The sequence below is a fragment of the Mauremys mutica genome, chromosome 13, assembly GCF_020497125.1.
Source record: "Mauremys mutica isolate MM-2020 ecotype Southern chromosome 13, ASM2049712v1, whole genome shotgun sequence".
NCBI lineage: Eukaryota > Metazoa > Chordata > Testudines > Geoemydidae > Mauremys > Mauremys mutica.
The window spans coordinates 52,480,527-52,537,968 of NC_059084.1; the positions used below are offsets into that span (position 1 = coordinate 52,480,527).

At 46.5% G+C, this 57,442-nt stretch overlaps 6 protein-coding genes and 1 pseudogene across 6 annotated transcripts; 6 read left to right on the forward strand and 1 right to left on the reverse strand.

Moving 5' to 3' along the window:
• The first annotated feature begins 2,259 nt into the window (after window positions 1–2,259).
• On the forward strand, window positions 2,260–3,189 carry LOC123347710 (olfactory receptor 49-like). Its single transcript, XM_044984944.1, has one exon. It carries the CDS (start codon window positions 2,260–2,262, stop codon window positions 3,187–3,189), a length of 930 nt encoding a protein of 309 aa, XP_044840879.1.
• A 52-nt stretch (window positions 3,190–3,241) lies between these two features.
• LOC123347711 (olfactory receptor 6C74-like) lies at window positions 3,242–4,316 on the forward strand. The gene is made up of 2 exons (XM_044984945.1): window positions 3,242–3,283; window positions 3,393–4,316. The coding sequence occupies exons 1-2, from the start codon at window positions 3,242–3,244 to the stop codon at window positions 4,314–4,316; spliced, it is 966 nt and encodes a 321-aa protein (XP_044840880.1).
• A 12,012-nt stretch (window positions 4,317–16,328) lies between these two features.
• Window positions 16,329–17,273, forward strand: LOC123348803 (olfactory receptor 49-like). The gene has a single exon (XM_044986443.1). The coding sequence runs from the start codon at window positions 16,329–16,331 to the stop codon at window positions 17,271–17,273; it is 945 nt and encodes a 314-aa protein (XP_044842378.1).
• Window positions 17,274–25,914: 8,641 nt separating this feature from the next.
• Window positions 25,915–27,467, forward strand: LOC123347712 (annotated as a pseudogene).
• A 390-nt stretch (window positions 27,468–27,857) lies between these two features.
• On the forward strand, window positions 27,858–28,805 carry LOC123347713 (olfactory receptor 6C75-like). The gene has a single exon (XM_044984947.1). The coding sequence runs from the start codon at window positions 27,858–27,860 to the stop codon at window positions 28,803–28,805; it is 948 nt and encodes a 315-aa protein (XP_044840882.1).
• Window positions 28,806–38,272: 9,467 nt separating this feature from the next.
• LOC123347714 (olfactory receptor 6C4-like) lies at window positions 38,273–39,217 on the forward strand. The gene has a single exon (XM_044984948.1). The coding sequence runs from the start codon at window positions 38,273–38,275 to the stop codon at window positions 39,215–39,217; it is 945 nt and encodes a 314-aa protein (XP_044840883.1).
• Window positions 39,218–47,098: 7,881 nt separating this feature from the next.
• On the reverse strand, window positions 47,099–48,097 carry LOC123347715 (olfactory receptor 6J1-like). Its single transcript, XM_044984949.1, has one exon. The coding sequence runs from the start codon at window positions 48,095–48,097 to the stop codon at window positions 47,099–47,101; it is 999 nt and encodes a 332-aa protein (XP_044840884.1).
• Between the last annotated feature and the right edge of the window lie 9,345 nt (window positions 48,098–57,442).

Below are 57,442 nucleotides of genomic sequence, written 5' to 3' on the forward strand. Positions count from 1 at the left end.
GCTAGCTCACCCTTCCCTTGGGAGTTCTTGGGGACCATCTTTGCTTAGGTGGGCAGGGTCACCTCTGCCTGCCCCCCACACTTGCAGCAACTTCCCTCAATTGAAGTTGGTGAAAAATGGCTGAACAGCATGAGTGAGTCTTTCATCATCGTCCCGTCTCTCATTCAGGTGACTCACCAGACAGCCTCATCAGGGAACACAGGATCCTACCAGGGTGACTTCAGTTTCTCTGCTGACAAGACAGTACCTCTGGGCAGGGGCCTGCCTTCTGCCTAGAACGAATACATGTCAATGGACAACCACCATGGTAGAAGAGTTCATTCTCTTGGGCCTGGCCAATGACCAATCATTTAAATATCTTCCTATTCATGGTTCTCTTAATAGCCGCCTTCTTGATCCAATCGGGAAACACCAAGGCCATCTCCTCCATCTCCCTGTAGCAATTCTCTGTCTTGCCAAGAAAATGAGTGAGTTGGCACATGGAGACACAGAACCCATTGGCTTCTCCCTGGGGAATGAAGAAACATAACATCAACCTATTCTTTTCTAAAACTTTTAGAAGAAGGGAGCAGAAGTGTGTCCCTACAGTGTTGTCAGCAAAGCTCATTAGCTAATTGGCCTCAGGGGTCAAAGCCAAAACTGAGGGACAAGAATACAAGACATGACGACTATTATAAATGAGAACACAAAAGGGAGGGGTTGTTTAATATAGCCCAGGTTTATCCTCATGATCTGTTATATAGAATGGCATAGATAGACAGGGCCAAATCGGAGCATCTTGATTCAGCAGCTGCAGGATTTCTGTGACAATTGCAGGTGTTTCTAAGGTCTCCATAGTCAGAGTCTGAGTGAGGATGAAGAGAACAGGATGGTTGCGGTGGGATTTTAAAGCAATCTCGATTTGAAGAGCCTGGCAGTTATTATTATTTTTTTATTCTGTGGTCTGAGATCGAGGCCCCTGTTTAGGATCCCAGTCCCATTGTGCTAGGCAAAGAAGGGAGCTCTCCCGAAAATATTCACTCTGTGTAGCATGAGTCAGAAATATATGGATGTCATCAACAGCATAGTTGGGAGATAAACGTGTAGAAAATAATGACAGATGTGAAGAGCAGTGGTGACACAACAGCTGTCATTCTTTAGTGTCTCCTGGCGATTGTGGCATCTGGTGAGCTCTGAGGATGGATTTGAAGGTGCGCAATGTGGTGACTTTGGAGATCTTTGCAGGGTATGAATCTTTGAGGTTTGCAAGTAGACACAATGCCGCTACCATTACTTCAGGGATCCCTGTTATGGGATACATTTAATGTGGAAACAATCAGATTTGTTTCATCATGGTGATGAAGGTATGACAAGTGTCATTGCAAAAAATTCTGCTACCCCTAGCTGCAAAGCCAAGCAAATGGATGAGATGGCTTATTGCAAAATGGGAATCTCTGAGAAATAAGAGACCTTCTTGTTTTGTGTATTCAAACTCCCAGAGAAATACTGTTGAAAAAGTAGAGCTTTTGAGAAAAGAAGTGTTTGGAGAGGTGCATGGGACCCAATCTGCAAAGACACAGGGCTTTTCTTCAGGTTCTGTTTGTGATGAGGAGAGCAGCCGTCTCTGCAGACGAATGTTTGTGACCTCACTCTCCATTTTCCAACTCTGTAAGTACCTCTCCATAGCCACCAGCATCTTAACATTGTCTGAGAGCCCTCTGGAGCCAGTGTTAGGCTCTCAATTGACTTTGAAGACCGTTGGATCAGGTCCAAGTTGGGTAATGTGACTGATTTAAAATTTAGTCATTCAAGCTATGCTTCTAGTCAATACAAGGAATGGTGGGTGTCTGTGGGAATGAAACCAGAGTTTAGGAAGCAAAATCCTTTCTAATTTGTAATCAATATGTTGTGTTAGAGCAATTTCCAGCTGAATCTGCAGACAGCCAGAAGAAGAACTTCTCGATTAACAGACAAATAGAGGCGGATAACAGAATTAGTTCCAGTCAGCGTGGATTCATGGACGTAACCTGAGAGCTTTGTTTCACGTCATTACACATTTGGTCCATTCTATATAAGAAGTTAGAATAGATGATCATACTGGTGCCTTCTGTCCTTAAAAATCTATGATAAATACTGGTAAAACGTATGACTTTTTCAAAGAAATTATTAAAGAGATTAGTTCTATTTATGTGTAGAGTTTCCCTGCAGGCGTTCTCTCCTTATTGGCCTATCGGCGCTGATTTTAACATGGTTTATTTTTTCTTTAAAGATGAGTGAAAAATGAAGAACCAGACCATGGTGGTGGAATTCATCATTGTGGGACTGTCCAACGACCACCATGTCAACATCATCCTGTTTGTGGTTCTATCGGTTGTCTTCTTCTTGACTGTGATGGGTAACATTGCTGTTGTCACCCTCTCCTTGGTGGACCATCGCCTCCAATCGCCCATGTATTTCTTCCTCAGGAACTTCTCCCTCTTGGAAATCTGCTTCAGCTTAGTCATCATGCCCAGGTTACTCTACAGCCTCCTGACAGAGAGAAAATCTATTTCCCTCCCTGGTTGTTTCCTTCAGTTGTTGTTGTTCTTTGTCCTGGGATCCTGTATATTTTCCCATGTGGGTATGATGTCCTTTGACCGCTACATGGCTATCTGCCGTCCCTTGCATTACGGCACAATCATGAATGGCAAGGTCTGCTTCCAGTTAGTTCTGGGCTGCTGGGTGATGAGTTTACTTATAATGTTTCCCCCAGCCTTTATGGCCGTCCTGGTGCCATTCTGTGGCCCCAATGTCATAAACCACTTCTATTGCGACACAGCCGCATTGCTCCAGCTCTCCTGCATAGACACGGGACACATTGAGGTAATGCTCTTGCTTTCAACTTCACTTTTCGTACTTGGAAATTTCACTGTCACTATCATTTCCTATGGCTGTATCATCTGTACTATCTTGCGCATCCCATCCACCACAGGAAGGAAAAAGGCCTTTTCCACCTGCTCCGCTCACCTCCTGGTTGTTGTGATATTGTACAGTAGCTCCATCTTCAGGTATGTCCGAAGAAGTCAGCGGGGAGTGCAAGAATTTGACAAATTTGTGGCCTTTTTCTTCTCTGTGGTGGCCCAACTCTTTAACCCCTACATCTATGCTCTCCGCAACAAACAAGTCAAACAGGCCCTGAAGGACATCTGCAGCAGAGCATTTTCTAAGTGAGTCTCTCATGAAAATCCCTAACCACAAAGAGGCAGGTACACACAGAACCTGGATGGTCTTTGGTTTCATGCCAGGCTACCCAGTGGACTTGGGGGTCCTGAGCAGTAAATAGGAGTGAATTTATTTCCCCATGGCTAGATGCATAGGATATAAGGCCAAAATGGACTATTTGATCATCAAGTCTGACCTTCGCTATAAAACAGGCCTTAGAATTCATCATTGTGGGACTATCCAACGACCACCATGTCAACATCATCCTGTTTGTGGTTCTATCGGTTGTCTTCTTCTTGACTGTGATGGGTAACATTGCTGTTCTCACCCTCTCCTTGGTGGACCATTGCCTCCAGTACACCATGTATTTCTTCCTCAGGAACTTCTCCCTCTTGGAAATCTGCTTCAGCTTAGTCATCATGCCCAGGTTCCTCTACAGCCTCCTGACAGAGAGAAAATCTATTTCCCTCCCTGGTTGTTTCCTTCAATTGCTGGTTTTCTTCCTCCTGGGCACCTGTGTATTTTTCCATGTGGCTATGATGTCCTTTGACCGCTACATAGCTATCTGCCATCCCTTGCGTTATGGCACCGTCATGAATGGCAGGGTCTGCTTCCAGTTAGTGCTGGGCTGCTGGGTGATGAGTTTTCTCTTAATCTTTCCGCCAACATTGGTTGTGCTGTTACCGTTCTGTGGCCTCAATGTCATAAACCACTTCTACTGCGATATAGCTGCATTGCTCCAACTCTCCTGCATCGACACGGGACACATTGAGTTAATGCTCTTGGTTGCAGCTGTAGTGGTCTTACCTGGCACTTTAACAGTCACCATAATTTCCTATGGCTGTGTCATCTGTACTATCATGCGGATCCCATCCACCACAGGGGGGGAAAAGGCCTCTTCCACCTGCTCTGCTCACCTCAAAGTTGTTGTGATACTGTACAGTAGCACCATCTTCAGGTACATCCGACCAGGTCAGCGGGGCACTCAGGACTTTGACAAAGTTGTGTCCCTGGTGTACTGTGTGGTGACTCAGCTCTTTAACCCCTACATCTACGCTCTCCGCAACGAACAAGTCAAAAAGGCTCTGAAGGACATATTTGGCCGAACAATTTCTAAGTGCCTGAGGATATCATGAAAATCTGGAACCCCAAAGATACAGGAGTGAAGAGAACATGGATGGTCCTTGACTTTGTGCCTGGCTTCACAATGGGCTTGGTGGGTCCTGAGCTGTTAACAGGGGTGAATTTATCTCCTCATGTCGAGGTTGATAATCTGTATGTCCAAAAGGGATCCTCAGATCAACAAGTGTGAGCTCCTGATAACTCATGCCACAGAATTCCACCAATTAGTTATGCAATGAGACTAGTAACTCATGTCTAATGAAAGTGTGTCTTCCTGAAAGGCATCCAGTCTTGATTGGAAGACTTCAAGAGATGGAGACTCTTTCTTGGTACTTTGTTCCCAAAATAGAAATTATTAGGTTTTGCTTGGTGAAATGAAACACTAAACAAAATTCAGTTTGGGAAGAATGTTTCTTTAACATCTTGCTAAATTGTTGAAAAGTGAAAACTTTTGATTTTTGAAGATGTTGAAATAAATGTTTTCAATTATTATTTTCCATTTTTTTGTGGTCAGGTCTATTCTTTGAATTCACACTGAATTCACAAATACCTTTAGCTGACCTGAAACTGTATTTTTTACATAGGAAATTATTCATCTGAAAAAATTCTCTGGGCTCTGTCATTTCAACATGTGTGGTTTTAGCATCCAGTCAATAGCTCTTGTTCTACCTTTCTCTGTTAGGGGCACTTCTCCTGGGAAAGGGGTACAAGAAACACTGCACAACCCACAGGAGGGATAAATGGCTCCTCACAGAGGCTAAAACAGGGGCTTAGTTGCTAAGATATGTGCACATCTTACTGTTTTGGTTGCCTCATCTCTAGTACCCTGCCTTGGTCTGCTTGTTTGTACCATTCACCTGTTATGCCATATTGTTAGTAGTACTGTTTTTCCTGTTAACTCTGAGATATTTGGACTGAGATCAGCACCCCTTGCCACTGGGCATTAAATAGATAACTACAAGAGAGAACTCTGGCAAATGTAACTCTACTAATCTAATGAATAGAGTTGGATAATGAGAAATATTTGGTTTCCTCTTTGCTCTTGGAAGGGGATATTCTCAAGGGTGCAAGTGGAGGTCAGGGGCAAATCCTGGCTTCACTGAAATCTTTCTTGCTTCAAAGGTCATTGTCAAAGTGAAGGCCAGTGGGTTCCTCCAGTGGGTTCCTCTTGACACTTCCTCAGATATAAGCAATTTGTCTCCATTCTATAGACCCGCCATGTCCTATCCCCATCCTACGACACATCTCTCATGCACTGTTAAGACATCGTCTCCATCCTGCAATTGGCCATTGATGCCAGCTTGTTTTATCCACTTTACATTTTCAAACAGGCAGCTTCATGCTCTCCTCCATGCTGCCCCTCAGGACTAAGGCGAAGATTTTGTTACAGGTATTTTTAGTAAAAGTCAGGGACAGGTCACGGGCAATAAAGAAAAATTCACAGAAGCCATGACCTGTCCCTGACTTTTACTAAAAATATCCATGATAAAATGGGAAGCTGCTGGACAGCTGCAGGGGCTGGCTGGGAGCTCTGGGGTGCATGGAGCTCCAGCGTCCCCCTCCATGCACTGCTTGGAACTGCAGGGGTCCCCCTGCTGCCCGCTGCAGAAAGGGAGCAACAGGGGTCCCCCTGCCACATGCGTGGACAGGGAACTTCAGGGGTCTGCCAACCATCCGTGGCAGGGAGGGAGCTGCAGGAGCACCCCCTGCCACCCACTGCAGGCAGGGACGCGGTGGAGCCCTGCAGCTCCCAACCACCACAGGCTGAAGTCACAAAGCTCTTTGGAAGTCACGGATTCGGTGATTTCCGTGACAAAATCGTAGCTTTACTCACGCTAAGGAAGAGCACCCAATAAACGTCTGCAAAAGCTACTAAGCTCCTTCAAACTCTCCTCTGCTGTGATTCCTTCCACACAAACTTGACAGCTGTTTTGCTGAGCCCACTGTGCATCATGCTGACGGATGCTATCGCACCGATTATCCGGCCGATTCTTGTCTTATATTTTGTGACCTCTCCTGGGCAGGGGCTCTGGCTTTGTACAGTACTTAGCACGATGGGACGCTGGTCTGAGACATGGAGCCTATAGGGCTAGCCTGCTTGCTTGCATAGATACATCTTTTCTTATAGTTTAAGTGTTTGGTTTATTGTAATAGGTTTATAGATTTATATTAAAGTAAGTTTGGCTGTAATGCAAGAGACCTACAGGCCATATCCTGTATGTTACGCTACGGCAAAGTTACTATATCGATACTGAGACCTTTCACTCAGAAATCAAAGTTGACCTTTATCTTGTTACCTAAATAGCTGAGTACTCACCCCTATGTCTATGACCTTTTATCTAGACCAATAGACAATGGAGAATGGCATGTGGAGGGGGTTAATGTTGTACCCACAGACTTACCAGGTATACCACAAATGAACTTATGTAGTAGGTACATGTCATCAATACGCACAAACAGACTAGCCTATGGGGTATTTGTACCCTAACATTTTGTGGGTGAGGAATGAAATGTGGGCATAGGAGGAAGGATTTCCAGCACTTGTGCCCTATAAAAGAGGTGACCCACCTCGCTAGAGTACTCTGCTCTATCATTCTCACTTACTTCCTCCACTTGCTCTCTCCGTTCTATCTGTCTACAATGACTGCTACTATCAGTCGGCTGGACTTGTTCTTCTTAAACTTTACGTTTCGAGGGAACTAGGCTAAGCTCGGTTTCCCTAAGTTTTATTCTTAGTTTGTTTATTAGGTTTTGATTTTAAGTTAGTCAAGTAAACCCTAAGTTAGTTTTGATAGCTCCTAGCAGTAGCTTTTTCTAAGCTCTGCATCCCTCACCCAAGAAATGAGAAACCTGAACTGCAAGGCTGGTCCCGTGTCTCTTACCACCAGGTTATCAAGGAAGGGTGTGAGTATGTTAACCAAAGCTTTGTTGCATATAATCCTATATTCTCATATGTATCTTTTGAATAGCAGTAATGCAGCTGTAACTTTGTAACTCTGGGTATTTTACCATTTACTTACTATTATTGATTTTAATAAAAAGTCTTTATGACTATATCTGTCTCAGTGTGAGCTTCCTGTCACACCCCCGAGGGTCTTTTGTAAATTCCGTGGAGCCTGATGCGGGACAAGAACTTTTATCTTCTGATCAAACAGATTGACAAGCCTAAAACCCATACTAATTAATATTAACAATTAATCGGTAATATGCCTAATTAATTAAATTAAAAAAGTAAAGTTAAATACATTGAAATTGATAAATTAAATTAATATTATTAACAAATCCTATATCAGGCTAGTGACAGGCGTTTCTATGCTTGTCAACAGCGGAGTTTCCTCCCAAGCAAATGGCTCGCCATCCGCAAAGGCAAGGCAGTTTCGTAGCCAAAGACACAAGAACGTGACATGACCAGCATCACGTCTGACCACCGGTAAGAGTCCGGTAAGGGGCTCGTCCTTCTCAGGCGCGGCGGGGAGCCAGGGCACCTTCCTACAGGCAGCAATCCGTCTCGGGCTCAGACCCCTCCGCAGGGGCTGAGCAAACCAACAGTCTCTAAACAAGGCAGAGTCCCGGCCCTTTAGCAGCACCTGAGTAAACACAGTAAACATGCATCCGACGAAGTGGGGATTCACCCACGAAAGCTCATGCTCCCAAACGTCTGTTAGTCTATAAGGTGCCACAAGACTCTTTGCTGCTTGAGTAAACACAGTGTCTCTAAGCCCGGCCCTGGAGCAGGGTGGGCAACAAACAGTCCCAGCTCAGGCCTTTCAGCAGGGCTGAGCAAACACAGTATCTTAGCCCTGGTCAGGCCAAGGGGAGGTGGAGTCTGCCACCCTTCGAAGGGTGGGGGGGGACGCAGGCCCTCCCACTACACTGCATCCCAGCCCGGGGCCCTAGCAGTGGCAAAGATTCGCTGCACTCAGTGGGGATCCAGGCCGCAACACACTGACATTGGCTCGGGTCCCCTGGAGCCAAACTGGGGTCGGCTACCCCCGGGCCGCTTCCAATCTCCCCCTCCCTAGGTACCTGTCTCTCACCGGCGTCATCCGGTGGGTCCCAGACCATGGGCTCCTCTGGATACCGGGCGTATGGGAGCTCAGGCAATTCCTCCGGATACCGGACGGAGGGGAGCTCAGGCGACTCCTCCGGATACCGGGAGGAGGGGAGCTCAGGCGACTCCTCTGGATACCGGGCGTATGGGAGCTCAGGCAATTCCTCCGGATACCGGACGGAGGGGAGCTCAGGCAACTCCTCCGGATACCGGACGGAGGGGAGCTCAGGCGACTCCTCTGGATACCGGGAGGAGGGGAGCTCAGGCGACTCCTCAAGATACTGGGCGTAGGGGAGTTCAGGCGACTCCTCCAGATGCCGGGTGTAGGGGAGCTCAGGCGACTCCTCCGGACACCGGGCGTAGGGGAGCTCAGGCTACTCCTCAGGATACCGGGCATAGGGGACCTCAGGCGACTCCTCTGGATACCGGGAGGAGGGGAGCTCAGGCGACTCCTCTGGATACCGGGCGTATGGGAGCTCAGGCAACTCCTCCGGATACCGGACGGAGGGGAGCTCAGGCAACTCCTCAGGATACCGGACGGAGGGGAGCTCAGGCGACTCCTCTGGATACCGGGCGTAGGGGAGCTCAGGCGACTCCTCCGGATACCAGGCGTAGGGGAGCTCAGGCGACTCCTCAGGATACCGGGCGGAGGGGAGCTCAGGTGACTCCTCAGGATACCGGGCGTAGGGGACCTCAGGCGACTCCTCTGGATACCGGGCGTAGGGGACCTCAGGCGACTCCTCTGGATACCGGGCCCGGGGAAGACTGGGCCCGGCGGAAGCTCGAGCACCAGTGTCTGTCCTCTCCGGCAGCCTCCGCCTAACTGAGCTCTGGGGCCGGGTTTTTATACTTCCTGTCCTGCCCTTTGACCTCCGGGGGGCGGGGACAGACGGCGGTGGCTCCGCCCACCTCGGCGCTTGGTCCAGCTCGTCCTTCTCAGGTGCGGCAGAGAGCCAGGGCGCCTCACTACACACACCCCCCCTCAAGGCCGGCTCCCGTACAACAGGGCCAGGCCCATCCAGACCCCCGAGGCGGGAAAGGAAGTCCACGTTCAAATGGTCCTTCCCAGCCCTATGGCGAACAGTGAGGGCATAGGGCTGCAGGGCCAAGTACCACCGCTGGAGCCGCATATTGTGGTCCTTCATGCGGGCCAACCACTGAAGGGCCTCGTGGTCAGTGACCAAGGTGAACAGGGCCCCAAGGAGGTAGTATCGCAGGGCGTCACATGCCCATTTTGCTGCGAGGGCTTCCTTCTCAACCACAGCATAGTTCTTCTCACGGGGGAATAGCTTCTGGCTGATGTAGAGGACTGGGTGCTCTTCCCCATCCACCTCCTGGGAGAGGACAGCCCCGAGCCCTACCTCCAAAGCATCCGTCTGTAGGATGAACGGCCGGGTGAAGTCAGGGCTAAATAAGACTGGCTCACTACAGAGGCTGGCCTTGAGCGACTGGAAAGCCTCATCACATTCGGGGGTCCAGTGCACCTGTTGTGGGCTGTCCTTGCTGAGGAGCCCCATCAAAGGGGCGGCTATCGCCACGAATTGGGGGATGAATCGTCGATAATATCCCGCCAGCCCCAAAACTGGCAGACTTGGTGTTTCGTGGTCAGCGGAGGACAGGTTGCAATGGCCCGAACCTTGTTCACGAGGGGTTTCACTTGCCCATTTCCAATGGTGTACCCCAAATAGGTGGTCTCTTGCCAGCCAATGCGGCACTTCTTAGGGTTGGCCATTAATCTGGCTGCTTGCAAGGACCTCAGGACAGCGGCGACTCTCTCTAGGTGGGTTTCCCACTGGTGACTGTAGATAACTACGTCATCCAGGTAGGCCACCGCATAATCCTGATGGGGTTGGAGGAGGCGGTCCATCAGATGCTGAAACATAGAGGGTGCCCCATGAAGGCCGAAAGGCATCTGCGTGAATTGGTATAGGCCCGTAGGAGTGGCAAATGCAGTCTTTTCCCTGGAGGCTGGTTCTAGGAGGATCTGCCAATATTCCTTGCTTAGGTCCAGAGTTGTGATATAGCGGGCCTCTCCTAATCGGGCCAACAGCTCATCTATTCGGGGCATGGGATAGGCGTCGAACTTGGAGACGGCGTTAATGCGTCTAAAGTCAATGCAAAAACGTTGGGAGCCATCGGGCTTTGGCACTAGGATGACTGGGCTATGCCACTCGCTTTGCGAGGGTTCGATCACGCCCAGGTCTAGCATAGCCCGTATTTCCTCATCAACAATCCGCCTCTGGTGATACGGCAATGGCCTGGTCGCGCCCCAGATCACCACCCCCGGCTCAGTCTGAATTCGATGATATACCAGAGAGGTATACCCCGGTTGGGCCGTAAAAGTCCGGGAGAACGCTTGAAGGAGGCACCGGGTTTGTTTGAGCTGTTCCTCCGTCAGTGTCTCCCCAAGCTGGGGCCCCTCGGGGTCTTCGGCAGGGTTCACCTGGGGTCCAAGCTTGGGTTCCGGTGGGTAGGGATTGATCAACAGACCTTCTCGTTCTCGGCAAGATTTGAGAAGGTTGACGTGGTACTGCTGGACCTTTTTCCGCCGGTCAGGCTGATGGATCTCATAAGTAACAGGGCCCACCTTTCGAACGACCTCATATGGCCCTTGCCACCGAGCCAGCATCTTGGACTCACTGGAGGGAAGGAGGAGTAAGACCCAATCTCCGGGTTGAAAGTCGCGGGTTCGGGCGTCCCGGTTGTAAACCTGGGCCTACGTTTCTTGGGCGGCTTTCAGGTTTGCTCGCGCCAGGGTCCCAGCCTGTTTAAGCCGCTCCTGGAGCTGGAGCACATATTTGAGGAGACCCTGGGCTGGTGACGGGGTTTGCTCCCAGGTTTCCTGCATCAGGTCCAAGAGGACCCGGGGTCGGTGGCCGTACAGTAGTACAAAAGGTGAGAACTTGGTCGATTACTGGGGGACCTCTCGCACTGCCAGGAGCAGGGGCGGGAGTAGCTGGTCCCATCGGCGGAGGTCTTCTGGGGGGAACTTCCACAATATGTCCTTCAGGGTTTGATTGAACCTTTCAACCAATCCATCCGTCTGGGGATGATACACTGATGTCCGCAGCTGCTTGATCCCCAGGAGTCCACACACCTGCTGTAACAGCCGGGTGATAAAATTGGTCCCCTGGTCCGTGAGGATCTCCCTGGGCAAGCCGACGTGGGCAAAGATCTTTACCAGTTCGCCTGCAATGGTGCGGGCAGTGATGTTGCGGAGAGGAATCGCTTCGGGGAATCAGGTGGCATAGTCCACCATCACTAGGATATACTGGAACCCCGCAACGCTCTTGGGGAGGGGCCCCACCAGATCCATGGCCATGTGCTCGAAGGGGGTCTCGATTAACGGCATCGGGACCAGCGGTGCCTTGGGGGTTCTTGTGGGGGCAGCCAACTAGCAATCGGGGCAGGAGCTGCAATAGTCTTTTACCTCCTGGTGGATACCTGGCCAAAAGAAGCGTCCCAGTATCCTGGCTAGGGTCTTCTCGGGACCCAGGGGCCCGGCAGCCGGGACATCGTGGGCCAGCTTCATGACCGCCTATCGATGACATCGGGGCACTAGGAGATGAGTCCGGGGCTCCCAGGTGTGCGGGTCCCTCTCAACCCGATATAGGCGCTCTTGCCGTAATTCAAAGTGCGGCCACTGGGCTACCCGATCTGAATCGAGGATGGTCCCGTCCACCATGGCCAGCTGCTCATATGCCCGGCTGAGGGTGGGGTCGGACCTTTGATCCTGGCAGAAGTCTGTGGGGGTTGAGGGATCTTCCACCCCTCCCGGGGAAACATCCTCCCATTCCCTTATCTCGATGGTGGGGTCGGGTCCCTCCCACTCGTCCCCCTCAGTTTCTGGGGCCTCCTGCTTGTCTTCCTCAGTATCCGGGGTCTCCCCCTCCAAGGCTGGTACGGGGCCCGGGCCACCTCCGGCATGTTGGCGTAGGATGGCCAGAAACTCAGGCCAGTCCCGGCACAGGATCACCGAATATGCCACTAAGCTTCTACTCTCAATATGTTTCATTCTTTTGGGTCACCTTCAACTCCATTCCCCGGCCAACTGGTCCTTTAGCTATTTGGGCTCTGTGGTGCCTAGATGCTTTTAAAAATCCCATTAGATGCCTAAATATCTTTACCAGTCCTGCCCTAAGTGACTTGCCTGAGCTTGTGGAGGGGTGGGTGGGAAAAGCAGGAATTAAACACTGCTTTCCCAAGTCCTGCTCTAATATGTTAAGCACCAGAACATCAGTTATAAGGGAATCTAACTCTGTCCAAGTTTGCTGAATCTTTTCCCTGTCTTGTCACAAAAACAAGTGAGGTGGGAGATGGTGACAGAACCCATTGTCTTCTCCGTGTGGAAGAGAGACATCACATTTGTGACAGACCCAGCCCGGTGGGGTACAGGAGTCTGGTAGAGGGCAAAGATACTGGTCACTGGATGAGCAGTTTTCTGTTCCCTGAGTGACCAGAGCAGGGGCTGCACTAGAGTAACCAGGAACCTGCTAGAACCAATTAAGGCAGACAAGCTGATTAGATCACCTGCAGCCAATCAAGGCAGCTAATCAGGGCACCTGGGTTTAACAAGGAGCTCACTCCAGTCAGGCGGGGGGGGGGGGGAGCCAGAGGAGAGGAAGTGCGTGTGAGGAGCTGGGAGCAAGAGGCGCCAGGAGCTGAGAGTGAGAGGCTGTGCTGCTGGAGGACTGAGGAGTACAAGCGTTATCAGACACCAGGAGGAAGGTCCTGTGGTGAGGATAAAGACGGTGTTGGGAGGAGGCCATGGGGAAGTAGCCCAGGGAGTTGTAGCTGTCATGCAGCTGTTACAGGAGGCACTCTAGACAGCTGCAATCCACAGGGCCCTGGGCTGGAACCCGGAGTAGAGGGCAGGCCCGGGTTCCCCCCAAACCTCCCAGCTCCTGATCAGACACAGGAGGTGTTGACCCAGACTGTGGGTTCCACCAGAAGGGAAGATCACTGAGGTGAGCAAACCCCCCAATAAGCACAGGACCCACCAAGGCAGAGGAGGAACTTTGTCACACTTTGCAATGTTCTTCCCTAAAACTTTCAGTAGAATGGATCAGACTTGAGTTCTCTCAGTGTTGTCAGCAAACTCATCAGCTAATTGGTCTCAGAGGTCCCAGCCAGCAATGAGGGACAAGAAAACCGGAGTCTACAACTGTTATAAATGAGGGATTATTTGACAGAGGCAGTGATCACCCAAGTTTATCCCATCGTTCTGTTACATAGAGAGGCATAAATCGGCAGGCCTCTTTTAGTGCATCTAAATTCAGCACCTGCAGCCTTTGTGTGATAATTTTGGTTCATGTTCCATGTACTCCATCATTGCATGGTCTGAGTGAGAATGCACAAGGTGTGATTGCAGATTGGGATGTGAAAGAAATCATGGTCTGAAGAACTTTGTGAGTAATCTTCTTTTTCCTTTCTTTTGTTTTGGGTACAAGATTGAGACCACTTCTCTGGGATCACAGTCCCACTGTGTTAGGAAAATAGGGTCGCTCTCCTAAAATTATTCAGTCTTATTGTGAAACAAGACACAAATGTATGGCTATGACAAAAAGAATACTCAGGGGCCAGGGAAGTCGAATATAGATGTGAGAATATTATGAGAAATCGGCTAGATGACCCTTGTGGTCCCTTCTAACGCTATGATTCTATAAGTAGAGGTAACACTTATAGTAACAGAGGTAACAGCTGCCAGTTTTTAATGTCTAATAACGATCACGGCACTGGTGAGATCAGAGAATGAATTTCAAGGTGCACATTGTGGAGGTTTTGCAGATGTGTAAAGGGGATGCAACTCGGAGGTTTCCTTTCACCTTAGGATACAGATGCCGCTATCTCCAATGCCTGGGATTCCCCATCCTCCCACGGCCAAGTGTTCCAGCACTGAACTATCCTTATAGTTAGACAGTGTTACCTACTATCTAAGGCAACTCTCCCTTGCTGCAGATTAACTGCATTGCTTGTCCCACATTCAGTGGGGGTGGAGAACAATTGATCTCTGTCCTCTTTATACCGCCCTTCACTTATTCAAAGATTAAACATGCCTCGTTTTTTAAACCTTTCCTCATGGTCAAGTTTTCTAACCCTTTTAGCATTTTTGTTGCACCCTTCCAGACCCTTTCCAACTAGTCTGCGTCTTTCCTAAAGTGTGAAATCCAGAACTGGCCACAGCACCCTAGCAGAGATCTTACCAGGGACAACTGCCTCCCTGTTAATGCACCCCAGAATGATATTAGCCTCTGTTTGGTAACTGCATCTCATTGGATTAATCTTCAATTTGTGATCAGCTCTAACTCCCAGCTCCTATGCAGCCGTATGGCCTCCTAGCTAGTTATTCCTCATTTTGCACTTGTGCATTTAATTTCTTTCTTCCTCAGTGTAGTACTTTGCAGTTGTCTTTACTGAGTTTGATCTTGCTGAATTCAGACTAATTCTCCAATTTGTCAATGTAATTTTGATTTCTAATCCTGTCCTCCACAGTGCTAGCAACCTCTCCCAGCCTGAAAAACCATGCTCTGAAGTATCCCTAGTCTCTGTTTGTCAGAAGCTGGGAATGGACAACAGGGGATGGATCACTTGATTAATCACTGTTCTGTTCATTCCCTCTGGGGCACCTGACATTGTCCACTGTTGGAAGACAGGATACTGGGCCAAATGGACCATTGGTCTGACCCAGTGTAGCTGTTCTTAGGTGGTGTCATCTGATAATTTTATAAGCATAATCTTCCCTCCATTATCCACATCATTAGTGAAAATATTGAATTGTACTGGCTGCAGGACAGATCCCTGCAGGACTCCACTAGATAAATTCCCACACTTTGACAGTGAGCTGCTGATAGCTCTCTGTGAGTAAAGTCTTTCACCTAGTTGTGCACCCTCCTTAGAGTAATTTAATCTTCGCCATCATTCTCCAGTTTGCTTATGAGAATGTGATGTGGGACTGTGTCAAACACCCTACTAAAAACCAAGATACATCACAGCTACAGCTTTTGATCTATCCGCCAGACCGGTAATGCTGTCAAAGAAAGAAATTGCTTTGATTTGGCATGATTTATTCTTGATAAATCCATGTTGGTTTTTACTTATAACTCTATTATCCTTTAGGTGCTTACAACTTGTGGCTTAATAATTTGTCCCAGTGTCTTTCCACGTATTGAAGTTAGGCGGACTGGTCTATAATTCCTCAGTCTTCTTCATTCCTGTTTTTTTTTTCAGATAGGTACTATTTTTCATTTAATCTTTGACCGTTTGACTAAGAAACGAGAATGATACACTCTTGACGTTAGACACTTTACCTGAATTATAAAGTGGGTACCTGCCAGCTCTCCACCAGGAATTGTATATGGTGCATCATTGAGCGGGTGTATCTCAAGTGGAGTCCTACAGGGATCAGTTCTTGGCCCGGTGCTTTTTGAGAAATATTTATCAATGACCTGAATGAAAAGCAAAACAAACACAAAAAATGAGCAGTGCTGATATTTAATCACTTGAACAACTTACTAAGATTTGTGTGTTGGATTCTTCACCCTTGGAAATTTTTAAAATCAAGATTGTCTGTCCCTCTCAAGACTATGCTCTAGGTCTAACAGGAGTTAACTGAGGGAAATTCTTGGTCTATGCAGGAGGTCAGAGAAGATGATCACAGTGGTGCCTTTGGGTCTTATAATCTAGGAATACATGAAAAATTAAGGTAACATATTTTCATTCTTTCATCCCTTCCAGTTCTCTCTCTCTCTCTCTCCCCTCCCCTGCCCCCTTAAGGTATCAAATATTCTCCTCTAAGATCCTGTCTTTGGTTCTGGTTTTCCCATCAGGCTTTTCCCATAGAGCCCAAGTCTATTGGGTACCCAGCTCCCATTGATGATGTGTAGTCTATTGATTTACAGAATTTTTCCTGCAAACATTCCATTTCCTCTGTTTTTGACGTGTTTCTTCATTTTTTTCTTTTAAGAATGATCTGAGAATGAAGAACCAGAGCACCGTGGTGGAATTCATCATCTTGGGCCTGTCCAACAGCCGCCATTTAAACACCGCCCTGTTTGTGGTTCTATTAGTTATCTTCCTGTTGACCATAATGGGTAACATCACAGTTGTCAGCCTCTCCCTGGTGGACCATCGCCTCCAGTCGCCCATGTATTATTTCCTGAGGAACTTCTCTTTTTTGGAAATGTGTTTCACATCCGTCATCATGCCCAGGTTCCTCTACAGCCTCCTGACAGAGAGAAAATCTATTTCCCTTCCTGGTTGTTTCCTTCAGTTGTTGTTGTTCTTCCTCCTGGGCACCTGTGTATTTCTCCATGTAGCTATGATGTCCTTTGACCGCTACATGGCTATCTGCCGTCCCTTGCGTTACGGCACCATCATGAATGGCAGAGTCTGCTTCCAGTTAGTGCTGGGCTGCTGGGTGATGAGTTTTCTCTTAATATTTCCTCCAACGTTTATGGTTGTGCTGTTACCGTTCTGTGGCCCCAATGTCATAAACCACTTCTACTGTGACACGGCCCCATTGCTCCAACTCTCCTGCAGGGACACAAGACACATTGAGGTAATGATCTTGGTTTCAGGAACAGTTATCTTACTTGGTACTTTAACAGTCACTATCATTTCCTATGGCTGTATCATCTCCACTATCATACGCATCCCATCCACCACAGGAAGGAAAAAAGCCTTTTCCACCTGCTCTGCTCACCTGATGGTGGTTGTGATATTGTACAGTAGCTCCATCTTCAGATACCTCCGACCAGGACAGCGGGGAGCAAAGGACTTTGACAAAGTTGTGTCCTTTCTGTACTCTGTGGTGGCTCAACTCTTTAACCCCTACATCTACGCTCTTCGCAACGAACAAGTCAAACAGGCTCTGAAGGGCATCTGTGGCAGAGCATTTTCGAAATGTGTGAGGCTCTCATGAAAATCCCAAACCACAAAGATGCAGGAGTGAAGAGAGCATAGATGGTAATTTACTTCTTGCCAGGCTTCACAATGGGGTTGGTGGGTCCTCAGCAGTACACAGGGTGAATTTGTCTCTCCATAGCCAGATTAATAGATCATACAGCCAGAAGGAGTGATTACGTCATCTCATCTGACCTTCTGCATAAAACAGACATGAGAATTCCACCTAGTTAGCCTTGCATTCAGCCTAGTAACTTCTGCCTGATGAAAGCATATCTTCTTGAATTGCATCCAGTCTTGATCTGAAGGCTTTAAGAGATGGAGAATCTTTCTTGGAGTTTGTTCCAAAAATGGAAATTAGTAGGTTTTTCTTGCTGAAATGAAATACTGAACAACATTCAGTTTGCGTTGAACTAAACACCTTTCCTTTCAGATCTAGCCACATTTTTGGACAAAATATTATTTGAAAAGAAAAAAGGAGCGATCTTTTCATTTCAAAGATGTTAAACTGAAAGGTTCTGAATTTTTTTCACACAAACTTGACAGCTGTTTTGCTGAGCCCACTGTGCATCATGCTGACCGACACTATCGCACCGATTTCCCAGCTGATTCTTGTCTTATATTTTGTGACCCCTTCTGGGCAGGGGCTCTGGCTTTGTACTGTAAGTAGCACAATGGGACACTGGTCTGTGACAGGCATTTCTAAGCTTGTCAACTGCAGTTGTCTCCCCCAAGCAAATGGCTCACCATCTGCAAAGTCAAGGCAGTTTCATAGCCAAAGGCACACAAGAAAGTGATGTGACCAGCATCACGTCTGACCACCTTTGGCTGCCCTAATCCAATGGATCAGGTTCACATTTTGCAGCGGGGCCTGGCTTTTCCCCGTGAGAGCGAGGGAGACTCAAATGGATGAGTTGGGGGATTGTAATCCTGCCTCTCAATCACTCAGTGAGAAACCGCACTCCTAGGCATGGCCACAATATAAATGATAGATAATAATAATAGTAGTATATGAAACCCAGTGGGAGTTTCTCCAGTTACTTCGATAAGGTCAGGATTTGACTCCTGGTGTCTAGTTCAAATTCACTTTCAATGTCAGCAAGATTCATAACTGCCCTTCGTGCCATTCAGAACATTTCCCCAATGGAAGTGACTGAAACGAGGACCAAGAACCTAAAATCTCCCACATGAAACTCAATGACAAGTTATTCTGAGACAGCCTCATAGTTGGGGTCAGACACCTCGTTACTCCTGGTATTGTTCCTGGACACAAATGACATTGCGTGATGTGGTGCGATAAGCTTCTACTCTCAATATGTTTCATTCTTTTGGGTCACCTTCAACTCCATTCCCCGGCCAGCTGGTCCTTTGGTTATTGGTGCTTTGTGGTGACTTGGATATTACATCCCCGGTAAGTGTCAGTTTCTGTGCTTCGCTCCTGTGCTGATTTATCCGACTGTTACTCACTTTGAATAATTCCTCTCTGCGTGAGAATCCCCAGTGGAGAAACAAAGGAAGGATGTTCTTATTCACATGTAAGTGGGGTCTGCATGAGCTCTCCCCTAGTGATGAGCTGGGGAAGAGGACTTCAGGAGCCGACCTTGTTTGCATGGACAAACCCACCCTACATAGGTGCTCGCTGAGCATGATGGGGCTGCTTTGCCCAAATTATCATATTTGGCTGGTGTTGGATCACACGTCTCTTTTGTATTGGGGGCAGGGTTAATCAGGGGAATTATCCTTCTTGTGTGAATCAGGGGCAGCAGAACTGTGCTTGGTGGGCCCTGAGGGACGGACTCACCCTCAGCTAAACGGCACTCGCAAGGCAGGGGACAGGGGTGCCAAAGCCCAGTGAGTTGAGAGTGGTTGGATGTATGGACCTGCATCTGGTGGTGTGGGCCCAGCCTAGGGTGTCTAGGCACCATTTGTCCCTTCCTCTCTCTGCTGTGTAATTACAGGCCTGGTAAAGACTCAGTGGAGAGTCCTATCGCACATCAACAGAGCTGAAATCACTGATAACCAGGCCTCAGCATTAGGGCTAATTTGGGACAATGAGGCTCCCCCACTGAGAGCTGAAATCACTGAGAGCTGTGTTCAGTGGGGGGTGTAAAGACATCCAAGAGAGGGCAGAGCAGAGTGGCAAGTGGCCGGCGGAGCGAAGCAACAAGCGGCCGGCAGGGAGGCCGGCGGAGCGGAGCGGAGCGGCAAGCGGGAGGCAAGCGGCCGGCAGGGCGGCTGATGCCAGAGTGAGCGCCTGGACAGCAAAGCGAGCAAGGTGCCCCCCACCAGGGCGGGAGGTGGGCTCACACGGATGCACCTTAGAACTCTGAGTCTTCACTGACCAAGGACAGCAGCTGTGAGTGGGGTGCAGTGGAGTGAGAAGGGAGGGGGCATGTTAAGGGAACTTTTGGTTGCTGGAGGTAAGAACCTGAGGCAAAAGGACCCAGCCCAATGTGCTCTGGGGTGGGTGTTTTGCTTAGGGTTTTATGTTTATGAATCCTGCTTACGGCATTTTCCCAAATTAATGACGGGTTATTTCCCTCCTCTTCTTAACAGTTTCTTTTCTACACTCCGACTCTGTGCTTGCGAGAGGGGAAGTATTGCCTATTAGAGCCACCCAGGTGTGGTGCGTAATTTTCCCAGGTTACTGCAGGGGAACGGGGGAGGGAGGGGACTCGAGCTGGTTCTGTGTTGCACTGTTGGAAGGGAACTCCTGGATATTGAAGCAGCTGGCAGAAAGGCTGTGTACAAACTCATGGACGACAGGAGAGGTCCTGGAAGACTGGAGAAGGGCTAACGTTGTGCCTATCTTTAAAAAAGGGAAAAGGAGAATCCAGAAAACTATAAAGCAGTCGGCCCCACTTCGATACCTGGGAAGCTACTAGAGCAACGTACAAAACATTCCATTGGCGAATACCTGGAGGATGGAGAGCTGGTCACTAGCAGCCTGCATGGATTTACCAAGAACAAATCCTGCCAAACCAGCTGGATTTCCGTCTTTGGCAGGGTAACTGGTTTGTGGGATAGGGGGAATGAGGTGTGTATAATATACCTGGACTTCGGCAAGGCTTTTGACACTCCCCCACATGGCATGCTGATAAGTAAGATGGAGAACAGCGGGATCAACAGAACTACCATTAAGTGGGTACATAATTGGTTAAATAACTGTGAACAAAGAGTAACTATTAATGGACTGATGTCGGATTGGAGGGAGGCCCCAGGTGAGGTTCCACGGGGATATGCGATGAGTCCGGTGTTGTTTAACATCTTTACTATTGTCCTGGCTGTAGGACTAGAGCGCAGACTGATCCAGTTTGCAGATGACACAAAGCTGGGGCGAGTTGCTAACCCTTTGGAGGATAAAGCCAAAATACAGAGGGATTTTGATAAATTAGAGAATTGGGCAACAGACAATAAAATGAAATTCAGCAAAGACAGATGTAAGGTGCTACATTAGGGAAGAAAAACCAAATGCTCAAATACAGAATGGGGGGTAACTGTCTTGGCAGCAGCACAGCTGAGAAGGATCTAGGAGTTGTGGTGAATCACAACCTCAACGCGATGTGACGCTGTTGCAAAAAAAGCAAATGCAATGTTAGGTTGCATTAACAGAGGCACAGCATGCAAGTCACAGGAGGTGATAGTACCGCTCTACTCAGCACTGCTTAGGCCTCAGCTGAGTACTGTGTCCATTTTGGTCACCAATGTATAGAAAGGATGTAGAGAAACTGGAAAGGATGGAGAGGCGAGTGACAAAGATGACCAAAGGGATGGAATGCAGCCTTATGAGCAAAGGCTGAAGGAAGTGGCTACGTTTCATATGGAAAAGAGGAGATTAAGGGGGGGATGTGAGAGGGGTCTTCAGATACTTTAAATGCTGCCACAAAAAAGATGGAGAAAAGTTGTTCTCGCTTGCCACAGAGAGCAGGACAAGAGGCGATGGGGTCAAACTACAACATCAAAGATTTAGATTAAATCTCAGGAAAAACTTCCTCACTGTCAGAACAGTAGGGCAATGGAACAGACGCCTCTGGAAGTTGTTGAAGCTCCTTCAGTGGCAGAATCTGGAGCTATCTGTCTGGTGTGGGTTAGACCCAACGAGTCCCGCATCTTGGCAGGGGGCTGGACTAGCAGGGACCGAAGGGTCATCTCAACCTATGATTCTGTGATTGTGGCTGAGAATCGAGCATGTCTCTCAGGCGAGCTGGTTTGTACCCCACAGGGCACTGAAATTCAGGGTGTGATGGGTGCCAGAATCCTTTCAAAGTCCCAGCGTTCTCACTCTGACCCACTTCTCCATTGTCAAAATGGGATCGTAGCCACTCTTGCGTCTCTGTAGTGTGAGGTTATCAAAGGCACTTACGCTGGAATTAAGGGATTTAGGTGCCTAATGGGGTTTTCACCAGGTCACCTAAAATGCATTGATTTCAAAGGGGGGTAGGTGCCTACCTGCTATAAAAAATCCCACTAGGTGCCTAAATCTCTTTAACAACCCAGCCCTAAGTGACTTGCCTGAGGTCTGGGGCTAAAGCAGGAATTGGACACTGCTTTCTAAGAGTCCTGTTCTAATACGTTAAACACAACACCATCAGTCATGTGGGCATCGAACTCTGTCCAAGTTTTCTGTAACTTTTCTGTATTTTGCCACAAAAACAAGTGAGATGGGAGATGGTGACAGGACCCACTGACTTCTCCATGTCGAAGAGAGAGAGACATAACATTGTCCTGCTCTTTCCTAAAACGTTCAGTAGATTGGATCAGAAGTGAGTTCTCTGAATGTTGTCAGCAAACTCATTAGTAAAGTCCGAGGTCCCACCCAGCAATGAGGGATGAGAACACCGGAGATTACAACTCATTAATGGGAACTGAAAAAGGAGGGATTATTTGACAGAGGTAGCAATCACCCACGTTTATCCCAGTGTCCTGTTCTATAGGTACCCATAAATCGACAGACCTATTTTGGAGCATCTCAACTCAGCACCTGCAGGATTTGTGAGGTAGTTTGATTCATGTTCCATGTAATTCTAAGGTCTCCATCACTGCTGAGAGTGACTGAGAATGCACAGGGTGTGATTGCAGGGAGGGCTTTGAACAAAATCATGATCGGAAGAGCTTTGTTGTTTTGTGTTATGAGATTGAGACCCCCTGGCTGGGATCCCAGTCCCACTGTGCTAGGCAAAGAGGGTCACTTTCCCAGTATAGGGGTGAAATGTGACACATATTTATGGATATGATAATCAAATAGTTGGGGGGACAGGAGAATAGATATAGAAGTAAGACTATTATGGTAAATTTGATAAGCAACAGTAGCACACAGCAGATGATAATCTTTATTGTTTCCTACTAATCACGCCATTGGTGAGATGTATTTGAAGGTGAACAATGTCGTGTTTTGCAGATTTCTGCAAGGCATCAGTCTTTGAGGCTTGCTTTCACCTTAGGATACGGAATGGTGCTACCATTATCTTTGGAATCCCTTAATGGGCTATATTGAATTAGGAAACTTTAAGATTGATTTCATTTTGTTGGTCAAGTTATGGCTGGTGTCCTGGAGCCCAAGACCCTGCTGAAAATTCCACAACCCCCAGCTGTAAACCCAACCGAATAGATGATCTGACTTACTGCAAAACGGGCACCTCAGAGGAATAAGGGGCCGTCGTGGGCTGTGTATTTAAACTCCTAGAGAAATATTGTTGAAAGACGAAGGGTTTGGAGATGCGCACAGGACCTTGTCTGGAAAAAAAAAAAAAAAAAAAGACAGGTTCTGTTTGTGATGCAGGGAGCAGCCATCCCTGCGGGTGAACATGTGCGTCCTCATGCTCCATTCTCCAACTCTGTAATGACCTCTGCATGGACACCAGAATCTTAGCAGCACTGCCCGAGTGCCCACTAGAGCCAACGGGAAGCTCTCTATTGACTTTGAAGAGCTCTGGATGCGATCCTGATGGTCTCAGCTGGGTGAGCTGACTGAGTTTAAAATCCAGCCATTCTAATTATGCTATTCAATACAAGTGGAGGCGGGTGTCTATGCGGGAAAGGAATGAATTATGAAACCAGGGATTTAGAATAAAATCCTTCCAAAACCAGCCTAAAGCAATAACTCACAGAGAAACATGAGCATCTCCCATTCACTGTTATAGGATTTGAAAACCAATGACGTTATCTTCAGTGGCAGCAGAGCTGTCTATCTTGTCACCTCTCCCTTGATCAGAAAGATACAGATAACTTACTGTTGGGCGTAGAGTCTGATTTCAGGGTGGGGTGTAATAGGACAGATCATTGCTATGAAAGTTCTTTGCGGTGGACAAGAATGTGAGTCTGACGTCAATCCTGGGCACACTGACAAAGCGGCTAATACGAGATTTGATTAGCATAGAATTAAAGGAGGGCAATAGAACTAATTCTGATCAGCATGGGCTTATGGAAAAGAAATTCTGTAAAAGTAATTGGAAATTTTTTTGGATGTGATTAGAAGTTTGATAGAGGTGATAATCTCCCACTTCTGTAAGGCATTTGACGTGGTGCAGAATGACACAAAGTCACAGAAAGGAAGGGCTGGGCTGGAAGGGACCTCAAGAGGTCATCTAGTCCAGATCCCTGAGCTGAGGCAGAGTTAAATATGCCTAGATCATCCCTGACAGATCTTTGACTAACCTGCTCTTAAATACCTTTAATGAGAGGGATTCACAAGCTCCTGGGGTGACCTATTCCAGTACTTAACTATCCTTCACGTTAGAAAGTTTTCCCTAATATTAAATCTAAATCTCCCTCGATGCAGATTAAGCTCTTTTCTTCTAGTCCTACGTTCAATGGACATGAAGAACCACTGGTCATTGTCCTCTTAGAGCAGCCTTTCATGTATTTAAAGACTGTTCTCAAGTCTCCCCTCCGTCTTCTTTTCTCAAAACTGAATAGGCCTCGTTTATTTTAACCTTTCCCACAGGTCAGGTTTTCTAAATCTTGTATCTTTTTGGTTTCTCTCCTCTGGACTCTCTCCAATTTGTCCACATCTTTCTTTTAAGTGAGGCACCCAGATCCGGACACTGTAGTCCAGCTGAGGCCTCACGAGTGACAAGAAGAGTGGGACAATTACCTCCCAATTCTTAGCGACACCACTATTATTACACCCCAGAATTATATTGGCCTTTTTTGCAGCAGCATCACATTATTGACTCACGCTCAATTTGTGATCTACTCTAACCCTACCTGCTTTGCAGCAGTGTCACCTCTAAGACAGTTAGTCCCCATTCTGTAGTTGTGCACTGGATTTTTTTCTTCCTAAGTGTTGTACTTTCCACTTGTCTTTATTGAATTTCAGCTTGTACTTTTCAGACCAATTCTCCAATTTGTCAAGGGCATTTTGAATACTCATCCTGCCCTCAAAAATGCTAGCAACCCCTCCCAGCTTGGTGTCATCCACCAATGTAATAAGCCTACTCTCCACTCCATTATCGAAGTCATTAATGAAAATATTGAAAAGTACCAGAGCAAGGGCACACTGCTGTGGGAGTCCACTGGCCAGGTCCTTCCACTTTGACACTGAATCATTGATAACTGTGCTTTCACTATGGTCTTTCAAAGAATTTCACACCCACCTTATATTTCATCTGAGCCACATTTTCCTAATTCACCTAAGAGAATGTCATGTGGGACTGTGTCAAAAGCATAACTAAAACCAGGATATATCACATCTAGAGGTTCCCAACTAGCCACCAGGCCAGTAACTGTGCCAAAGGACATTAGATTTGTATGTCATGGTTTGTTCTTCTCAAATCCATGCTGGCTGTTACTTAAAACCCTGGTATCCTCTAAGTGCTTAAAATTTCATCGTTTAAAACATTGTTCCAGTATCTTTCCAGGTATCAAAGTTAGAGTGACTGCTCTGTAATTCCCCAGTTCCCCTTTCTGCCCCTTTTCTAAAGACAGATACTATTTTTGATTAGATTTTTGACATTGTGATTAACAAACTAGAATGATACACAATTAACACAGCACACATTAAATGGATTAAACAGTGTTTAAGTGAAACGACTCCACATGGAAATATATCAGGGCAATCATCACTGAGCGGGTGTGTTTGTACTGGGGTCGATTCTTGGTCATGCACTTTTAAATATTTTCATCAATGATATGGAAAGAACACAAACAAATACAAATGAGCAGTGAGGGCATTTCATCACTGAAACAACTTTCTCAGCCTTGTGGTGGATTTTCCAGTGCTGAATTTTTAAAAATTATAATGGGATGTTTTTCTAAAGGAGGTGCAGAACAGGAGTTAATTCAGGGAAAGGTCTCTGTCCTGCGTTGTACAGGAGATCAGACTACATTATCAGAATGGTGCCCTCTAGATTTATAATCTCTGTTTCTATGGAAAAAAAGTTAAAATTTATGGTTTCTTAAAAGAAAATATTTTCATTTTTTCTTCCCCTCCAGCTCTCTCTCTCTCTCTCTCTCTCTCTTTGCAATTATCAGTCATTGTCCTCTGAGATCCTTTGCTTGATTCTAATTTCTCTGTCAGGATCTTTTCATAGATGGGTGTTGGGCACCCACCTCCCATTGAAGAGATTTTTTTCTATTTAGACATGGAGGTTCCCCTGGGATTATTCTGTCCACTCTAGGTTTGATGTTTGTATTTTTTTTCTTTATAGATGAGCCAAAAAATGAAGAACCAGACCACTGCGGAGGAGTTCATCCTCTTAGGCCTGTCCAGCAACCACCGTTTAATCATCATCCTGTTTGTGGTTCTATTAGTTGTCTTCCTGCTGTCCATAATGGGAAACATCATTGTTGTCATCCTCACCCTCAGGGACCATCGCTTCCAATCCCCCATGTATTTCTTCCTCAGGAACTTCTGCCTCTTGGAAATCTGTTTCACCTACATCATCTTGCCCAGGTTCCTCTACAGCCTCCTGACAGAGAGAAAATCTATTTCCCTCCCTGGTTGTTTCCTTCAACTGTTGTTGTTCTTCCTCCTGGGTTCCTCTGCATTTAGCGATGGGTGTTGTCATGTCCTTTGGCTGCTACATGGCTATCTGCCGTCCCTTGCTTACGGCACCATCGTGAATGGCAGGGTCTGCTTCCAGTTCATGCTGGGCTGTTGGGTGATGAGTTTTCTCTTAATCTTTCCTCCAACATTTATGGTTGTGCTGTTACCGTTCTGTGGCCCCAATGTCATAAACCACTTCTACTGCGATATGGCCCCATTGCTCCAACTCTCCTGCATAGACACGGGACACATTGAGGTAATGCTCTTGGTTGCAGCTGTAGTGGTCTTACCTGGCACTTTAACAGTCACCATAATTTCCTATGACTGTATCATCTGTACTGTCCTGTAGATCCTGTCCACCACAGAAAGGAAAAAGGCCTTTTTCAACTGCTCACTCACCTCCTGGTTGTTGTGATATTGTACAGTAGCGCCATCTTCAGGTACATCTGACCAGGTCAGCGGGGCCCTCGGGACTTTGACAAAGATGTGTCTTTTCTGTACTGTGTGTTGGTCTTGCTGTTTATCCCCTACATTTACGCTCACCACAAAGAACAAGTCGAACAGGGTCTAAGGGACATCTGTGGCCAAGCATTTTCTAAGTGCCTAAAGTTAGGTCCATTCATTGCAATTAGGCAGGATGGGCAGGGATGGTGTCCCTGGCCTCTGTTTGCCAGAATCTGGGAATGAGCAACGGGATGGATCACTTGATGACTACCTGTTCTGTTCATTCCCTCTGGGGCACCTGGCATTGGCCACTGTCGGTAAACAGGATACTGAGCTAGATGGACCTTTGGTCTGACTCAGTATGATCATTCTTATGTTATGTAAGGTAGAGGGTGATAAATTGTTCTTCTTACCCACAGAGGACAGGACAAGAAGTAATGGGCAAAAATTGCAGCAAGGGAGGATTAGACTGGCCATTAGGAAAAATCTCCTAACCATCAGGCTAGTTAAGGACTGAAACAAATTGCCTAAGGAGGTTGTGGTGTCTCCGTCATTGGAGGTTTTTAAGAAGAGGTTAGACAAGGACCTGTCAGGGATGGTGTAGAAAATACTTAGTTCTTCCTCAGGGCAGAGGACTGGACTAGATGACCACTCGAGGTCTCTCCCACTCCCACATTTCTAGGATTCTAGGATTTTGGGGGCAAGAAAAAGCAAAAAAGCAAAAGCAAGAGATGGAATTGTTTTCCTTATGTTCTAGCCGTTTGTTTTCTTTTCAGCCAGTAAAGCTGTGACAAAAAAGAAATCCCCAAACTTTCGGAGTGTGTCCTGGTGTCCTCAGGGATGCTGCACCACTCATTAGCTAATTGGTCTCTGAAGGAATTGCAGTACCAGCAGGAGTGGGAAAAGAACCATGGGAAGTGGAAATAATAAAAGGGGACTGGAAATAGTGTTGGGCATTTGCTGCAGGCAACAACCATAACAAGCAATCTCCATGCTCGGTTTCATTGCAAGACCTTGATTTCCTGTACCCAAACGAGGGCATTGCAACGTCAGAGCTACATTAGTAAAACTTATTACTTCTGGTACAAGTTCTCTAGATGATCCATTGCTAAATATCATAGATCCCTTGAAATTTATATTTTTATTCAAACACCGTGTAAGTGAGCAGCCATCATGGAGAACCAAACTGCAGTGACAGAGTTTATCCTTCTGGGCTTCACAGATGTTCGCTGGCTGCAGATCCTGCTCTTCGTTTTGTTACTTATCACCTACGTCTTGACCTTAGCTGGAAACATTCTCATTATCTCCATCACTCTGGCGGACCGGCGCCTCCAGACACCCATGTATTTTTTCCTCAGGAATTTCTCACTTTTGGAGATTGGCTTCACCTCAGCGTCCATCCCAAAAGTTTTATTCAATGTGGCGTCGGGCTGCCAGTCCATATCTGTGGCTGGGTGCTTTGCACAATGTTTATTTTATCTCACTGTGGGCACTGCTGAGTTTTGCCTGCTGGCGGCCATGTCCTTCGATAGGTATGTGGCCATCTGCAAACCCCTGCACTACACGTCCATCATGACCGGTCACTTCTGTAACTGGCTGGTGCTGGCCTCTTGGCTTATTGGTTTTGGGTATGTGCTCGTCCCGCTTGTTCTATTGTTCCGGTTGCCATTCTGTGGCCCCAACATCATTAACCATTTCTTCTGTGACAACTTTGAATTGCTTAAACTTGCCTGCACAGACACCCGGCTCCTAGGGCTCCTGGATTTCCTCTTGGCCACAGGCAGCATATTGGGCACTTTAGCCATCACTGTGTTCTCCTATTTCAATATCATCTCCAAGGTGATGCACATCCCCTCCACGGCCGAGAGGCAGAAAGCTTTCTCCACCTGCGCCTCTCACATCACCGTGATCTCCATCACCTACGGCAGCTGCATTTTCATGTATGTCACACCCACATGGAGCAGCAGGCTGGACTTGAGCAGGGCTGTGGCTGTTCTTAACAATGTTGTGTCCCCTCTGCTCAACCCCTTAATCTACAGCCTGAGGAACAAACAGGTGAAAGAGGCCTTGAGGAACACACTCAGCCAGAGCATGATATTTTCTAAGAATCCAAGGATGTGACACGAGGTGACAAATGCAAACAATGATCAATCGATCGATCTAATCTATCATCTGATTTTATCTATCTATCTAATAAAGGTACATACTCATTTCAAATTATGTTGAGTGGGGACGTCCAGAATAGGAGGAAAGGTTTCAGACCCTGGCCCTCTATTACTGAGGCCTTGGACTTTGCCTTTGCACAGTGCTTTTCAAATAATGCAAAGTCTTTACCCTTCAGAGAGCAAACCTGGTTTTGTTTCTAACATAAGAACATAAGAACACTCCTATTGGGTCAGACCAAAGGTCCATCTAGCCCAGTAACCTAACAATAGTGGACAGTGCCAGGTGTCCCAGAGGGAATGAACAGAACAGGGAATCATCAAGTGATCCATTCCCTGTCACCCATTCCCAGCTTCTGGCAAGCAGAGGCCAGGGACATCATTCCTGCCCATCCTGGCTAATAGCCATCGATGGACATATCCTTCATGAATTTATCTAGATCTTTTTTTAACCCTGTTACAGTCTTGGCCTTCACAACATCCTCTGGCAAGGAGTTCCACAGGTTGACTGTGTGTTGAGTGAAAAAAATCTTCCTTTTGTTTGTTTTAATCCTGCTACCTATTAATTTCATTTGGCGACCCCTAGTTCTTGTGTTTTGAGAAGTAGTAAACAACACTTCCTTATCTACGTTCTCCACACCAGTCATGATTTTATAGACATCTGTCATATCCCCCCTTAGCCATCTCTTTTCCAAGCTGAAAAGCCCAAGTCTTATTAATCTTTCCTCATACGGAAGCCATTCCATACCCCTACTCATTTTTGTTACCCTTTTCTGAACCTTTTCCAATTCCAATAGATTTTTTTGAGCTGGGGCGACCACATCTGCATGCTATATTCAAGATGTGGGCATACCATGGATTTATAGAGAGGCAACATGATATTTTCTGTCCTATTATCTATCTTAATTATTCCCAGCATTCTGTTCGCTTTTTTGACTGCCACTGCACATTGAATGGATGTTTTCAGAGAACAATTCACAATGACTCCAAGATCTTTCTTGAGTGGAAACAGCTAATTTAGATCCCATCATTTTATATGTATAGTTGAGATTATGCTCTCCAGTGTGCATTACTTTGCATTTATCAACATTAAACTTCATCTGCCATTTTGTTGCCCAGTCATTCAGTTTTGAGAGATCCTTTTTTAGCTCTTCGCAGTCTGCCTGGGTCTTAGCTATCTTTAGTAATTTTGTATCATCTGTAAATTTTGCCACCTCACTATTTACCCCTTTTTCCAGATCATTTATGAATATGTTGAATAGGACTGGTCCCAGAACAGACCCTTGGGGGACCCCACTATTTACCTCTCTCCATTCTTAAAACTGACCATTTATTCCTACCCTTTGTTTCCTATCTTTTGACCAGTTACCAATCCATGAGAGGACTTTCTCTCTTACCCCATGACAGCTTACTTTGCTTAAGAGCCTTTGGTGAGGGACCTTGCCGAAGACTTTCTGAAAATGTAAGTACACTATACCCACTGGATCCCCCTTGGTCCACATGCTTGTTGACCCCCTCAAAGAATTCTAGTAGATTGGTGAGGCATGATTTCCCTTTACTAAAACCATGTTGACTCTTCCTCAACAAATTATGTTCATCTATATGTCTGGCAATATTGTTATTTATTATAGTTTCAAACAGTTTGCCCGGTACTGAAGTCAGGCTTACAGGCCTGTAATTGCCGGGATTACCTCTGGAGCTCTTTTTAAAGATTGGCGTCACATTAGCTCTCCTCCAGTCATCTGGTACAGAAGCTTATTTAAATGATAAGTTACAGATTGCAGTTAGTAGTTCTGCAATTTCACATTTAGTTCATTCAGAACTCTTGGGTGATACCATTTATTACCTTTGTCTGGATCTGTGGACTGTTCATGTGATTGAGAGAAAAATCATTGTAGAATTCATTGTACAGTGACTCTCTGTATTACATGTAAGCCCCTTCCTTTTCAGTTTAAACTGATTTTTACCAAAAAACTCCCGTGTTTTACAAAAAATATTATTCAGCTTTTTTATGATTTTCACACTACTTTTGTATCATTCAAATATAAAAAATAACTTGTTTTATTGGGGGACATACGATACATGGCATGAGATAGATGTATTACACTAATACATTAGTCTGTGTGTATGTGCAAAGCTGCCTGTTGAAGTCAGGCTATGGATTAGTCTTGAAGATACACAAACTAAACAAACAGGCACGCACGGAAGCACTGAAGTGCATGAGCATCTGAACGTATTGATGAAGCTCATGCCCACCACGTAAGCAATTCAAGCTGCTGGCAGATAACGGTTTAAAGATTCGACACACTGAAGTGGGAAGTAAACAACAATCTGCATCAGAATACGCTTCAGAACACAAGGAAGTATTCGAAAGTATAAAAAAAAACAGGAGAAAAGGATGAAGTTGAGTGTATGCGCTGCAAATGGTGTGGCCCAATTATTAAATATACATATTTATAGGCTAATAGTTCTAAAGTCTACAACAGTAACTGTTTATTCTAATTAACAGTTTTATTTGGGGGTTAGAGAAATATTGTTTTCTTAAACTCAGATTTAGAAGCCAAAATCTCATTTTCAAATGGGATTTAGGCATTTATGAGTCTAAATTCCTACTTCAGTACTGTCAGGGTTCCCTCCCCATTCTGAACTCTGGGGTACAGATGTGGGGACCTGCATGAAAGGGTACGTCTACACTACGGGATTATTCCGAATTTACATAAACCGGTTTAACAAAACAGATTGTATAAAATCGAGTGTGCGCGGCCACACTAAACACATTAAATCGGTGGTGTGCGTCCACGGTCCGAGGCTAGCGTCGATTTCTGGAGCATTGCTCTGTGGGTAGCTATTCCGTAGCTATCCCATAATTCCCGCAGCCTCCCCCGCCCCTTTGAATTTCCGGGTTGAGATCCCAGTGCCTGATGCGGCAAAAATCATTGTCGCGGGTGGTTCTGGGTAAATGTCGTCAGTCACTCCTTCCACTGGGAAAGCAATGGCAGACAAGCATTTCATGCCTTTTTTCCCTGGACTGCCCTGGAAGATGCCATAGCATGGCAATCATGGAGCCTGTTTCGCCTTTTGTGACTGTCACCGTATGTGTACTAGATGCCGCTCACAGAGGCGATTCAGCAGCGCTACACAGCAGCATGCTTTTGCTTTTGCATGATAGCAGAGATGGTTATCAGCCATATTGTACCATCTACCATACCATAAATTGGTAATAAGATGATCGTGGCTACCAGTCCTTTTGCACTGTTCCATTTGCTGCTGTCATAAATGCCCCTGGCTGCTCTTAGCCAGGGACGCAAAAGCCAAAATTGGGAATGACTCTCTGAGTCAATCCCTCCTTTTTGGTATCTAAAAATAGAATCAGTCCTGCCTAGAATATGGGCAAGTGTACTAGAGAACCACTGTATCAGAGAACCAGAGAGCACAGCTGCTCTGTGTCAGATCCTGCAGAAATTATGAGCTGTATGCTATTCACAGGGGGTGCTCCTGCAACAACACCACCTGTTCATTCTGTTCTTCCCCCAGCCTTCCTGGGCTACCGTAGCATTGTCCCCCCACTTGTGTGATGAAGTAATAAAGAATGCAGGAATAAGACACAGTGACTTGTTAGTGAGATATGAGTGGAAGGCAGCCTCCAGCTGCTATGATAGTCCAGACAGGACAGTAAGGAGTGTGTAGGAGAGGAGCCCAGCATCCCTCTGCTAGTTCAGGGGCAATTGAATCTTTTCTTTACACATGAAGGGTGGGGGCTGATGAAGCTCAGCCCTCTGTTGCTATGATGACGATGGTTATCAGCCATACTGTACCATCTACCAGGAAAAATTAGGACCAGGCGCCCTTGATCGACCTAACAGATGCTAGTCAGCATGGTTAGCAATCCTTTTGCACTGCCCCATGTGCCAATAGGCTGATGATGAGGACGGGTACCAGTCATTTTGTACCATCAGCCATCCATAGCGTGGGGGGAGCAAGGATGTTGGTGTTGAGTGCTGCACCATCGCATCTATCTGCAGCATTCAGTAAAGATAGGGTGACATGTAAAAGAGTCAAGAGAGGATTGTTTTCCCTTTCACTTCTGGGGGTGGGGGGGGGGGTGCGTAAATTGCCTAGCTATGCCCTGACCCACCGCGGACACTGTTTTTGACCCTAGAAGCATTTGGAGATCAGCCAAGAATGCAAATACTTTTCAGAGACTGCAGGAACTCTGGGATAGCTTGAGTCCTCCAGTCCATGAGCGTCCATTTGATTCTTTGGCTTTCCGTTACGCTTGTCACGCAGCAGTGCGCTGAGTCCCTGCTATGGCATCTGTCTGGAGATATTTAAAAAATGATTTTGAATTTCGTCTTCTGTAACGGAGTGCTGATAGAACAGATTTGCCTGCCCTTACAGCGATCACGTTCGCATCGTCCATGCAGGAGCTCTTTCTTTATTTTGATTTTTAACTGCATCACCACCCGTGCTGATCGGAGCTCCACGCTGGGCAAACAGGAAATATTCAAAAGTTCGCGGGGCTTTTCCTGTCTACCTGGCCACTGCATCCGAGTTCAGATTGCTGTCCAGAGCGGTCAGTGGTGCACTGTGGGATACCGCCCGGAGGCCAATACCGTCGATCTGCGGCCACACTAACCCCAATCCGATATGGTAATACTGATATTAGCGCTACTCCTCTCGTTAGGGAGGAGTACAGAAACCGGTTTAAAGAGCCCTTTATACCGATATAAAGGGCCTCTTAGTGTGGATGGGTGTGGCATTAAATCGGTTTTACGCTCCTAAAACCGGTTTAAACGCATAGTGTAGACCAGGCTAAAGACCTCCTAAACTTATTTTTACCAGCTTAGGTTAAAAACTTCACCAAGGCACAAATCCTTCCTTGTCCTTGGAACAGTATCGCTGCCGCCACCCAGTGAGTTAGACAAAGATTCAGGAAAAGGACCACTTGGAGTTCCTGTTTTCCCAAAATATACCCCTAAGCTCCTTCACCCCCTTTCCTGGGAAGGCTTGAGAGTAACCAAGGTGAGCACAGACCTGACCCTTGGGTTTTTAGGACACTAAAACCAATCCGATTTGTAAAAAACAGAACTTTATTATAAAGAAAAAGTAAAAGAAGCACCTCTGTAAAATCAGGGTGGAAGGTAATTCACAGGGTAATCAAATTCAAAACACAGAGGATTTGCCCTCTAAGCAAAGTTACAAAAACAGGGATAAACCTCCCTCTTAGCACAGGGAAAATTTACAAGCTAAAACAAAAGATAACCGAACGCATTTCCTTGCTTTTACTTGCTATTTCTGTAATATCAGATGCTTAGTTCAGATATGGTTTTAGAAGATGTATTTTCCCTGTCCTGGTTCCTCGCTGACCAGGAGAGAACACACTAAGGGCTGGTCCACGCTAAGAAGCGGGGTCGAACTAGGGTACGCAAATTCAGCTACATGAATATCGTAGCTGAATTCGAAGTACCCTAGTTCGAACTACTCACCCGTCCAGACGCTGCGGAATCGAAGTCCGCGGCTCAAAGGTCGACTCCGCCACCGCCGTTTGCAGTGGTGGAGTACTGGTGTCGACCGCGGCGCTTCCGGAGTTCGAACTATCGCGTCCAGATTAGACGCGATAGTTCGAACTCTGAGAAGTCGAACTCACCGCGTCGACCCGGCAGGTAAGTGTAGACTAGCCCTAAGAGACAAAACAAACAACCTTCCCCCACAGATTTGAAAGTATCTTCTCCCCTTATTGGTCCTTTTGGTCAGGTGCCAACTAGGTTATCTGAGATTCTTAACCCTTTACAGGTAAAGGCAGGATTTACCCTTTACAGGGAAAGGAGGGATTTTATGCTACCCTTAGCCGTATGTTTATGACAAATACAGAAAATAAACTAACTGCACAGCCCTAATTGTCACCTACCACACCCACACTCAACCCATAGGGCTATCTTTAAACAATTAAACAGTTACAACCCAAGCAGGATGGGGGCCACATCCTGAAAGAAATCTAACCCAACCCCTGCCTCTTCTGGCCTTCCTACAACCCCTCAATCTGACCAAGCTCATCGTCAGAAGTAAGCTCCCATGGATCAGGACACAACACCACAATGCGTCACCAGACCTTGCCATAACAACAGGAGCAAAACCTGCAGCCATCTCTCTACTTCTGCAATGATCAGCACCCCCTGAAACACACCTTTCAAGATCCATGGACCTTACATGCCTATCATAACATGTGGCGTTATGGGAGGATGGATCACTTCACGATTACCTGTTCTGTTCACTAATCCCCCTTTTTTGTCCTATGACTGCAGGGGTGTTAACTGGCCACTTCACCTTGTGCCTTCACCAACAGAAGCTGCTCCAATAAAATATATCACATCACCCACCTTGTCTCTCTCATATCCTGGGACCAACATGGATGCAACACTTCAAACATTTAAATTGCATGGACAGACAATGAGGTTTAAACTTCTGAAAAGTCTGGGACAGAGAGGATAAAGCTGGAATTTTCCAAGGTGCCTAAGAGATCTAAACACCCAACTTCTATTAATTCAAAATGGATTTTGTGTGTCTAAATCTCTTAGGTGGCTTTGAACATCTGAATCTAAGGGCTAGGGTGTTTAGGCATTCCTGCACTCAATGTTGCAATGCCAAATTGATTTAGGAGCTAAAGACACAGATACAAAAAAAAAATGTGGCCCTTAAATTACAACCTGAGGAGCTACTTAAATTTCAGGGCCCTGGGGCTGTTCTAGCTGGAAGTAGAAATTGATGGAGTCTGGTATTGTCTTTTATTCAATCTTGTTTAATTTACAAGGAATGTACAAAGTTCTGTTTCTCTGAACACAAGCAGAGGAAAGAACGAAAGCTCATAACAGTTTTTCAGATATTGCTGTGCTCAGAATCACAACGCCTAAATGCTTTAGGAGTCTACATTTCATTTTCAAACAGTGATGTAGGCATTTGGACCCAGGTATTTAAGTATTGCTGCTCAGCCTTGCAATGCCTAACTGATTCAGGGGCCTAAATCTCATTTTCAAAAAGGATTTTGAATCCCATTGCGTGTCAACATCTAAATACCTTAAAAAATCTGGAAACCTAAACCCAATTGACTGTCAATGGGATTTTGCATCCTAAGGGCCAGATTTTTAAAGGTATTTGGGGATTTTCAAAAACACCTAGGTCACTAAAACCCATTCAAATCAGTGAGTTTCAGGGTTTCTCAAATAGGGTCGCTGCTTTCCCCACACAAGGGGCGACCCCTGTTTGAGAAACCCTGATCTATGTGATTATGAAAATCCCAATAGACACCTAAATACCTTTATAAACCTTGGCCAATCTCTCAGAAGGGCATTATACTATAGTCACATTTTCTATCTCCATTCCCTGTTGTGCCATGAAAATGAGTGAATCTGCAAATGGTGACAGAGTTCATTGGCTTGCCCATAGCGAGCAAACAAGTGTGTCCCCAAATGTTCAGAAGAAAGGATCAGGAGTGTTTTCTCAGCAAAGCACATTAGCTAATTGGTCTCAGGGGTCACAGCCAGTGGTGAAGGAGAAGAATTCCATGCACCACAACTCTTAAAAAACGAGCGGCTATTTCTCACAGGAGCAAACACCCGAGTCTGTCCCCATGTTTTGTTGGACCACAGACCTAATTTGGAGCATATCAGTTCAGTAGCTGCAAGATTGCGAGCTTCTTCAGTTCCTACTCCATGTATTCCAGAGGTCTCCAACATCACAGCATCTGAGCGAGGATGCATGAGGCACGACTGCCGGGGTGGGAGTTTAGAGTGACAATGAATTGAAGAACTTGGTGGGTATTGTTATCATTGTTATAGTTTATGTTTTGTTTTGTTTGTGGGACCATATTGGAGCCACCAATGGGCTAGATGGAGATGGAGTCTGTGCCTAAACAGCTTTTAATGTTAGTGCATAATGTGACACAGCTCTGTGGGTAGGATAAACAGATTGGTTGAGATAAGGGATGAATCAGATGTTGATGGTGAGAAACGTATTGGTAAACTGAGGTCAAAGCACAAGATTAGTTCTTCGTTGGAGAATGCAGTTAATATTCTTCTAGGAATCCTCTTAAAGGGAAATATATAAAGGAAAATTAAACTTTTTTTTTAGTTTGGGGCACAAGTGACGGCAAATGTCCTGAAGTCAAAACTCAACCCCAAAAACATCCCACAAACCACAGCTGCATAAACCTTGTTCCAAAATGGGTAGTCCTCAGGGGTAGGGGACCAGCTTGTGCTGTGGATTAAAAGTCATGGAGAACTATGGTTAAAAAGATTAGAACACTGGGAGTGGAGAAGGTTGGGGAACCAAACCTGAAAAGAGACAGGGATCTCTTTGAGATGCGGTGAGCAGCTCTTCCTCTTGACAAATATTTGTGTCCTCATCTCTGTACATCTCCTACTCCATAAGGACCTCTGCACAGGCATCAGCGTTTTCGCAGCATTAATCCCAACCATACTCAATTCAAGAAGAGCTTCTCCACAGATTTTTGGAGCTGCTGGAACATGGTATAAACCAGATGACCTGAATGATCAAAAATGTAGACATTCAAATTATGCCTGTATTCAAAATCAGAAGGCGGTGGGTTCTAGGGAGAAAGGGCGTGAAGATGGGGGCATGCACTGTATTTGTAACCAATATATAGCGATGCAGCTACATCTGCCTGAGGCTGCAGAGAGAAGTGTGAATCATTGCCATTCACCTGGAGGGGATGTTAACCACTGAACCTAATGAACAGGGGCGGCTCTACGTTTTTGGCCGCCCCAAGCAGTCATGCCCGGGAGGCGCCCCGGAGCCGCGGGAGCAGCGGACCTCCCGCGGGCATGACTGCGGAGGGTCCACTGGTCGCGCGGCTCGGCTGGATATCCCGCAGCTGCGGACGGTTCGCAGGTCCAGCGGCTCCGCTTGAGCTGCCGCAGTCACGCCTGCGGGAGGTCCAGCCGAGCCGCGGGACCAGCGAACCGTCCGCAGTCATGCCTGCGGCAGGTCCGGTCGTCCCGGGGCTCCGGTGGACCTCCCGCAGGCATGACTGCGGCAGGTCCGCCGGCCCAGCCTGCCGCCCCCCCCGGGAAAGGGCCGCCCCACGCGCGTGCTTGCCGCGCTGGGGTCTGGAGCCGGCCCTGCTAATGAAGGTGCCCTAAGTGTCATCTCTGCTTTCTATTTCGCTGCCCATCATTTTAGCAGAAAGCTCCAGGCAACATACTTGTTCTGCTCTGTGGAATGCAGTGAGAAACACTGAGCTATCTATCCCCATACATCTCGCTCACTTTCTGAACTCCCATTGAAAGTATTTGTCTGATTCATTCTCCTACCTGTTCTGCAAAACAAAAACAAAACAGAAAAACCTATCGTTTTGTGCTTTTTTTTTAAAAAGTAATATGTCTTGTTTATTTGCTTCAAGATGAACCATAAATGCCAAACCGCACTGCAGTGGTGGAATTCATCCTGTTGGGACTAACCAATGACAATCATTTGAACATCGTCATATTCCTAGTTCTATTAGCGACCTTCCTCTTGATCCTGATGGGAAACATCATCATTGTCACCATCACCCTGGTGGACCATTGCCTCCAAACGCCCATGTATTTCTTCCTCAGGAACTTCTCCTTCTTGGAAACATGCTTCACCCTCGTCATCATCCCCCGGTTCCTCTACAGCCTCCTGACAGGGAGAAAAGCCATTTCTCGCCCCACTTGTTTTCTTCAGTCATTTTTCTTCTTCTTCCTGGGCTCCTCTACATTTTTCCACCTGGCTGTAATGTCCTTTGACCGGTACATGGCTATCTGCAACCCGCTACATTACATCACTGTCATGAGCAACAGGGTCTGCCTCTACTTAGTGCTTGGCTGCTGGCTGGTGAGTTTCCTCCTAGTGCTTCCTACCACCGTTCTCTTTGTCCGCTTGCCGTTCTGTGGCCCCAGCATCATAAACCACTTCTACTGTGATACAGCCCCGTTGCTCCAACTCTCCTGCACAGACACAGGGATCATTGAAGTAGTGACCCTAGTGACAGCTGTACTTACGCTGCTCAGCACGCTGACGGTCACCATCATCTCCTATGGCTGTATCATCTCCACGGTCATGCGCATCCCATCCTCCGCGGGCAGGAAAAAGGCCTTTTCCACCTGCTCTGCCCACCTCATGGTTGTGGTGATATTGTACAGTAGCTCCATTTTCAGGTACATCCGACCAAGTCAGCGCGGCGGGTGGGACTTTGACAATGTTGTGTCCTTTCTTTACACGGTGGTCACCCAGCTCTTTAATCCCTACATCTATGCTCTCAGGAACGAACAAGTCAAACGGGCCCTGAAGGATGCTTGTGACAGGGTGTGTTTTAAGCATCCAAATCGGGCCTGAAGAAATTAAAATCAAAAGATGCAAGAGTAAAGTGAATATCTTTGATTTCGTTCCAACCTTACAATGGGCTTAGGTGTGTCATGAGTGCACTGTAAGATGCTGCACTTTGGAACCAACGTATCCAGGGTAACTTCCTCAGGAAAAGGAAGTCAGTGAACACCTACTGTTCTGGTCACTGTATAGACACCCGGTCAATAGCAGAATTAAATGGATATTCACAGAGTCTAGTTTTGCTTGCTTTTGGTGCAAGCCTGTCCTGTCTACTGAGTTGCTAAGAAACGGGCACATTCTGTTCTATTGGTTACCTGGCCTCCACTACCCTCCCCTGGTCTGCTTCTTACCACACCTTGCACTGCTGTAGCAATGCTTAATGACCCCAATGGAGATCAGCACCCCATTTCGTAGGCCATTGTACATTGCACAAAGGATAATCCAGGCCTTGTAGGGCAGATCTTAGAAATGGGTAGATGCCTTATAATGTGACATAAGAGACTCAATCTATTGGATTTATTACAAGGAAGATTAGGAGTTGACTTGTTCACGATATACAAGTATCTATATATACCAGAGGGCAGAGTGTTTCTGAATCTAGTGGAGAAAGGCAGAAGAAGATCAAAGGGCTGGAAGTTGAAGCCAGACAAATTCAAACGAGAAATAAGACCTCTATCTTTAACATTGGAAAAAACTACCACGAGAAGTGGTGGATTCTCTCTCTCACTCACTGTTTTCAAGTCTTGGCCACATGCCTTTCTGGGATATTTTGATTTAGGGCAGGTCTGCACTAGAAGCACTACATCGGCACAGCTGCAGGTCTGGCGAAGGTGCTCTGTATCGATGGGTGAGTTCTCTCCCACCAGCATAATTACTCCACCTCTGCAAGAGACGGAAGCAATGTCATCAGGAGAGCATCTCCCACTGACATAACGCTGGGGCAGACAGTGCTTAAGTTGCTGTAACTTGCGTCACTCAGGGGGAGTCTTTTTCACACCCTCGAGTGACATAAGTTAGATCAACTTAAGCAGTACTGTAGACCTGCCTTCAGTCAAACAAGTTCCTGTGATCAATACAGGCGTGACTGGGTGCGCTTCCATGGTGTGTGCTGTACAGGAGAACAGATTACATGATCGAATGCGCCTTTCTGCCCTTAAATGCTATGAATGTATCAATTTCTATGACAGAAATGCTGGAAGTGGAATGGGAAGAAATTATTTGTTTCCTCCTTGATTTGGCAGGAGATATTTTCAAAGGTACAGAGGGAGGTGCGGGTGAAAGCCCAGCTCCACTGAATTCAGAGTTTTACCATTGACATGTGTAAGCAGAATCTTACTCCAGGTGCTCAACTCCCAGGGACTAGCAATAGGAGTTGGGTGCAAATTGTCCTTTGTCCCTTTGAAAATCGCCCTTGTCTCTCTTCATAAAGTGACTGAGAAGAGGAAGAACAGAAAATCTCTCCTTTGGGAAGCAGCAGATGATGTTGTGCAACAGCATCAATATTGCTCTTCTGGACAAAGGCTAAACACGTTCTTTTGTCTGGCCATGGGTAAAGCTATAACATTTGGTGTGGTTAAACAATAAACTTACTGCATATGTTGGTATTTGCAATACACTTCCTTCTTTTGGGTCTCCCATCAGCTTCATCCCAAGATCCACTGCCTCTTTGGTTATTGGGTTTTTGGGCTGCCATAGAATAAGAATCCCCCTTGGTAGGTAACCCACCATTCCAGAGAGGAAGGGTGGTGCTGGGGGGAAGGACTCAGTCTGGGGGAAAATCAACATTTGTTCAACTCTGACGTCTTCCATATTAACCTTGGCAAGTCACTTAGGCCCAGTTTTTAAAAAGTATTTAGGTGTCTAATTCCTATTGATATAAAAGGAAGTTAGGCCTAGAAAGACCCCTAACAATCTGGCCCTGAAGCTGGGATTTTCCAAAAGAAACCAAAGAAATCTTAGGTGCCCACATCTCAGTGGAATCCAATAAGTGCCGGATTCCCTTGGGCTCCTCTGAAATTCCTGAGCGTCATGTCTCGGGGCCACATTTGGAAAGATATTTAGGCACTTAAAAAGATCCAGAGGCAATATTCACAGGCACACCACATCCCACTCTAGGTGTCCGGACACCTAAACCCCAGCTCACCTAGGGGCCCAGTATGCTAAAGTGTGCTCAGATCTCACCTTCTGGATCAGGGCCCAAATTTTACATACCCAGAAGTGACAAATTTCTGTGCTGAAAGTCCGTGGTTAGTATCCTGCCATTACTCATGCTGATTAGTGTATTTCTATCGGTGGAAACAGAATCCTTGCGTAGCTTGGCTTAAGTTTCTTTGGTTTGAATTATCAAAGGAAGCAGTGCCCAAAGCCCCTGAAATCCAGTGGGTGATGCGTCACCGCCTCCTCTCCAAATGCTAAATCTACCATTCTTTCTCAGTTCTCCATCTCAGAATGGCATTAGTGATTCATCCATTTACCCTGCAAGTGGGGAGGGATAGCTCAGTAGTTTGAGCATTGGCCTGCTAAACTCAAGCTTGTGAGTTCAATTCTTGAGGGGGCCACTTAGGGATCTGGGGCAAAAATCAGTACTTGGTCCTGCTAGTGAAGGCAGGGGGCTGGACTCAATGACTCTTCAAGCTCTCAGAGATTGGTATATCTCCAATTATTAATTTTTATTCTCTAAGCCATGGAGGTAATAGCATTAGAGCACCTGAGAAAAATTAATAGATTTATATTCATAGTGCCCTTTTTAAGGAAAGGCAACATCATTATCCCCATTTTATAGATGGGGAACTGAGTCACAGACTGATAAAGGCACCGACTGGTAAAGGTCTTTAGGTGGGCTCTGCTCAGTGCTGCAATGTCTAAGGACCAGAGTTTTTAAGAGATATTTAGGCACCTACATCTCATTGAAATCAACAGTAGTTAGGCTCCTTGAGTACCTTTAAAACTCTGGCCCTTGTGATTTAGATGTGGCTAAGTCCATTTTCAGTCGTAACTTAGGTAGTTCAGAGCTTACGTCCCATTGACTATCTATCTCCATACAGTCCCTCTATCTATCTATCTATTATACTAATTTGGGATCCTCTGCTTGGTTCAGTTGCCTGAACAGAATTTCTCCAAGTGCCCATAGTTGGTAGGTATCCATCTCACAGGGAAGAAGTTTAACAGTCTGCAACTCACTACCTTACATCACCATCATAAGCAACGGAGTCTGCCTCCAGTCAGTGCTTGGCTGCTTGCTGGTGAGTTTCCTACTGGTGTTTCCTACCATCCTTCTCTTGTTCGCTTGCCGTTCTGTGGCCCCAACATCATAAACCACTTCTACTGTGATGCAGCCCTGTTGCTCCAATTCTCCTGCAGGGACACAGGGATCACTGCAGTAGTGGCCTTGGTGACAGCTGTACTTATGGCACATTGATGGTCACCATCATCTCCACTGTCATGTGCAGCCCAACCTCCACAGGCAGGAAAAAGGCCTTTTCCACCTGCTCCGCCCATCCCATGGCTCTGGGTATTGCACAGCAGATCATCTTCAGGGAAATCCCACCAGATCCGTGGGGCAGGCAGGATTTTGACAAAGTTGTGTCCTTCCTGTACACTGTGGTGACCCAGCTGTTTAACCCCTCCATCTATGCTCTGAGGAACAACCAAGTCAAAGATCCCAGTGGCAGGAGATTTTCCAAGTGCCTTAGGTTTCTATCGAGACTGAAAACCCAAAGGCACAAGAATGAAGAGAACCCAGCTGCTCATTGACTTCACACAAGGCTTCACAATGGGCTCGGGGGCCAAAAGGGAAGTAGGCCTCATCAGGCGTGAATTTGACTCAGGGTTACATTCTCTCCAGACAGGACAGAATCTATACCTAATGGCTTGTCCACCACATGGATATTACGCCCACATGGATGAATCATTCACAGAGTCCGTCACTGGCTGGAGTCAGTGAAGGTGTAACCTTTTTTAATGATTGATGCTATTGACTTGTTAAGAACTGTGCCTCTCTCTCACTTCCTTTCCCTTGCTCTATCCTGGGTGGTTTATTCATCTCATTCTGCTACACCGTGTCAAATCAGTCGTCATGTCTGAGCAATCTCTTTTCCTCCTCCGGCATTATTTCATGCAGCTGGTCAAAGAACAGTCTTTCATCAAAGAGAAAGTTTTGTTTTTCCATGAACTATGCACTGCCTTCTTTAACATATTGCTTATTGAAATTGTTTACCAAAACCCATGTTTAAAAAAATAAATTCAACAAATTAATCACTATTTTTTTTTAAAAAGGCCCATTTCAATCTCTGCCCAGCTAAAAGAACTTCAAAATCCTCAATATTTTTGTCAAAAAAACAGATTTTTATTTTCAGCCAGCTTTAGTATTTAGTAGAGCTACTTGAAATGCATGGAATGAACACATTGTTTGTTTAAAATGGCCTGTTTTTAATGAAAATGTTCATGGTTTTATATAGATATGGCCTTAAACAATAGAGAATGCCTTATGGAAATTATTAGTTTACTGAAAACATTTTTGATAATTTTCAGAAGGAAAATAATGATTTTTTTAAGTATATAAAAAACCCCAAACAAACAAACAAACAAAAATGAGGTCACTTTCAAAACATTTCCCAATAACAACTTCAACATTCCCAAAATGCTTATTCAAAGCACATTTTTAATCCCCCCAACCCCCACCTTTACTATCACACGTTAATGCTGAGCTTGTACCTGGTGCTTTTCATCAGTAGCTCTCGAAGTGCTGTGTACAAAGGAGCTCAGTATCAGGGTTAGGGTTAGGATAAGGGAGGTCAGGATCAGCACCCCCACTTTACAGATGGGGAACCTTTGATGCAGAGCAGGAAGTGACTTTCCCAAGGTCACCTAGCAGGTCAGTTGAACTGCTCAATTTAAAAAAAAAGTGAAAGGTTGTTTTATTAACATCGCCTTTCTAAAATAATTCTGGGAGGGGTTTATGAAAATATTTCATGTATATTAGGTTGTGGTTTTGTTCTTTTTTTTGGTCAAACATTTACTATAATGCTATGGGTTTGTTGGTTTGTTTGTAGGAAGAAATGTCCCATGTGGGCGGAATATCCCGTAACTACCTTGCTTGCCTCCCCGCCTGAAGCAGCTGGTTCCAGCCGCTGCTGGAGACGGAAGACGCTGCTGGATAGGCCCCTGGTCTGCTCCAGCTCCCTAGTCTTATGTTCGCTGCTTGCGAACTAGCAGTGAGAGTAAGGCCGATTTGCCTCTCGTTTACACTGCTTACAGAGTTACAGCTCCACTGGTTCCTTCGGTGTTACCACTGGTTTACATCAGGATGAATGAAAGAGGAATCAGCTGCACTGAATGCAGTGGAGTTACTCCTGATTTACACCAGCATGAGAGAATAAGCCCCATTGACTACCGTGGAGTTACTCCTGATTTACATCAGGTGAGCAAGAGGAGAATAGGTCCCATTGACTTCAGTGGAGTCACTCCTGAATAACATTGGAGTGAGTAAGAACATGAGCCCATCTAACTCGAACAGAATCACTCCTGGTTTACGCTGAGGTGTAGTAAGAATAATAGAATAGTCTCTCTAATGCTAGTTATTCTGTGCAGGTCTCCTGGACTCTGCTTGCTAACACCACACAATGAGCATCCAGCCTTCTACAGTGACCCGAAGGTCACGAATGGCCTGTACTTAAGAAATCTGTCCTCTTCATATACAAAATGCCACTTGTGTTTCCTGCTGAGGATGACATGCCTTCATCTGAAGCGGGTTCCTCTAGCTTACCCAGCACAAAACAGGATCTAATCACGTCTGTCTTCTCAGGGGAACAATTTAAATGAACATCACTGAGTTGTAATCATTAGCCAGGAGCCCAGGGAATAGACCTGGGAATCCTACCAAACCTCAGGGCTGGGTGCCAGCAACCCCTGAGAACCAGATGAGAGGCTATTTCTGAGATATCTGACCCCATTGCCAAAGGATTGTGTGACCCTCTGCTGGTGTAGATTAGCGTAACTCCACCACCTTCAGTGCTGCTGCACTGATTTATGCCAGCTGGGGATCTAGCCCCAGTGACAGACAGATTGAATGACTTTCCCAAAAAGGGACAAAGGAAGCTGATGGGATATTTGGGAAAAATGTTCTGAGTCTGAAGTTCGGTCCACACACACAAAACTTCATTTGAGAAGCACCAATATGGCTTGGTTCAAGTACCATCAGAGGGAACAAATACCAGATACTACAAGGGCTCTGTCACCTACTGGAGAAAGGCGTGAGAAGAACCATAGCCTGCATGTTACAGCCAGACAAATTCAAATCAGAACTAGGGCATAATTCTTTTCACACTGAAGGTGATTAACCACTGGGACAAACTATCAAAGGTGGTGGTAGATTCTCCATCTCCTGACGTCTTGAAACCAAGGCTGGATGACTTTTGGAAGATGCTTTAGTCAAATGCAAGTTATAGGGCTCAATACAGGGGTAACTGGAAACAATTCTATGGCTTTGGTCACACAGGGAGCCAGACTGCATGATCTAATGGTCCCTTCCGGGCTTAGAATCTGCTATGAATCTATTGCTAGAGCCATGGTGGCGTGGAGAGTACAGGCACTACACAAGTAGCTATAAATCGCAGTGAAGATAGGCAGTGAGACACTACACAATGGAAAATAGCAGTGTAGGGTGGGAGGCATGACTTGGGCACCTAGAGAGCTGTGTTGGGTACATACCCTGGGGTTCATGCATGTAGGAAACTCTTTTCTACTCACACAAGCCGTGCCTCACCATCTACACAGCTATTTATACCCAGGCCAGCTGGACACATGGTGTCTGCACTCTCCAGGCTGCCGTGCATGTAGACAGACCCAATAATTGCATTTTGCACACTCTACTCTGAAAGCACAATCTCTACACCGAATTAGTGATGCTACCGTGCGGATTGGCCCGTCCAGAGCTGCCCATCTGGATTGTGAAGTACTGTTCACAGTGCTTGTCCACCCATCCCAAAGCTCTCATATGATGACAGATTGGAAAGACTGGGATTGTTAACCATAGATAGGAGACAGAGAAGAGGGGATATAGATAAGTTAATGGAGGACAGGTCCATCAAGGGCTATTAGCCAGGCTGGGCAGGGATGGTGTCCCTAGCCTCTCTTTGCCAGAAGCTGGAAATGAGCAACAGGGGATGGATCACTTGATGATTCCCTGTTCTGTTCACTCCCTCTGGGGCACCTGGCATTGGCCACTGTCAGAAGGCAGGATACTGGGCTAGATGGACCTTTGGTCTGACCCAGTATGGCCACTCTCATGTTCTCTTGTGTTCTTATGACAAGATGAAAGGCAATAAAATGCTGAAGGTAAATCAGGGATTTCTGTTCACTGTCTCTTAACAAAAGCAGAAGAGGGAAGTCAATAAGATTGAAAAGTGGCAAATGCAGAAACTGACAAAAGGGAATGCTTGTCCATACAACACAGTTAGACTATGGAACATGTTACCACAGGATATTAGAGGCCAAGAAGGTACAGAAGTAACAGTGTGAAATTTAATGCCCTAGGATGTACAGGAGAGGTCAGACTAGATGACCTAATATGGCCTTAAATTATACAAAAAAATGAATTTAAGAAGATTCAAAGAGGGACAAGATATTTATATTGATGACAAAAACATCCAAAGTTAGAAAAGTTAATGGTAAAAAGGGCAGTTTTTGTTTTGGCAGGGATATAAAAATTCCTGCTTTCACCCTCTAAGTAACAGGGATTAGGATGAGTCCTTCATGGGGAGCAAGTTATCCCACATCTGGCTGCTATGAGGTTTCTCACACCGCCCTCTGAAACATCTGGTGATGGCCACATTCAAAGACAGGATACTGGGCTAGATGGACGATGGGTCTGACCCATGGATCTGCTCATTCCTATGCTACACTTCTCTTTCTGCAAGGAGCAGCACAAATCAGGAATAATCTGCCCACACTATAAAATACAAGTGCTTTGCTGTGGCTAAAAGTCTCCCTCAAAACCTTCTTGACTATGTCGTTCCGTAAGGTGTATATAAAGGGATTTAGCAGTGGGTTAACTATGCTGCTGAGTACGGCAGGGATCTTGTGCATCTCCAAAGTGGACTTCTGTGATGGTGTCACATACATGAAGATGGAGATACTGCAGGACATGAGAAGCAGGGTCAGGTGGGTGGCACAGGTGCTGAAGGCTTTATTCCGGCCAGTGTTGGTTGGGATGCGCAGGATGGTGGAGATGATGAAGACATAGGAGATCATCGTTAGGGTTAATGAGCTGAGGATGACAAGAGAAGATAACATGAAGTCTATCAGCTCAACCAGATGTGTGTCAGTGCAGGAGAGCTCCAGCAAGGGGCCAGAATCGCAAAAAAAATGGTCAATGACATTGGAACGGCAGTAGGACAACCTGGAAATCATGATGGTTGGGAAGAGGATGAAGAGAAGCCCACCCAGCCAACAGGCCATCATCATCTGGGCGCAGACACGGCTACTCATGAGGATGGGGTAGTGCAGCGGGCTGCATATGGCAGCATATCGGTCGTAGGACATGGAGGTCAAGAGGAAGAACTCCACCGTGCCCAGGAAGAAGTAAAAGTAGGACTGGGCCATGCAGCCAGCGAAGGAGATGGATTTATCTCCCGAGATGAGGTTCTGCAGCATCTTGGGCACGGTCACCGAGGTAAAAAATAGGTCCAATGCCGAGAGATTACAGAGGAAGAAGTACATGGGCGTGTGTAGGCGGCCGTCAGCGTAGACAATGCAGAGAATGACCATGTTGCTGAATAATGTCAAAAGGTACAAGCATAGCAGCACCACAGAGAGCAGGATCTCTGTCTCCTGTCGGATGGGAAACCCCAAGAGGATGAATTCTTCCACAGCTGAAGTGTGGTTCTCCATTCCCAATTGACCTATTGGGATAAGGAAACAATTATACAGTAGGGTTTGTAAAATCTTGGGGCCAGACCATAACTCTCAAATGTCCTTCATGGCAGGGGGCATCTCTACATCTGGGTGAAATTCTACTGTCACAAATTTTCAAAAAACAAAATGAAAAAGCCCCAGAAAACTGGGTTTTTGACTAAAAGAAAAGGGTGGTGGTAAGTGTCCAGGGGCCACACTTGCAAAGGAATTCAGGCACCAAAAGATGCAGCAAAGCAGCAATGTGGGATTTTCAAAAGCATCTACATAGGTTAGGGATAGATTTGTAAAGGTATTTTTAAAGGATTTTCAAAGGCACAGAGGTACCTAAATCCCATTGAAATCAATAGACATTATATGCCTAATATACTTAGGCACTTAGAAAAAATCCCACCAACCGCCTATCTTCATCTTTAGATGCTTAAAAACCTTTGAAAAGCTGGCCCTACATTTCTCGTTTGCTCATATATATATCACCAGAAAAGCAACATATGAAAACTGAGTATTTTCCACATTTGAACTAAACAATTTTCAGTTTCTGGCAGTTTTCAGGGGGAAAAAAACTGGTCTCTGACAAGTTTAGGGTGAACATTTTAAGTTTCCGAGTTTTTGAAGAAAATATTGAACATTTTCCTTAGCCAGAAAAAACACTCAAATTTTATGACCAGCTCTAAATCTAATGAGTTTTACTCACAGTAACTTACATTCAACACAGATTGGATATTTCTCCTCTCACTTAAATTGTGCAAAATGATTAATGTCAGAAATGCAGAGAATCATGAATCTGAGGTTCATCGATTCCTAGATTCTATAGGACCATAATGATCATCTAGTCTGACCTCTGGTGCACAGCAGTCCAAAGGACCTTGCTCATGAATCTCTTCACCAAATGTATGGCTTCTTGTTGAACCACAGCACTGATGTTTGGAAACAGACATCCAACCTTGGGGAGAGAAAGAGGCCATTACACAGGAATCCCACATCATCAAGTTGCCTGCTTGAATAATTTGTGTGTCACTCATCTGCGGTGTTTGCCACACATTGTTTTTCTTGTTTGGGCCTCAGCGGGTTGAGAGGTGAGGATGTGATGTGATCCTCAGCCAATAAAAACTTGCATGAAATCAGTGTACATTATCCTGTTCAAAACCAGCTGTTGATCTGGCCTATTGAATTCAACTCAGCCATACAGATTTATCCCTACAGGGGAACCAGGCCAATGACTAGTGTGATGTTGGTTGCACTGGTTTCTGGGGTGAGATATTGATTATAATTAATTGTCCTGAAACACAGGGCTGCTGCCGGGGACCCAATGTGCTAGAGGCTGTACAACAACAATAAATAAGAGCAATACCTGGTGCTAATGTAGCACCCTCCTCTTTTAATCTCAAAGTGGTTCACAAAGGAGGGCTGTATTGTTACCCTGGTGAAACAGGTGGGGAAACTGAGGCAGACAGAAAAGAAGTGCAACACAAAACAAAACATGGTCCCAATATCAAATCATTTACACTCTCAGTAGCCAAATGTATTTAGGTACCTAAAGAAGTACTAGGTACCTGGTAGCATTCTCAAGAGTGACGAGGTGCCTAACTCTCATTGAAATCTATGGGAGTTGGGCACTTTGGAAAAGCCCACTAGATGCCTATATGCATCTTTACACACCTTAACATCTTTACAAATCTGGCCTTAAGTATCCAAGTAAGCCTGGTTTTCAGAAAACCCTGAGGTTGCTCTGCTGATCAGGCTCCTTGAAGATGTCATAAGGTGGCCAAAAGATGAGGCACCCAAAATGAACAGACGCTTTTGAAAATGTAGACGGTGGAGATGAAGATTTTCAAAGGTGACTAAGGGAGGCAGGTGTCCAATTCCCAAAGACTTTCAATGGATTTGAGTGTCTAACTCCTTGAGGCTCATCTGAAAATGCCAATCTAGACACATGAACAACATTACACTGAGTGCAATAGTGTAACTATACTCACTTCCCGAGAGACGAGCAGTACAGCACCCCAGTCACCTTCTCCTCCACACCCCGCTGCATAGATCAGAATAAGTCATTCATTATTTTTAGCCATCTTTGAGTGATGGAAACAAAATAAATTAAGCATCTAATATGTTATTGAAAAGAAACTCATTAAATCCATTGACTAAATTGTTACACAATATGTCTGTGCCTTTTCCTCCAAGCTGGAAGAATAATGGGAAAAATGCATTAATTGAACAACAGATCATAAATTTCACTGAGCAAATTCTCATATTGAAATTTGGTGAACAAGTCTCGCCCAAGCTGAGTAAATGAAATCTTGGAACCTCTACAAATACCCATGTTTGGCTCTTCGGAGGCTGCTGAGGTACTACAAGGATTAACGAGAGAGATACCAGACTCTACCCTGCAACAGGCTTTGTGCTGCCATGGTGATCTTAAAGAGAGTCTGCTACATTTAAGAAATCTCTTCTCGCTCTTCATGGCAAATCTCAGGTGCTTTGCTGAGGGACCACTGTGCTAAGGTGGGTCATTTTAACCCAGCAAATACACCTCCAGGGACTAATTTCTTCTCTCTTCTCTGGGGAAGCAATTTAGCAGAGTGTACCACTGGGCAGATGCTCACGCGCCAGCCTAGGGAATGATTTATGGGATCAGCAGTAATCATTAACCACCATGAACTTCAGGGCTGATTTCCACTTTTTAATAAGCAGTCAGATACTACAATGATGGGCAAGACAGATTGATAGGGAGGGCGGATTTACAGTTAACTCACTGGACTGGGACTCAGAAGTCTGCATTCAAATGCTACCTCTGCCACAGCTGCTGCATGCGACCTTTGGCAAATCACTTAGGGTGGGATTTTTCAAAGGCACTCTGTGCTGACCTAGTTTGTACTCAGTGGGAGTTTTAGCTCTGACTTTAATGGGAGCAGAGGTAGGGGAGTGCTGACCCTTTCTGACAATCTGCAGCCTGCCTGGCCAAGGTCCGTAAAGGTGTGTAGATGTTGCTCTGCTTGGCATTGCAACACCACATGCCAAGGTGCCCTGCTGCCAAGTAGAATATTGAACCCCGAGCTAGGAAATCCAGCCCGCCACAGAACACGTGGCGAGAGCTAGACACCGAGGGAAGGGACCATTAGACCATCTCTCTGTTCTCTTGTACATCACAGGTCATTAACCTTCACCCAGCCAGCCCTGCCGTGAGTTTGAGAACTTGTGTTTGACTAAAGCATTAAATCTCCATTTGAGGACATTGAGAGACAAAGACTCCTCCACCACTTCCCTCTGGGGCTTGTTTCAATGGATAACCGGCCTCACAAGAAATACAGTAATCACAGTGAAGGCTACATTTTAGTCACACGTATTTCAGTCATGGACAGGTGAAAGGCAGTAATCAATAATTCACAGCACGTGACCTGTCTATGATCAGGGCCTCCCAGAGGATTCAGGGGTCTTGGGATCTTTGGCAGTGGTGGGCCCCCACTTCAGCGGTAATTCGAAGGCGGGGGGGGTCCTTCCGCTCCGGGACCTGCTGCCAAAGTGCCCCGAATACCTGCGGCAGGGGCCTCCCACCGCCGAATTACTGCCAAAGTGGGACCTGGCACTTCGGCGGCAGGTCCCACTTCGGCGGTAATTCGGCGGCAGGGGGTCCTTCCGCCCCGGGGATGAAGGACCCCCCCAGACCAGAGACCCGGAGTGGAAGCAGCTCCGGGTACCCGGGCCCCACAAGAGTTTTCCAGGGGCCCCGGAGTGAGTGAAGGACCCTGCTCCAGAGGCCCTGAAAAGCTCTCATGGGGACCCCTGCGGGGCCCGGGGCAATTTGCCCCACTTGCCACCCACTCTGGACAGCCCTGTCTATGACTTGTACTATATACCCCTGGCTAAAACTTGGAGGGGGAAGTTCGGGGGGAGACCCAGGGGGCGCCACGGGTGCTGGCCCGGGGGGCAGGGTTGGCAGGTTCCCGACTCGGCTCCAGGACAGTGGTGACCTCCAGCTCCTAGCTTCACTTGCTGCCTCTGCTCCACCCCAAGCCCCAGTTCTGCAGCTCCCATTGGCTGGGAACCAAAGCCAATGGGAGCTGCGGGGGCAGTGCCTGCTGGCAGAGGCATCCCATGGAGCTGGGAGGGGAGCCCCCCCAGATAAGCACTGCACTGCACCCCAGCCCTGAGCCCCCGCATACCCAACTCCTACTGCTGGGAGGTGGAGGCACCCAAGATAGGTGGCTCAGGCAGCTCCCAGGCCAGCCGCACGGGCTGCTGCAGGAGTCAGAGGTCAAAGAATTTGTGACTTCAATGGGATCTGTGATGAAAACGGCGCCTTAATCATACTATTTATTTATACTGCTATTTTTTGGCGGACCTGGTGAAAAATGTTAAGTATTTTCTGTGATTTAAAGTCTGTTAGTAATTTGTTTCAAATCCAATGGTCTCCTCCCTTTTGCCCAGCCATTGTTTTGTCCAATGGGAGGGAGGGGAAAGGAGGTGCAGGAAGGATATGAACAATCAAAACCTGATTTATTTATTTTTTTCATTTAACTTCAACTTGAACTGAAGTGAAACTTTTAGATTCATTCCATTTTGACTAAAAAGGAAAAAAACCCACATTTTGCACCCCGTGAAAATGAGTAGTGTGAAGGGCCATTTTCCATTGAAAAGGTGTTTTCTTTCCCCCCCCAAATTAAAACAGTCAGTTCTGGGCACTGATTTGCAAACTGAAGTCACCAGGCCCATCTCTGGGGTCCAAATTCTGCATCTTGACCTGTTTCCCAGGTGCAGATTCACACACAGATATTGCAGTGTGCAAACCTCACAAGTGGAACCTCTTTAGAAACCTGGCCCTATATAGAGGGTTCAAGGAAAAGCTGGTGAGCGAATGAAATCAGTGCTTCACGCGATTCTCAGCAGTGGGACTTTAACAACTTTCACGGAACCCGGAACGGAAGCATTAGTTTAAAAAGCACCTACACACAAAACCGCACAGACAGTTGTGGTGTGACATTGCCTGTATTATACATTGGAACAACCCAGGGACAAATTAATACCAATGCACATTGCGTCCCAGAAAAATAACTCGATAGGAGCTCTCAGCCCCAGAAACTGTGGGTGCCAAACCTCCTTTGGCTCATTGGAGAATCCCAGCCTTGGCCTCCAGGATTGTTGTTTATACTGCAGAGGAGCTACCCCAGGACCCCATTGGGCTTGGTGCCACATAATGACCCGCCTAGGAAGGGGCACTGCGGAAAGGGGTCATAGTGGACCACAAGCTAAATATGAGTCAGTGCAACACCACTGCAAAAAAAGCAAACGTGATTCTGGGAGGTTGTAAGGGTGCAGATTCACCCCTGCGGCACCTCCTGCTGGTCGCTCAGAGAATTAGCTCAATTTCCAGCCCAGAGCACCCTCTGTAGTGGGGTGGCCCAACTGCTGCCGCTTCCCCAGTCAGCCCAGCTTTTAGAGCTGCAGCCATCTCCAGGGCTGCTTCCCAGCCCTCCCAGGTAGGAGCTACAGAGGTATTAGCAGGAGTGCTGTAAGCAAGACAAGACAAGACAAGAGATTCTTCTGCTCTACTCCACGCTGATTAGGCCTCAGTTGGAGTCTTGTGTCCAGTTCTGAGCACCACATTTCAGGAAAGATGTGAACAAATTGGAGAAAATCCCAAGAAGAGCAACAAAAATGGTGAAAGGTGTAGAAAACATGGCCTAGGAGGGAAGATTGAAAAAACTGGGTTTGTTTAGTCTGCAAAAAAGAAGACAGCGGGGACATAATAACAGGTTTCAAGTACATAAAAGGCTGTTACAAGGAGGAGGAGGGAGAAAATTTGTCCTCCTTAACCTCTGGGCTTAAATTGCAGCAAGGAAGGTTTAGACATTAGGAAAAACTTCCTAACTGAAGGTGCTGACAGGGCATCTTTCCAAAAGCACCTCAGTACCCAACCACCTTTAAATTAGGCAAGAAGGCTGTATTGAAATTCCCACTAGTGCCTATCTGCATCTTCAGCTACCTTTAAACTTCTGGCCCTAGATCCTTAACCCTCCCGTATTATGTGACCAAGGATGGAAGTGCAGGGAGCCTTCCACTGGACAGGAAAAGGCTCTTTCTTCTCGCTCTGTGGTTCTTGTAAAGCTATGAGCTGCTGTGGGGATTCTGGAGGATTCAGCACTAAGCTAACTTTTGGAAAGGGAATGAAACTGTCAAACCAAGTGAGCAGTGAGGTTTTAATAGAATTTCTGCAAATGCAATATATACATTTCCAGAGTTGCTGAGATACTGTTCTGATGGCTGTACCATTGCTTAGATGTATACATGGATGATGAGTGGGGATAGAGAGAGGATGGACAAATAACAGAGATCATTCCATATGTACTAACAGGACTTCACTTCATTGTGGCAAATCTAAAGGAGGAGTAATGTTCATAACACTGAATTTATAATCAGTTGGGGATATGGCAGTAATTGTTGTATGGATCTAAACTCAGTTTTATTAGGGAAAGAAGGCAGTTCATGATCCCTGGGCCCTTAATCTCCTATGCCAGGGTTTCTCAAACAGGGGTCGCCGCTTGTGTAGGGAAAGCCTCTGGCCAGTCGGGCCGTTGTGTTTACCTGCCCCACCCGCAGATCCGGCCGATCGCAGCTCCGGGCCAATGGGAGCACTGATCCGCGGCCAGTGGGAGCCATGATCGGCCGGACTTGAGGACAGGGCAGGTAAACACATCGGCCCAGCCCGGCCCAGCCCGCCAGAGGCTCTTCCTACACAAGCGGCGACCCCTGTTTGAGAAACCCTGTCCTATGCCAAAGCAGCAAAGATGTAAAGGTAGGAAGCCTTTCTCTGTGGAGGAATAGGTTCTCGCTCTCCCATAGTCGGCTCTTGTAAGGCTGTGTATTGTTGTGGGAACTACGGGGGAAGCAGCACTAAGCTCATCTTTGGAAAGGGAACCAACCTCTCTGTTAAACCATGTAAGTGGTTTTGTACTGCATGGTATGTACAATGTAATATAGCTCATTCATATTCAAACACTGAGTTACTAGAGGTTGTCTGACCATTTGGTGAGAGAGAGAGAGAGAGAGAGAGAGAGAGATCTTTCCCAAATCTAAGTGTATGATTCCATGGTACACAATTGGTTTGTGGCTAGACAATCGTGAAATCACCAAGGAGTTGGTGTGAGGTGCACAGCAGGTTTCTGGAGGGACTAGGAAATGAGCAGTGACTCAGTAAAGACCCTTTTTGTAAGGGGGATCCTCACAGTGCGTGTTCAGGAAACACGAACAAACTCATCTTTGGAAAGGGAACTAAACTGCTGGTTGAACCCGGTAGGTACCTTCAGTCGGTTTGGTCCAGAAAGATTCCAGCCATGTGGGGTTATCGGCAGGAATCTCTGGAGCTGGTGTAACCTGGGCTTAGCTCCACTGGAGTCAGTGGCCAGCTCCCCAGCTGCTGGAAATCAGCCATAGCTCCACGGTCAATGGGGCCTGATCCTCAGTTGGTATAAACCAATCATAGCCCCATTGGAGTCAATGGGGTGGGATCCCAGCTGATGTGCATTGATGTAACACCACTGAAATCAATGGCTCAGGGGCCAGTTTACATGAGCTCAAGAGCTTCTCCAAAATCATCAGGCTCTTACTTTGCCCCCAGGCTTGTAAGCCCAGTTAAGGCTAGAGTAAGCGAGGGGAGGTTTTGCTTTGCTCTAAATCCCTGTGCCATATACAGGAGCAGCAGACAGGTTGATTTTTGGATCTGGCACTAAACTGATTGTCTGGCCAAGTAAGTGACAAGGGTGAGGGCAGCAAAAGATGTTTTTTCTATGTAGAATTACTTGGCAGTCTTCTTCAGATGCCTCACTTTTTATTGATCTGTTGCTTTCGTTTGTGGGACTAGATTCAGGAGGAGAAGCAGACAGTTCAAACCAGCCTAAGGGAATGAGGTGCCCCATACCCACTGAAATTCCATGTAGGTCAGACTGGATGTTCTAATGGTCCATTCTGGCCTTAAACATCTATTAGTCTTCCTCAGTAGGCCTCCTTTCCTCCACATTCTCTATCCATCCAACCCCCCCCCCCCCCCCCCCCCGGCAGTGTCTGTCTGTCTGTCCATCCACCCACATCTAGCGATCTTCTCTACTCCACTGGAGTCTCCCCGTCTCTCTCTGTGTATTGTTGTGACTCCCAGTAACACAATGCCTGAGCACCTGCCTTAGGATACTGCTGCTGAAGGCGCGTTACGGGGACATCACTGTGCTTTCACCAATGCAGCTGTTAGTTTCTATCCCCAGGCCTAATCAATGGCTCCTTGCTGAATGAGGGACGAAAGCTTGTCCAAACTTTCCCTGTCAATTCTTTTTGATAGAAAATTGGCTTCTTGATTAAACAAAAGTTTCCATGAAAAATGTCTGGGCTCTCTGGAAATTTTTCTAGTTTCCTCAGTAAACCAAAAACATTGGACAACAGGTTTGATTTTTGTTGATAAAGTTACACTTTTTGTTTTGTTTTCATTGACACTTTTCTGCAGGGAAACAAAACAAAACAAAACAAAACACTCTACTTTCTGACAAGCTCTGCTGGGAATTGAACCTGGATATAAAAGGAGCCGCTCCCTTGGTTGGCACCAGTAGTAGACCATTATTCTCTTGTGTGGATCAAAGCAGGCCTGGAGTTTGCCCCAGTGGATGAATATTACAATGGGCTCTTCCATTAACAGGTTCACAGATTTATCACAGGCCCAAGAATCTGTCACTTCCCTCGATAGTTTGTTCCAGTTGTCACCACTAAAAAGTTGTGTTTTATTTCCAGTTTAAATGTGGCTGGCTTTAACTTCCTACATTGGTTCTTGTCAGGGCCGGCTGGGGGGGCGGGAAGTGGGGCAGGGGCTCCGTGAGCCCTGGGCCGGCAGGAGTCCGGGTCTTCGGCGGCATTTCAGCAGCGGAGGGGGAGCCCTTCAGTGCTGCCTAAGACACGGAGCGACTGAAGGGCCCCCCTGCCGAAGACCCGGACTGCCGCCGCCGCAGCTCCCCCGCTTTGCCCCAGGCCCCCTGAAGCCTCTGGGCGGCCCTGGTTCTTGTTAGGACTTTCTCTAATAGATTCAGGAGCCCTCTGGTCCCTGGTATTTTCTTCCCAAGAGTCACCAGGCCATCTCTCAATCTCCTTTTTGATAAACTAAACAGACTGGCTTCCCTAAATCCCTCCTTTTCAGACATTTTTCCAGCCCTTGATTTTTGGATTTTTAAGACAGGCTTATTCCAGTCTGGGACATTCGCAGAATTCTCTCAACACCTCTGTTCTCACACAAATGAACCAGGATGTAAAATGTGGTGAGACACTCAAATTAACCAACCGACCCAGTGTGCAAAG

Coding starts and splice junctions, on each gene's coding strand:
- LOC123347710 (XM_044984944.1), top strand. CDS start 2,260: ATGAAGAACCAGACCATGGTGGTGGAATTCATCATTGTGGGACTGTCC.
- LOC123347711 (XM_044984945.1), top strand. CDS start 3,242: ATGGTCTTTGGTTTCATGCCAGGCTACCCAGTGGACTTGGGG. Junction 3,284..3,392: donor GCTACCCAGTGGACTTGGGG/GTCCTGAGCAGT, acceptor GCTATAAAACAG/GCCTTAGAATTCATCATTGT.
- LOC123348803 (XM_044986443.1), top strand. CDS start 16,329: ATGAAGAACCAGAGCACCGTGGTGGAATTCATCATCTTGGGCCTGTCC.
- LOC123347713 (XM_044984947.1), top strand. CDS start 27,858: ATGGAGAACCAAACTGCAGTGACAGAGTTTATCCTTCTGGGCTTCACA.
- LOC123347715 (XM_044984949.1), bottom strand. CDS start 48,097: ATGGAGAACCACACTTCAGCTGTGGAAGAATTCATCCTCTTGGGGTTT.
- LOC123347714 (XM_044984948.1), top strand. CDS start 38,273: ATGCCAAACCGCACTGCAGTGGTGGAATTCATCCTGTTGGGACTAACC.